Below are 59260 nucleotides of genomic sequence, written 5' to 3' on the forward strand. Positions count from 1 at the left end.
ACCAGAGGAGTAAAATATCCATTTGGCAGTGGAATGACTGCTGCTTCTGGGGCAGGGCCAGACTTCTAGATGATCTCTCCTATACTGATGATCGCTGTCTGTGGAGCAGTTATGTCTCAGTCTTCCTGGGAAACAGCCCACTGGCAGGTGAGCTATTCCTGAATCATGTGGAGTGGGAAGATGCATGCTCCCTGGCTGGCATTAATGGTGGAAAGGAATGCACAAGCTTGTCGCTGTCTTTTATCACCTTTTGCCAGCTCTACACTGCCCTTTTCTCTTGAGTTTAATCCCATCCTCACTTCAGAGATTGTGTTCAGTAGAGTCATCTGAGAGGCCCTAGTGTGACTACACATTACAGCTGATGAGATACTGTTAGTTCAGTCTCCTTTGCAGGCGTAGCATTACATAAACTAAAAATACATGGATGTGGTTGCGCTCAACAAACGTTATATTTTAAACTACACTAAAGTTTTCAGCTATATTAGGCTATCCTAGTTTGTCTACATCCACCTGCAAACATTTTGCCTTAGCCTCTTATGCTCTCATGTATACAACAATGCTAACTGCATTTCTAATCTGTGTTTGAGACAAGTGAAATATACCACATGCCTGCTTTTACCAATCAGTCATAGTATTTCTAGTTATGAGCTGGTAATGCTTAAGTAATACAAGTCTCTCATCATGGAGAAGAAAGGGTTTTGTTTTTAAACTCTAGTTCCTGTATTAATTTTCTTCATAGAATTGGCTAAATAAATAATTTATGGTCTGTACTGTACTGGTTTTGAGCCTTCTGGTTTAAATTACATGAGGTAGAAAATAAAATTTAAATAAGATGTTACTCTTCTGATTGTTTTTTATTTTACTATTCTGCGTGTTTTTATATATTAAATTATTATTTAGGAAGCTGCTCTAGAAAAACTTTCAGGAATTCACATGATAGTTGCACATTGCAGGCTATGCAATGGCCTGAAGCCAGGTACCACAAGAAGTGACTTGAGGGGTGGAATCAATAGCCAACTGAAGTGCATCTGCACCAATGCACACAAGATGGGTGAAAACCAGGAGGAGCCAGGAGCCATGGTGCTGTGGGAAAACCATGACGTAGTCACCATCACAGCAAAGTGGTGGGGTGATTGTCATGGCTGGAGTGGTGCAGTGGATGGTTATAGTCATCAAAGAAGGGATATGCAAGGAAGGAGAGGTGGTGGGGTGACCCTCTACATTAGGGAGTATTTCAACTGTGTAGAGCACAAAGATAGTGATGATAATGCTGAGTGCCTGCACGTGAGGACCAGAGACGTGGCCAACAAGGCAGTCATCCTGAGAGGTGTCTCTTGTGGACCACCCTGCCAGGGTGAAGAGGCAGATGTTAGCAGTAGGGTGGTGTTTCATGATGGCTAGTGCCTGTTCTTGTGTGAGACTAACTTGCTGGATGTCTGTGTTCCCAAAAGTGTTTTACAACATTGTTTTGTTGCTCTTTGAAGAGCTAGGTGCTTTAGAGAGTTATCTTTGTGGTCCTGAAAACTGATCTCTGCTTCTGTTGCTTAATAGGGTTTTCAGCTTTATGCAACATCTAACCATAATAAGTCTCTCTTCAGTTCTTTGGCTTTGTGATTCTTAAAACCATAGGAGGTTCCAGACTTTTTGGTTTTATGCTGTGATTTGAGGAGCATATTTTTAATTCCTCTAAACCAGTATTATCTGAGAAGTAGCGAAATATCTGAGTGACCTTTAAGAATTCTGTATTGTGAAGTAATTTTTAGCTAGAACCTTTCCTTTCCTTTTTTCCACCTTTGTTTGCCATGGCAACAAACTATAAGTGGTCTAAGGGAGACCATCCATCTTGTAAAATATTCTGGTTCTCTAGCATATTACAGTTGCTTCCACTGTCTTTATGTTTGGTTTCCTTGAGTCAAAAAAATGTTACATGTTTATTGATTGTAGCTTACGAAATTTATGTGAAATCTGTTGTAAAGAGTAGGAGAAAAGTGCCTCTGGCTAGATGGGATTGGTAGTCCCATCTGGCTAATACTGGCTAATTTTAGTTTAATAATAGTCCCATATTGCCTAATTTTGTTTGGTTGTAGGGTGTTCAGACTTTTTTAACTCTACATATATATATGTATGTATATAGTATAATATATATAGTAGTGTATATGTATATATACGTTACTGCTGAGGGGAAACTTTTGTGTTCTCCTGCCATGTGCATAAGATCAAACACCATAAAATTCTCTAAGAAGTAGGACATAATAGGAGCAGATTTGTAGAACATAATTGTTAACATTAAAGTCCTGATGTCTGCAATATTATGTATTTGAGCTAGCCATGATCTAGGCCCATGGACTGAATGGTGACTTCTGATTTAAAAGCTCATTTGATTTCATGCCTGGATCACACTTCTTCAAGTGTAAGTTCATCTGAAATAATTAAGTTTCCTTATTGTACTGTGGAGTATGAGTTACAGAGGACTGTCATGAAAAACAGGCTCCTTGTTCAAACTAAAACAGGAACACCGATGCACCCTGCATCTGTCACAATTTAACCTTGCAACCATTGATCTTTCGATGTAAATTGAAATTTATCCTGATTTTAAGTGCTGAAAGTCTGCAGTGTGTATGGCTGTGTCATCCAAGATGGTGACCACTGTATACAAACAAGGTTTACAATATAAAATTCCAACTAATGATACTCATAAGTGGATCTAGCTTCAAATGCCTCTAGCTTAAAGTGAAAAATAAGACACTTTAATTGCTTGTTTATAATAGTTAAGATTTTTTAGCCACTAACAGTGTTTGACAAATTTGCTTAGAAATAGTAGTTTTGAAGTTGTGATGGGTTGCCTTAAAGTAAAACTTTCTGGTTTAACATATAAGCTGTGAGCAATAAGGTGACACTAAATTTTTTTACTGAGCTCACTATGGAATTGTCTCTGGCAACTTTATGTAATTAATTGCAGAATTATAAATTACTAGAGCTAAAAGAGTGTCCTTGGATCTATTTTTACAGAAATCTTTGGAAATGTTTTCTGATGCTTGCAGGTGGCACTTCATATTTCATTATGAACCGGTTTGAAGACATATCAGATGGTGAAGTGGATCATGCCTTCTTTGACAGTGACTTTGAGGAAGAGAAAAAGAAAGCTGAAGAAAATGGTGAATATATAGAGAAAGGAAGTACGGAAGCAGCTCTTGTAAACACTGATTTGGTTTCTAATTCAAAGGATGAAAAGTGTTGTGAGGAGGAAAGTGAAGAAAAGCTGATAGATTTGCAAAACAATCAGTCCCTAGAAATTAGCAAAGGTCCTATTGAAGATGATTCATCTTTGACAGTTCCTCTAGTTTCAGAGAATGCAGGTACATCTGGAGCAACACCTGCAGCAAATAGAGCAACAGAAGAGCTTGTTCCTGCTGGAATTCCTAAAATAGTTAGAGAAGGTGAAGAAGATTACTATACAGATGAAGAAGATAGTAGTGATGATGGCAAAAAACAGAAGGTTAGACCAAAGTCAGCTAAGCAACCAAACAACATAAAAAAGGCTAGCAAAAAATATACTATCAGCTCCTCCTCTTCTTCCTCCTCCTCCTCGTCTTCTTCATCATCATCCTCAAGCTCAGATACAGATTGTTCTGACACAGATTCTGATAGCTGTTTGTCAGATTCATCTCATCCTTCCCCAAAAAGGAATGCTGGTAGCAATGCTCTTCTGTCTCCAAAACAAAAATTCAAGTCAGCAATGAAATTAGCAGAAGGAAAACCAAAGCTTGGTGATGACCCGGAGGAATCTGAAGACACAGTGACTGACGTAACGCCTCTGTCAACTCCAGACATCAGTCCTATCCAATCTTTTGAATTTGTAGCATCAAATGATAAGAAACTAAAAGTAAAGAGACAGGAAAATGTGAACCAAGAATTATACGGTAATTTTGAGTATTTAAGTACAGCACTAAATGTGCAAAATATGTGGGGCTGGGAAATTCAATCTTACATCTGTATTTTTTTCACTAGATTCCGAGTTTGATCGCAGATATAGTCGAAAAGTCTTGCATGATGCCATGGACCTGAATCAGCTTCTGAAAGGTGATTTTTAAATTTTCTTTTTACAATGTACACCATCTGCCAGTTGTTGAGAACAGCTGTACTCTAATGGAAGAGAGTGGGGTTTTTATATGCCATGTTTTTTTTTTAAAGTGGTTGCTGTTTAAGTGGTGTTGATCTAATTCTTTTAATTCTTCTCTATGTTAATATTACTGATTCTGCAGTAGAGAAAAGAAGCATATGTTGGTTTGTCTATACCTAGAAGTGAGATACACAGGGTGAATCCAAAAAAGATTTGATATATTAATAAATTGGGAAATAAAACTGCACATGCATTTTGAGGTGTACTGGACTATGGGACAATTTAATATGTAATAAAACATCAACCTTTCTCTTGAAAGGCTGGATTATCAACCTTGAGAACTGAAAGGCAATACAATATTTCAATGCATTATAAATGGTATTCATATACTTAAACTTCTAGTGCCTTTTTGATAATCAAACAGAAGTATTTTAATTTTTTTTCTGAACTAGGTGTCTGCCTTCTAAAATACCATGGGTTGAGTAAAGGCATTTTTAAAAGAAAAATAGCAGATAATCTTTACTAAAACTCGAGTGGTTACTTCTCCCTAATAGACTTTAAAAATCGTAATAATGAAGCCTAAGAATATTTGCAATTTCTTTCCCTGCATTCATTGCACATCTTCATTATGTGGAGTGAGAATTCCCTGGATGATCTTATGTGCATATTTTAAGGTCTACGTGGTGCTTTTGCATTTGTTGTCATGGCCCGGGCTTTTCAGTATTAAAATATGTGGAATAAAAAAGGCTTGACTCAAGAAATCTGCTGATTTCAGGTGAGAGAAGTCTCTTGCAGTTTAAATCTGGTACATTCTAAGCCAGGTTTGCTGTGTTGAAGTAAGCTGGCAAAACTAAAACTGCATGTATTTTATTTCTTCACTTTCCACCTTGCCAGACCAAGCTTGTAGTGAATAAGGGTTTAGAATGTATTGTATACATGGTTTACCATGCCTGTAAGTAAAAAATGACTATTTTACTTGTATGGAAATTCTTCTGAAGTTAAGAAAAGCAATGCTAGCCATACAGAAAGGTAGAGCTTTTTCTCATCCCTGGCAGTCCTTGTGTTTCAGCCATTCTTTCATACTAGAAACAATTTCAACCATCATAACATGATGTCAGAAGAGGTGTTGCTAGGCAATTGAAATTATTTCAATTGTCTTATGTCCTTATTTGTTCCCTGTTAGCAAGAAGCTGTTAAATAACTGGTGTTTACCAATGGATTCATCTCATCCCTAAAACAAATGAGTATTATTGTTCAGAGTAGGTAGTCTCAGAGATGCATCTCTGTTGGGGAGAGGAACTTTTTTTTCAAAATTGAAAACCATTTCTAAATAACAATAATAGAGTAATGAGGTAGAATTCATATGGTTTAGCAGCTAGTGTTCCTGATTAATGTGAATATTACTCCCAAGTGCCTCTCTAAATCAGCGAGCACAACATAGCTTAATTAGTTTGGGCATTCTGAAGTTTAAACGGAACAGAATTATTAATGATGGAAAGTAACTGGCCTGGGAAAATAGGAGCTAATCTTATTCGGAGTTATTGTTTACAGATTTTTTTTTTTGGTACACATTAGGGAGGGAAAAAAGTGCAAATAATTTTTCGCCACCTGCCAGTCTCCATTAAATGTTCATCAAAACTGCTTAGGCATAAACATTGCTTCAAGTGAGAACACTGCAAGCCCAGACCTGAGAGTATGAAAAAATATTTGAATAATCATTTGTTTTTAAAGTATAATATTCTTCCAGTACTTTATACTGATGAAGCATTTTATTTGAATTTTTTGTCAAATATGCTTGTAATATAGCTGGACCTAAGCATTTACAGCAGTTACATAAGTTTAATTTCCCAAGGTCCCCAGACACTTGCAGAATTCCCATGTGATCTGTTACTGTGTTGTTTCTACAGGGCACACAGTAATTAATTTTGTATGATTATTCACCTTACCAGTGCATACATTTGGGAAGACTGGAATATCTTGTATTATAAAAAGAACTGCAAGAATAAAAAAAAGAAAGAAATTTGTTCAAAGAATAAGTTTTGGACTAGCACAAGAGTCTGATTATTAGAGGCAGCAAGGTGGTTCGTATATCTTCAAGCAGAATTAATTTGAAGCATTTAGAAAAGTTTGCATTTAAATTTAAAAGAAATTGTAAACGTTTTTCCTTTATATGTCCTTTTCCTATTTTTGTTCATATTGAAAACTGTTCATTTGTCAGCATTTTTAAAATTTTATTAGACAAAAATTTATCGTGCCTTTACAATTCCTAAAGCTATGCTTGTTCTTGATAAAAGCAAAATTTTCCATTATACATTTCTTACTAAAGTAAAATCTCACAAATAACATAGTTCCAGTTGGAAATCTCATAGTCTCCATGCTCTATATTGCACTTTGATTGTTTTTAGATGGGTAGTGCTGATAGCAGCTATGATTATAAATTTTCAGATAGAAATACAGTTTTTCACTTGTTTAATTATGTTATATAGATCATTGTGTGTAATTGTTTTGTGATTTGATGATGTTTCCACTTCACTATAAACCTTAAAGATATTTCAGAAATTAATAACTGAAAGCAATATTCTAAACCCATACTAATAAAAAATGTCAGAGTTATTTCCTCTGCTGTACTCTTGAGTAACTTGAACAGAAAAAGATAATTAAGTATGGCAATGCAAAGAAATACATTGTAAAAGATTGTTTTTGAAGGTAACTTAATAAATCACCATGTTAGAAACTGGGAATAAAATAAATTAGAAATTTTTCTGATGCTATTTTGCTTGATCCTGTGTCTCAGTTATTATTTAGATAAAGAGATGGGTTAAGTATATGAGTGTGAGCTAAGCACTCATCCATCTCAACCCATTATGCTGCAGATTTGCTGTCTTTAGACAGATCTCGAGATTTCTGTAGTTCAGAACAAAGTTGTCTGCTAAAATTGGTCTGTATCTCTTTACCTAAATTTGTTTGGTATCAATACAATGGCATGGCACAAGGTATATACAGTGCTAAAAATTTAGTACTTTGTGTTTTCTCTGTAAAATGGGGTTGATACCTGCTTATTTTACAGAAGTGTCTGTGAGAATTAGTCAGTAAATCCATGGTATTAGCTATTATTAACTTGAGGAGGTGGTGTGGTGGGGTAAGTAGGGCAGTTGGCCACAGACTGAAGTTCTATCCTTGAAGCTCTCACTGACCTCTGTGTTGATAAATCTTTTTGCCTCCTCTATGCCTTAGCTTTTTAAAATAGAGCTTCCTCTGTGGAAAGCTCTGTAATATAAATATCATTATTGTGAAAGTAAAAGCTCTGTGTTTCTGAATAAAATATGTTGTAGGAAAGTAAATAGCAGCTTCAACTGAACATGAAGCAATCAATTTGTTTTTTCATATATTTTTTCACTCAGGAAATAGAACAAGTTTATGATAATTGAAACTTTGTTCTCTTTAGGGATGTGTTATCTGTGTACTCATTCATGCTGAACTAGTATATTTGTAGAAAAGCTGCTAAGCAGTATATAAATTTAAAGTAGACTCTACAATGTACACATACCCAAACTGTAGAGTTGAAATAAGAATGTATAGCTTTTCTGCAGAATTCAATTTAGTGTGTATGTTCAGAGTTCAAACTAATTTTCTATATGCATGTGTATTCATATGCTTGGTTTTCACAGGCCTAGAAGAGCAATTGCTAGTTTATTCTGATATTTAGAGTTTGAAAAGACATTGAAAATCTGTGAGTTTTTGGAGAGATACAGGCTTTCCCCATGAGAAACTTTGTAATCATGGGGAAAAAAGTCCAGCACCTGTAAGACATCTTTCTCATGGTATGAGGAGATAACTAGCAGCCCTATTTAAGCATGTTTAAATAGGGAAAAATTTTACCTGAAAAGGGGATTGTCATTTTATTAAGATCACCAAATCTTATTCAAAATCCCTTTTAAAAAGCTCTGTGGCATGCAATAACAGGTGTTCTAGGAAGTATTTGTTTAGAGATACCAGAGGGAAGTAGTTTCACTCTTAAACTACTACATATTGATGAAGAACTGTGATTTATTTAATTCTTTTATACTTTTCAAAATGTGATACACATGTAGTAGTGTAGCAGTATAAAATAAAATCAGTCAAGTGCAAGCTTTGGAGCAATTTATATTGAGATTGCAAAAGATATACTGAAACATGCATGATTTTGCTTTAGCCTTAATGCCGTTGAGACAGCTGTAGCATCCTGTCCTAGTGCATTTGACTTGCTAATTATAAGTTGTGTTTTATGTAAGGTTTGGCCTTTCTCATTCTGCAAGGTTATTTCAATGCTTAGAAATTGAAAGCGATAAACAGCTTGTTTATGGCTTAAAAAAAAGGCAGGTATCTCTCCATGGAAACTAGCTTTCATAGAAATCCTGTGAATACCAGGGAATTTTCTTCTCCTGCTTACCCGCAAATGAGAAGTAGACTGCACACTGTGCAAGTCATTATGCAAATGCTGCTGCTTATTTATCATCTACCCCAAATTATATTTAAGGTCTGACTGACCTTAAATGAAAGTAACTAGTGGTTTAGTTAAATTACTTGTTACCCAATGATAAAGTATGTATGTGATAGCTAAATAATATTTCATTGTTCCAAGACTTACAAACTCTTTAGAAACTTAAATCATAACCTTAAACTGTAGTGTTATTACTTGTAACTCCTGTTTTCAAGGGCCACTGCAGAAACAGTCGGGTAAGCCATTCAAATGCTTAGGTTTTGTGATTAAAGAGTAGTGTGGGTGCATTGATGAATAAGTAATTGAAATAACAATGAAACTCAAACATCTGAGTTACATAACATGAACTGTGCTACCACTATTTAATAGCATTTGGAATCTTACTTTTTTCTTTTTTGCTTATTGAAGGTGAATTGTCCCTGTTTTTGTGGACATGTGCTGACCTCTCTTAGACACCTACTGTCTTTGCCATGAAAGCAATGCTGCCAGTGAGTAGTAGCATGCATTCAGTGCATATTGGACATAGATTCCTGCTGTAGATTACCTGATTTTCTGTCATAGCATGTTTGTGGAGACTAGGAATATGATGCTATATGAATGGTGCTTTGCAGAGGCAGGCTGGACAGATTTTCAGTCAGGTGACTGGAAGCAGCGGCAACTATTAATGCTGATTTGAAATTCAGGCATCACAAGTGTCTTTCTGAGCCATGGAAAAAATGTCACCCCTGCTTCAGGAAGACCTGCAAAATTTTTTTCCCCACTATTTTCAAGATTGCTTCTGTGATTTATTTGAGCATTGTTTAAGGAGTAGTGGTTTCTTCTGCTCCTTTTGTTAGGAATATGTATGCTGTAGTATTAGCAATGCTCTTTCACTAAAATTATGCATATGCATTGTGTTGTCTCTCTTGTCTACTAAACTTTAGACTTCCCTGTGACACAGTTCCTATGGAGATCAGTGTTACATTCATCTGTCTTAAAAAAGACTTATCTATGGGTTGGGTCCAGTAAGTTATGATCTGCTTTGCTGTGGTGTTTGCAGATTAAATTCTTCCTGAACACAGATCTTAACCAAGTAAAACATAACTCCAATAAATTAACAGCTTGAAGAGCTACAAACCAAGTACTTCTACTGTCTTATCTGATTCAATGTTTTGGTGTATTGCAGCAGTGTTGCAGCAAAAAGCTAGCTGTGAAGTTTCAAATGGGTTTTTGGGTCATATAGAAGGCTAATAATAAAAAGATCATTTGAGGAACCGGAGAGTTTTAGATTGGTATTTTCATTCCATCCCCTTGAAAAAACACTTGCTGCTGCATGTGTTGTATTGAGTCTGAACTTCTAATGCAAAATTAATGAGTCTTCTGTAATTCAGCCATCTATCAATAGATTACTTACTGAGTTTTGGCAGTTGTCCACTAAGGCTTCACTGAATAACTTCACAACAGAACCTTTGTGGTGTTCTTTCACTGTATTAATATATTTCTCTTGAGTTGTGATAAATTCAATATTATGACCAGCAAGCTCTCAACTTCAAAAGTTGCCAGAAAGCTGTTGGCAGTAGTAAAGTCAGTTTCTACATTAAGAATAAATAAATAATAATGAGGCTGAGAAGGAACAGCATACTGAAGAAGCTGGGATGGAGTGTCTTTCTGCCTGACACAAGTGGGAAAGGCTATCTTTGTGGTAAGGTGATAAAAGGTGTGGATGAGGCACTGTATAAGTGATTACATAGTGATACACAAAGGAAAAAGACTAAGGAAAGGAAGAAGAAAGATGAATGAAAAAAGTCTGTGTGTTGAAGGGGGATGTGACTGAAGAACTAGAAGGTGAGAGTAAGGTTAGTAAAATTTTGTCCTTTTGTGTCTAAGAAGTAGTATCCAGTCGAGCAGTGGATGGATATGTATATAGATTGGTATTCACTCTAATTGCCTGAGAGCTTCTGATAAAAGAAAGGGTGTTTAATGCTACAGAAGTTGCATACACCCAGGAGATCCGAGTGACAAAGCAGTACAGTGCTTGTTGAGCCCTGTGTGTAGCAATCGCTTCGGGGTTGCTTGAATCATGGTTTCTAGCAGCATTTACTGGCCAGCTTTGGGGTAAAAGGGAAAGACCTTTGTTTCCTGTCATTGTTCTGGTTATATTTTTTCATCACACCTAACAGTGGTTTATCAGAAAAGTGACCAAGTCAGAAAATGGGTAGTCAGTAATTACCTTGAAGCATTTTTAATCTATTTACTGGCTGTAGTTTACAGATACCTCAAAAGTACATACCGTCTCTGCCAAAGTATAGCCTGCTGTCTTACAGTGAATTAAAAGTCATTGATCAGTGAAAGCATGAAACTTGTATTTCTAATTGGAAAAGTCTTTATCCAGAATGCCATTGCTTTAAATTGATTTTTACTAGATAGCGCCTTCCACGGAGGCAAAAAAATTGGTGGAAATTTGTGCTGACAGTAATTCAGAAATTTAAATGCCTCTTGTAATAACTTCCTTATCAATAGCATTGATGCCACAAGGCTTGAGTTTAACAACTGTTCTTTGTCACAACTGGATTTCCACTATTGCATATGATATGCAGTCCTCTTTAACCCAGGAGATGCTATGGATACAAGGCAGAAGGTAAAATTGCCTTTCATACCTCCATAACACAGTTAGCAAATATGTAATGTATCTTCTTCAGATAGTTGTTCAATTTTCTTTCTTCTGGCTGTGTTCTGCAGTGCTGGTTTTGTTTGTTCCAATAATGACATTCTAAAATATTTTCTACTGAGATGTATGCTGCAGCTTGATGTGAATTGTGCATCTCTAGTTATTTTGTCTTTGTCCCTTGTAGGTTTGTTCAGATGAGTCTCACTCCAGGTTTGTCTCCTTCAATGGTGTTGATGGCTGTACTAGTTTTACACTGAGAATAACTTACTAAACTGTAGAGATGTTTTTCAAGACATTTATACTGTACTAACCTGTTAGTTGGCACATTTGATCTGTGCTAGATGACATTGTGTCTTGGTTTTGAGGTGATTTGCATCTTCTCTCGACAAACACAAGCAGCATTTGCTAATGTGGGCAGCCTCACAGTTAGAGGTGCCTAGGGACAGTTCTTGCCTATGTTGGCTAGCATGCTGATAGTGCAAATTTACTGATTTCCAGATGAATGTTGAAATTAGTGAAGTGTTTGGATTTTGTATTTTGAATACTTTTCTTCAGTTTCTCAAAGACAGTAGCAATATTTCCTTGCATCAATTCTGAAATAAAATCAGCTACGATGCTGCAAGAAAGATTTCATTTAATTTTGAAGTGAAAAATGCTCTTCATTCTTGGGTTTTTTCCACTGTTAGGCTGCCTCAGACATCTATTGCAAACAGATTGCTAATACAGAAGTGTTTGCTGAGGAAATATTACTGGATATTTTTCTTTTTTCTCCTTCTTCTTTCTGCTTGGGATGCTTGTTTTGCCTGTGCAGGACTTTTAGGGGTAAGAGTGAGGGATGTCTTCTGAAGGCACTGTAGTATTGGAGGAGTGTGGGGAATTGCTCAAGTAAGGCTTGTCTGTGTCTCAGCTCCAAGAATCTGTCTAATCTAACCTGGTGCTGACATTGCTGTACCATAGATAATGCAATGGCTTAATGGGGTAACACCATGACAGCAAAACTCTTTACACAGCAGTTGCCAGAAGACCTGCTGCAGAGCTTTAAAAAGCAAAGGCTTAGAAAAAGGTCAACAGCACAGCTCCAGTGGAAATGTAATAAATATATCTGACTCTGGCGAAGAGTGAGCTTTTCCAGTTATCTTGCAATTGTGCACGTCAAGTTGCTGTATATTTTTAAATGTGCATTCCTTGTCTTGAAACCTTATTATCATGGTTAGATTGTTGTGTGCTTACTGTTTTAAATTTCCATGCCCCAGTAATTTTTCTTTTGTTATATGTGCTCACTCATTTCTCTCCATTCATTAAATTTACTTTTCATCATTGCCTTTGCATTTCCTCTACCAACATGATGTACAATTGCTATGGGAGTTAAGTATCAACAAAATCACTTCAGGAAGTGCCCTTGGTGTCTCTGAGTCAGGCTTCCCCAGCGTCAGCTTTCTCTCTGAAACATTGTTTCTATTCTGTCTCTCAGCTGAGATGGATACTTTAGATTAACTTGGGAGCAAACTTTAAATCTTTTTTTATGCGCACACACCTAAATACTAATTTTACATTTTAATTCTTGGTCCTAATTGATGTTTAGTACCGGGTTCCTGAAGCTGTGTTTTCTAATCTGCTTGTTTATTTCACTTTTTGCTGTTTTAAAGCTTTCTTACAGTTGGATAAAAAAGAGCATAAACTAACCATCGATCAGCCATCTAAAGGAATAAGGAAAAATTACTCTTTCACAAATGAAGAAGTAAGACAGATTGATCGGGAAAACCAGAGGTTGCTGAAAGAACTGTCCAGACAGTCTGCAAGGCCAAGGAGAAGCAGCACGTTGAAGACTGCTGTAACACCAGCTAGATTGTACCACAGTGCCCTCAACAGGCAAAAAGAGCAGCAAAGAATTGAAAGGGAAAACCTGGTAAGTTTTGAGTGTGGATGTGGATCAATAAATTGAGAAGGACTATCTCTTGTCAGATGAGCTATTGCTAAATACTTAGAAAATTGATGAGGCAGCACATGGACCTTTACTGCAGTAAGTCTTCAATAAATGTCCATTACTGTGGTATTGGCATAATTGTTCAAATGGGTGAGTTTCTTGGATTTTTGGGAGAGAGATGGGAATAATGATGGGTTTTTTTCAGATGGAAGTAGATTTTAGTTTATATATGTGTTTGCTCTACTTTGGTATCATTTAAGTTAAGAGGAACAACTGGTACTGTAAACACACTCAAAACACTGGATAGCAGTCTGACTGTTCATTCTGCTTCATGCATCATGACTATTAGTTTCTCAAAAATAGGCTTGCATAAAATAAAACAATATGATAGCATCAAAGCCATTATATTTGAAATACAGAGGATAACAAAGTCAGTGTCGGTTTTGATTTTTGACTCATTTTGACTCTGTCTTTGAATATTTGTAGCACACTGATTGCCACAGTGTAATGGCAATTACAATAGCTTATTTTACTGAAAAACAAAAATTCAGACTAATTTGTAGGGATATTGCCAGAGTTCTCAAATAACAGAAGTAAAACTGGTTTGAATAAGATACTTTTAGTAATTGAACTGTAATACATGCATTTAATGACATTTCATATCTTCTATGTACTTATCAGTGTGTTTGATAAAGACACACAATTATAGTTAAAATAATTGGAAAATGTATACTGGAAACAATTTATTACTTTTTACTTTCTGTGTAAGTATAGGTTGCAATTTCCTTTTCTATACACATGGAGATACAGATTCAATGTGGAGAAAGTCTGATTGCCTGCTTGGGAAAATCTGTTAGGTTTTATTCTTCTAGCTTTCAGACATCTGGATTGTTAAATCTTTGCAAATTAGGAAACTTTCTCCCCAGCTCCACTGGGCTGCAGTTCACATTACACTTGAAAGTCAGAAAGAATTTAGCACAAGATTTTGTTATAGATGTATGATACTTGTCATTGGCTGGGGAAGAAATCTTTTTGGTGTTTTTAGGTTGGTAGGAGGGTGCTGATGGTGTTTATTTCAGATGTTGAAAATAGGTCTTGTTCTACCACATGAACCTTGTTAATAAGAATATATTCATAGGTGATGGGGAGGAAGTGCTATGCCACAGTGCCTCAGGATGTAACAGTTATATGCTGTACTGCATAATAATTGATGATTACAGTATTACAGGATATTTTCAAGTGCACTTCTCTTTACTCAAAGCCATAAACCCTTTCTCTTATGATATATTGGAGTGTTCAAGACTGTCTTGCCTGTGCAACTTTTGGATCAAAAATGCTGCAAACCTAAACACATTGAGTCATTTCACATATTGCTGCTTTAGTACATGTTAGTGATGAATGGTGGTTGCAAGAAATAGTATTGTTCATTTCCTTACTCATTTATAGTTTAGTTGTCGTCAGCAATGTGGGTGGACATGTTTGATATGAGAATTAACTTTAGGATAACATGCTAGTTTAGACTATAAAAGCATTTGGTTTCTTCTTTTCCTCATACTCAGGATGATATATTCTGTTCTTTTTGGATCAGTCATTCATCAGTGCAGCTCTTCTAATTTTGTTTAGCTTTGCTATAATTTTTTAGCAATTTTGTTTGGTTTTGTTCTGATTGATGTACATGTAGAGCATCACAGTTTTAGCATACTGATTTTAGTAGCACTACCTTTTGAGATTACAGGTGTGACATGCTTTTCTCTGAGACTGTAAATGAAAGAGCAGCCCTCCCCTGCTCATTGATGATTTTTTTTTTCTTTATATCAGTAAACGCATGTGCTTTATGAACCTATTTTCTTCTGGTCAGCAGCTTTCTTCATCTTCATAAATTTAAAGAAGTGGAATTGGTGGAATTCTGTGGAACTTTCTTGCTCTTACTTCTTGGGAATTTTTTTTTATACAAGGGCTGAGGGTACTGCATAGAGAATATAGTGTTTGATACACCTTTGTTAAATGTTTGTTGGAGAAGGATGCAGAGTTTTTTTTAAATATTCAAGAATAGAAATCTACAACAGTAGTCTCTGCAGGGGGTTTAAGAGTTTTGATGCAGAGATTTTTTTTTTAACTGATGTTGGCACAGCTTTTATAATTTCTTGTCCTGAGGTTAACAACTTGTCTATGGAAAATGTTCATTCAAATGTTCAATGTTCCACCAGAACATTCTGGAAGTAATGCCTGTACTGACTGTTGTCAGATAGTTTGATTTCACTTGTAGGCATTTAGTATCAGAGATGATGCAGAAAAGTAAGTACAATTTTAGGAAATTAGAATGGAATCTAAGCGGTTTTGTGCTCCCTGGCTTTGTGAAAGGGTGCCAAGAGGTACAGGAAAAATATGTTGTTCCCACAGACTGTGTTAGAAAGAGCACTGCTGGAGTAAAAAGATGCATTGCTCTGGTGAACAGTAGTTTTAAAATACTGATGAACAATTTATGGAAAAAGTACAATCAGCAGAACAGGTGACTGCTTAAATTAATGCCAGCATTTTGTACTTGCTGCTTTTGACTGCTTTCATAAATGGAACATACTTTTGGTTGCTTTTCAGAGCTAGCAAATCAGAGCGTGTCTCTTGCCAATAGAGGATGCTGTTGATTCAGAAAACATTCTACTCTTGTGTTTGAAAATAATTTCAATCCCTCTTCTTCAGGGGAAAAAAACTTAAGTGTGACCAATGTGTTCCTTTGTTCCCATGTCTGCATAGATGTGTGTCTGTCTGTATTGATACAGTAATCATTTTCACCAGTGTGAATAAGAACTTCACAGAACTTCATAGACTGTATGCCATTGAATCTTTTAATGGTTTATTGTGTAATGCCTGGCATATACAGGTAAGCGTTTGGGGTCCTTGAAATACTGATTTACAGTCATCACATCATTCTTCAGTCACTTCATCAGAGCTTAGAAGAAATTAATCTCTCTTGTTTTCTGGTGGTTTTTTTCATAATTTTTATTAGTTCTGACTAGGGTTTAGGTGTTAGGTGACCTCAATGAGCTGAACTGCTATGTTCAGTCAAGTTCCTAGGGAACAGTGACCTTTTGAGTCGATATTGGAATTTCACTGGAAGATCTCAGCAGCTCTGGTAGGGGCAGTTCTCAAACCTTAGCACAGGAGGGATAAGGGTATTCCTTTTCTGTGGGTATTTGGTCTTTGCATGCATTCCTGCACATTCTTCCTATACCTCCTGCTGTTCTGGCTTACTGCATGTAAGACTCCATGTTCCTCATTCTCTCACCTCTTATTCCCACTAAATGTACCCTAAGCCCTAATAGATCCATCTCTGATCCCAGTTTGAGTACAGTGACCCTTCCAAACAAATTATTTTTTTAAAATCCCTTACTGTGTTTCTCTGCAAGGGCTTTCTCTTTTCACTTACTTGGTTTCCTGAGTCCTCTGTGCTGCAGATTCATTATTGCATCTGGCCACTGCTTGCTGCAGTCAGTGGCCTCTACCAGCACAAGGATTCTTCAGGGAGACTTTCTCTTCTCTTGCAGTCAGAGCTGGCATTGTCCTGCTGGAAATCCTGAATCTCCTTTAGAAATGTGTTTATTGTACTGCCATAAATTAATGTGTGTTCATTTGTCTCCATTTGATTTAATGGTGCAGATGTGCTGTCATAGTTGGGTGGGGAGTAAAGGGCAAGGGAGGGATAGTGCTTTTGTCCATCACCCTACCTGGCTGACACCATGTACAAAGAATATTCCTTTGATCCTGTACTGCACTGTGCCTGCCCTGCCAACTGTGTTGTGCTGCAACAAGAGGAATAACTTCTTGGCATGGAAAGAAGTGGGAGAAGGGCCGCTGGTTCATCAGGGTTGCACCTGAGCACATTCTACTTTCCTCCCTAGAAGTATTCCATACTGCATTTTCTCTGCCTTCCCTTTGTCCTGTCCCCAAGGACTAGCCCCAGAGTTAGAGAGCATCACCAGGTCTTGGATGCTGAACATTTAGGTGGTTGTGGAAAGAATACTAAGCTTGTTCAGTCTCACCGATCTCGGTGTGGAGGAGAAAGCTATGCAGAATGCAGTTTTGAAAGACAATGTAGTCTCATGTGTGGTCTTAGGAACTCAGAAATATTCATGTTGCATTGATGACTCCTCAGAAACTCAAGCACACAGAATTTTATATTTTCACTTACTGAGTTCAAAGGTGGTGTATGCCAAGCCAAAAGACAAAATGTTGGCAGTTCCTGAGACTTAAGAATACAATGCCAAAAGGTTTCCATGGCCTTGTCATAAAGGGAAGCTCTCAGGATGTGGGATTGGCACACAGATGTATATGATTAAAATATTCTAGAGTATGATACAAATATAGTATAATTCTGTGATGATAGTATTTAGGCTATAGGCTCTTTGTGATCAGATTTTTATGGTCTTCCAATTCCTGACCCAGACTTGAGATTACCATAGCACTGCTATGGTAATTATAATAATGACTGACTAATGGGCATGTTCAAGGAAAGTTTTGAACACTTTGCAAACTGCTTAATTTTGTGGGATTTTCTTTTCTGTACTCTTAGCCGACTTTCCTTGTGATGTTGCCAGCCATAAACTGAATAGCTTTTCAGCTGCTTTTCTTGTAAATTGAGGACCTTTAAGAGTTTCTGACTGTTAGAGTTTGTCAGGTTAGAGCTAGTTAATGTAACTGGTAATTAAAGAAAATTACAAATACTTGTATTGATAAGAACAGAAAGCTGTTCTTGAATGCAGTTATCTGTTTCCCCTAGACTCTGCAAAGGGACAGTGTGATCGCTAACATCAGTGACATTAGAGAACGTGTAATATAAATAAATTTGAACAGCTGTCAAGGCACACTAGTCAGCTGATTAGGATTCAGAGGAGGTGAAACTGAAGTCTTCATACTTTTAACAAGCAAAGTAAACCTAAGAAAAGTAAAAATTTTAACCTTCTCTCTGAACTCAGTTTAAGAGTGCTACATTTTCAGTGATTTTTTTGTTCCTTTTTCAACATAGCTGCAGAAGAGTCTGTACTAATTATGTTTGGTTTTTTTTTCTTTTTCTGAGAGCTTTAGAATTACTTTCAGTGCTCTCCCAATGTGGCCAAATTTGAATTAGCAGATTTTCTTTTGGCCCACTATATAACGGCAGTTTTCTGATTGTGTTGGGTTTCTTTGTTTTCAAATTGTTGGCATTTCTGACATTTCTGTCACTGACAATATGTATTGTAGTATCTTTATAGATCCTAATCTATGTCCAGGTGCCTAGATTTATAAAGGATTATCCTATTCCTATAAGGTAATCATGCAGGAACACCTTCTGTGACTTTTCTTTTTTTAATACTCTACTTCTACTGTAAACTCAGTATTAAAGTAAAAGAAGATGGGGGAAACACAAGCCAGGGAAGTATTTTACCAAGATGAGAGATCATCAATGATACAATACTGTACATGATTTGAGCCTGAATCAAGAGCTCAGAGCACCTACAATGTAATTTAGAGCAACTAATAACATTTCAGCTATTAGTGTCTGTTCTTTTTTTTTTTTTTTTGTTCCTTAAAATTTGATGGGGAATATATATTAGGTTCTAAACGCCTGAGTTATGTTCTGTAATCTGATTCTTTGATTGTTGAGATCAATGATGGAATATCTGTTCACTTCAGTGATGCAGTATTAAGGGACCAGAGATTTGGTACTTCAGAAAAATGAAGAAAATGTCAGATTCCTTCAGTGCATTTTTCAAAAGAAATTCATAAAGAATTAGTAGATTTATATGTATGACTGAAAAACAACATTTGCTCAAGGTACTTGTACTGTTGTACCAGGTAGTTCCTCAGTTACCTCCTACAGTCCAAGACTGTAGGTTTGGTAATAAAACCATAAGAATCAGATTAGTTCCAGGTTACAGATGTAGTAGGTCAGAACTGCCATTTCACTGTCAATGCATTCATTTCTGCATGCAGCAGGCTGTTTCCAAACAGCAAAATTCACAACTGAAAAGAGCATGGAAATTAACTTGCTCTTGGTACAATCCACAGCAGAAGGGAACCACAGGAGCTCTTTTCTTATTGTCTAGAGAAGCTTTCCTTCAGACACTGCTGTACCACAGAATCTCTATCTGCTTTTTCTGAAGCTCTTTTTTTTTTTTTCCACCCTCATTAATGGCAACTTGATACTTTTCAAAATACAGACATAAAAGCAGACAGTTGTATTTAAACTAGAGTTAAGTAGGCATGTATATATATATATATATATATATGTGTGTGTGTGTGTGTGTGCGTGCATAAAAAGCCTGTTTGTTCAGAATCAAGCTTGAAATTACTGCAGTGTTAAGGTATGCAAATTCTATGAGGCTGTTACAATTGAGTGCAGACTTGAAACATGCTCATCTCTCAGAGGGAAGTAATTTCTACAGTTTACCTGACCTATTTCTGATGGAACTGAATGTTTTGAGAGCTTCCATTTTTAATACTGAAGGTAAAGCAAGTGATCTCTGCAAGTCTAAACATATATAGTTGTATGAGGAGATGTGGATAAAGTTGTAAGAAAAATGTTGGCTATAACATTTAGAGACAAGTCTGCCATTTCATGTTCTGTAATTGGCTTTAGTGAAGAGCTATTTCTAGCTGAAGTCCTTCCTTTGACTTTTGCTTACTTAGGTATTCCTGCTTGACGATGAACTGGCTGGCACTCGATGCAAGCACTTGTGACAGGTTACATCTGAGCCAAAGTCACTTGTCCTTTCTCTCTTGTGCAGTCTGTGCAGGGTTCCAGTGCCCATGCATAAACTACGAAGAGTTTGTAGATTCCTGTTATAGTTAGACAATGACAACTGACATCCTGTAAATACTACACTATTTCCAAAATCACTTCTTGTAATTTTTTCTATTCTTATTTAAAAAAAAAAAGTGCATGATTAGGTGTGCAGTTTAATGGTGATGCAGTTTCTTGACTATACAAGTATATATCTATACAATGCATCTTATAGTTATCTTTAGTACTTTGGAGACTTTTTGTAAGCACAGTTTGCATTGTCTCTTGTTGAAAGGATGCATGTCAGAACCCAGATCAGCAAAGATGGTGTCATTGCCTAATGTTTGCAAGCCATCAAATTAATTGAAATTAGTTAGAAGAGGAACGAAATAGATCTATGCGAGGCAACCACTAAAGTTGCAATATATTAAAAATGTGAAGTTGTTAATTGGAAGTTGCATATAGCTGGGTATTACCCAATTTTTCATTCTATCAGGTTCTTTTTTTTGGATTGTTGAAATGTCTTAAACCAATAAATTCTGTTCAAAGTAGAAATAATTATGAGAATAGGAAATTATATCTTTGAAATACTAAATAAGTAGTTATTCCAATATATCACTTGTCATGTGATTTCCAGTGCTAATTTCAACAAGAGGAGATTGTCTGTATCAATGATTTTAAATAGAATCTCTTGATTTTATCCATAATGTAATTTCAAGTCTTGTATGTGTTTGTGCTTTCCTTTTGAAATTAGTTTCACAGAATTTGGGTCATTAATCCTCTCTGGGCTTCATAACAGGACAATAAAAAATAGTCTGTTTGCAAAGCAAAGATTTTTTAAAAATCATAAACTTCTTATTCCTCTGGAAATTTAGAAGGGAGGACTAACCAAAGGTAGGATTAGAATCATGAAACCCATTTCTTCACTATCTTTGGTGATAGTCACAAAATAGATGTATTGTTTCAAATTGCTGTGAAGCACAGAGAATTATGAGGTACTGAAGATGTACTCAGTGTAGAACTGATGATGTGCAAGGAGCAGTTACAGTTTGTCATAACACTGAGAAAAGAACTGAATAGCAGAGTAGCCTATGCTGGCCACCAGTGGAGGAATTCTCTTGTGCCCTGCTAAAAATTTTGGGGCTTTTTGGAGTTCAAATAAAAATCAATTTGTGACTGTTTGTTTTGCAGCATCTTGTTCATTCTTTTTCTTTCTTGATGACATTTTTCTTCAATATTAAGGCTTTCCTGAAAAGACTGGAAGCAGTGAAACCAACAGCTGGTATGAGGCGTTCTGAACAACTGAGGGACTATCATCGCCAGATGAGCTACCTGAGTTCTTCACCTTCTGTAAGAAGGGGTAAATCTCCTTTCAGCCAGCTTAGTCCTCCAAGTAAGTACTTTGAAGTTGCAGATTATTGAATTTCTTTGCATATGTTTATCTTTTTATAATTCAGAATTGTGAAGCACTTACTGTTAAGAATAGCAAATATATTCTTTGTCAGCTTTAGATTGATTATCAAATGGAAGTCAAAATTATTTTTCTAGTCACCAAAAGTGATTAATATATGCATTGTTTTGTTGCCATCCTAAATTTCTAAAAAATGATCTTGTCAATCATTTTTCCAAGAAACAATACCTGTAGTAAAGTGTTTCTTATTTTGCCAGTTCCCTTTATTGAAAGAAGGGGTAAAACAAACCCAGCCAAAAACCCCAAAATAACATCAATGAACGTTCAAATTCTCATTCAGAAAATTTAGAACTACTGATAGTAGTCTTTTTTTCTGAGAAACTCAGTGTGTAAGATTAGGAAGTAGACTGTGTCTCTGTAGAACCATATGTGTCCAGTTGAAGAACCAAAGACTTGAATTTTTTTCCTGATCATTTGTAAACAACTCATAATTAACCCTTTTCAGGTTGCATTCAATTTACTGTGATTTGGTTTGGTTTATTTGGTTTATTCTGAGAGCTAGTGTCACAGTACTAACACAGCATAAAGTTTTCTGTTGTGCTCAGCATAAGCATTCTTCCTTTATGTGTTTGTGTGTTAACAGGAGCAACTTCAAGGCCATCCACTGTACAAAGTACACCGAACCAGAGGAATGAAAAGCTTATTCCTGATTCTGCCAGTGGGGCATTAGAGAGACCTAAATCTACTAATGTTCATGCTGCTTGGTTATAAGTGTGTTTTTTGCCTTGCATACTGAGATGATAACTCAAACTTCTATTTTTAGTGCTTTTGTAAATTCTGTGTGCAAAAATATTTTCTGCGTTGTTCAGTGATTAAAATGCATTGCATTTAGAGTAATTGCTTATAAAATTGTATAAAGCACTTCTGTCAGTGTTTTCCATGACAGGATGAACTTATGAAAGAGAAAGAAGTATTTAAATGGACAAGTAGAAATTTAACTATTATTTTAGTCTCAGATGATAAGTGGAATTTATATCCATAACACAGAAGGACGGAATTACTGCACTACAGGTGCAAAATGTAAATAAAAATTTTAAAATCTTAATAATACTTTAAAATAATGCATTAAACTTATAAGCATATGTTTAATTCCTGAATTGTCCTTGCTTAACATCCTGGCTTTATGTAACAGCCTTCCAAATTTTGTGGGTCATGTTCTTGTGACTGGAAGAATCTAACAGCAGTGTGAAGAGGTGAAAAGCAGATTGTGTATTCCTCCATGGTGAGCTAGAATACTGAGGTGCAGAAGATGTTTTGCTACTGTTAAACGTTCAGCACCTGGAGTGTGTTTTCTATTCAAGGCTTCGTCTCTTCCAGATCAAAAGGATTTTGGAAGTTGTACTGGATTTTGGAAGACGGACTGGGATCTTTGCGTAGGAAAGAAGCATCTGATATTATCTGAACAACGATAAAGAATGAAGTAAACAGCAGTTTCAGATTTAGTGTAAACAAGAGTGAGTTCTGGTTACTTCTCAAACTAGAGAATGCTGTTAAGTAAGGGACATAGCTCATGGCCCTGCTTTGCAGCTGTGTGCTCTTCTCAGGTGGGAGATGTAAACTTGAGATTCAATAAACATCTTGAACATTGATTTTGACTATGAACCAGGATTTAGGGGAAAACAGGACAGCAGAAAACCAAGTCTTGATATAACTTTTCTTGACCTGTTTCTAAATGTCATGTTCATATCTAGTATTTGTAGTAATGTCAGATAAGCTCCAATAGCAACATCCATTTACAAGAGGAGTAAAATTTAATGGTATTGGTAATCACAATAGTAGGTGGTGTGGTTTATTTTTGTATGTAAAGGCAAACTTTCAGTGAGCTTGTTTTGTAGGACTGTAGCCTTATAAACAGCACAAACTGTGATGCCACTATCTGTGGATATTGCCAAAACTTTGCTTGCTTCCCCAGCTTCTTCCCAGGAAGGAAATTGATGTATTATGGATAAAGAAAAAAAGCTGTATTTGGTAATGCTGGGTCTTTGACATGAAAAGTGTATTATTCTTTGCTAGTGCTTGCATGAGGGCTTCGGCTTTCAGGTGTTCTGCATTGTAACACACTTTTTACTCAGTCCTTGTGATAGTTTGGCTGAGCTTCTTCACTTGGTGACCCGCAGATCAAATTTAGCTGTTTGACAATACTTGGAACTTTTAACTTTAAGCAGCATTGTGGCAAACAGATTTGTATTGCAATTATTGTTCAGGGTTAGGAACTGTTAACAATTTCTTTGTATAGTGCTACTGTATTTATTTTAATATTGTGCAAATTAAAATTATTCTCTATTGAAAGATTTTTGTCCTTGAATGTGAATATCAGAGTAACAGTTTAAGTACTTCTGAATGTTCATATTTTAATTTTTTTCTGTGAAGAAACTCACACAATGGATTACTTTTAATTGCTTCATCTTATTTAACTTTGGTATGAAAAAGTGTCAATTTTGTAAATCATAAATAAAATATTTAACATGAATTGTCAGTGTAGTGGCTTCTTGCAGATTTTTGTAATGGGTATTAAGGTGCAAAGAAGGTTGAATAGCTTGGTATATAGAAAAAAATGCATGTTTTCCATTGTTCAAGTGTTAAATGTAAGGGAATAATGGTTTTGTCACAGGCTTTAGTTTGCCTGTGACCAGCTCATGCAAAGGTACAAAAGAAGTAGTATCAGTTGACTTTGACAATGGGAGTTGAAGTAGCAATTGCAAACCCTCTGCTAACTCTTCTAAAAATGAAGAGCTGATGGCTTCCAGCAAGTGTTATGCACCAACTCAGGGCAGAGCTGCTTTCAGAGAATGGTTAATTCATTGACAGTTTTGAGCTATGACCAACACTATCTTTATGGAGAGCACTGCCTGCTCTCCCACACCATGTGCATTGGTTTTTAAGCAGAAACAAGCCCTTTACCTGTGTTTTGCATATTCTTTTTTTAATGTACTTTCTCAGCCCAGTGGGATTTTCCTGCAGCGATACTCCTTACTCTCCCTTTAAATAAGCCTTAGTCTCTTTATTTTGCCTTTTTCCCTGGAATGTAAATTCTTTCATTTGCACTTATTTGAAGTTTATTTCTGAAGAATCTGAAGCTTCCTCTTAGTCATCTCATTCAGATACACACTTCCCCAAAGGTTTTGTACCTCTGCCTATTACTGTGCCTCTTTCTAGCCAACTTGCACCAGGTGCCACTTCCAGCCTTACCTGTGAGCTAAATGAGAACTGGATAGCTGGATTGTGTTAGCAAGCTTCTCATAAGGAACCATTAGGAAAGTGCAGAGGAAGGAGAAAAGAAGAAGCAGAAACTAGCAGAGTTTTTAAGAGAAACCAATGCACTTTGAAAACCCGTAGAAATATCTTCTTCATAAACTTATGGTTTGATAGATTGCAACCCTGGTTATTTGCCATGGGAAAGAAAACAGACCAGGTATATAAAAAAGCAAGTATTTAAGAGAGCAACCATGAAAAAGGGAGATAAAATAATCGGGCCACAATTTTGTCCTGGGACAAACAAAATAAAACATATATTTGGTTAATTTAAAAAGTCTTATTTTTTGGACCAGTATTTCCCAAACACTTCTTTTTTTTCAAGTGGATAGATGTTGCTTCCAGATACTGGTTAGTGGCTGGAACCTGCCTTCATGGAGAACAGAGCTGTGGCAGAGAACCCAAGCCTCTCATGCCAAGTGACAGTGACTTACCTGTACCTGATAAAGGTTTCAAACACAGGAAAAGGATAACTGGAAGCCATAAATATGCAGTAGTAAAAGATGAAGATGAGATAGAAGTTAATTTGATTATCACTTGCTTAGTCTTACCCCTTTGCCCAGAGAAGTGGAGGCACCCCAACCATGGAAGTGTCCAAGGCCAGGAACTGAGTCTAGTATCCAGTGTCCCTGCCTATGGCATGGGCTTGGATCTAGATGGTCTCTAAGGTCTCTTCCAACACAAACAGTGCTCTGAGTCCATGGGTCTTGTCCTAGGTGAATTAATAGCAAATGCTTGTCTAGATGTAGTCAAACTGAACAACTGCAATGGCCACACCTCACTTTCCCTCCTTTGCCTCATCAGACAGCCTGTTCTTCCATGCATTCACAACCCTGCAGCATCTAAAGTTTAAAAAGTGTACTGAGCCTGTTCCAGTCTCACCAGTAGTTATTAGTGCAATGTGTGCATAATGGTTCAACATGTAATTATTTTAATAACTCTTGACTATTCAATCCCAGAATAACTTTTCAAGTAAAATAAACCATTACTGCTTCATTATTCAATGAGGATAATCTCATTTTTGTTGAAAGTGTCAAAGTTAAGCATAATATAAGCAAGTTATGCAAGCAGCTAAGACTAGGTGGAAGCTTATCTCAAAGATCTCTGGCTGCAGTACCCTTCAACTGAATGCACTTGGTTTTGCAATTGTAGAATTATCAACAGCCTCAATAACTTCACCTACCTAAAACTCTGTTGAAAAAAAACTTCCAAGAGACAGCCACTAACAGTATCCTGATTAGCACATCACCTTGTAAGACAAGCTTGTAATGTACAAACGTACTGAAAACAACAGGAAAAAGTTCATTAATATATGAATTTATTTCATTTCAGTTTTAGTTCAATTGAACAGAGCAGACAACTTTTTCCTTTGAGACAATACAGGGAATTTTTGAAACATTGTATTTCCATATTTTACAAAGTATGTCTGAAAAATCAGATTACAGTTTCAAGCATATGGCTATATAGTTTGTCAAGGAGGAGGCTGCAGTTAGAAACTCAGCCTGGTGCTTTAGTATAGTTTATTACTTCAGACATGCTTGTCACTTAATATTATATTAAAAAATAGAGCTTTAGAAGAAAACATGATTTTAATTCATGTTACATCATCACAGTGTTGGGTAGCTAGAGATATTACTTAGTGTAATAAATATTTATGACAATCTATTGAGAATTCACAATATTAGATTTTAGACTAGGTATAGACCACATATATTTTGTCTTTAGACAAAATCTATTACCTGCAATTTGAAGTATAATATATACATAGGTTCTAATACAAATGGTGGAGGAATTCTCATAGAAAAACGTAACTGTGATGTTGTGGACAATTTTTAAATTAATGCATCCTTATCTCTGCCAGATACGTTACTCAAATTTTATTCTGTTTCCCTAGGAAATATTTTGTTGTCCATTACACCACAAGTTCGTATTTTTAAAAAAGTTGATTGAGAACAATTGAACTACTGCATTATGATGTTAAGTTTTAGACATACTTCTTGATTTCATCATAAAGTACTAATACAAAAGCTCCGCCCATGCCTCTCAACACATTCGACCAGGCACCTTTGAAGAACGCTTTGGAGCCTTCATCTTTAGCTATCTTCCTCCAGCAATCAATTGTGCCCTTATACATAATATCAGCTGTGGAAACAAACGTAAAGGTTAGAAGGGTTGAAGTTATAGAGGAAGTATGTTTCAACTGTTGCATCTTTAAAACAACAAGGAATAAACAAAGTACAATTGACGATTTAAAACTTAGTAATCAATTAAGAAAAATTAATTCTCCATAGGAAATCAAGTAATTTCTCAGTCCTTTAGATCAACACTATAGAAATAACCAGCAATGTGCTCCCTGTAGGTTTTTTAAGGAGTCCAATGAGAAGGTTATTAGTTTTCCATAAGCCAAAAAAAAAAAAAAATGCAATATCTCTTATCTTATCCCAATGAAACTTTCTGCAGCCAGAACACCAGAGGAACATTTATTCTTACCTCCCTTTCGGCCAGACTGCATCATCATCCTACGTCGCACAGTATCAAAAGGATAAGAAACCAGCCCTGCCACTGCAGTGACGCTCTGGGCAATCATCCAGCTCACTACGATGTGCACATTCTTTGGATCAGGCAACATACCTGTCATCAAGAACAAATGAACGGAATCAGTACAGAGGGAAAGGGCTGTGGGAAACACGGCTGCGGAAGGAATAATCACCCACCAACCCCAGAGGCAATCCAAACCCAAGGCCTTTCAGAACAGCAAGCAGAGGGAAGCAGGAATGCGTGTCAGAAACACCTGTGCACATTCTAGCACTGCACTCAACTGGTGCCGAGCCAAGCTCTGCATGCCCTTGTACTGCAAAGTGCCCTAGAGTGCCTTTACTGAATGGATCTTTCCTTGCAGTCACTCCTCCGTGCACTTCTTACCCTTGGCCGTGTCGTATACCCCAAAATAGGCTGCTCTGTAGATGATGATGCCCTGGACAGACACACTAAATCCTTGGTACAGGCCCCTCAAGCCATCAGACTTAAAGATCTTGACAATGCAGTCGCCCAGGCCAGAGAACTCCCTCTCAGTGGCTCCTTTGCCCACATCAGCCGCCAGCCGGGTCCTGGCGAAATCCAGCGGGTAGACGAAGCAGAGGGAGGTGGCTCCTGCGGCACCCCCGGACGCAAGGTTCCCTGCGAAGTAGCGCCAGAACTGCTTGTGCCTGTCCACTCCGCCCAGGAAGATCTGCTTGTACTTGTCCTTGAAGGCGAAGTTAAGGGCCTGGGTGGGGAAGTACCGGATGACATTGGCCAAGTTGCCTCTCCAGAAGGAGGCGATGCCCTGCTCCTTGGGGATGCGGACTATGCAGTCCACGATGCCCTTGTACTGCTTATCGGCCGTGATCTGTTTGCTGGCATGCTGGACCTGCAGGGAGGAGAAGGACGGCAGGGTGAGAGACGGACACCGCAGGGGTGACCCGGCGCGCCGAAGGGCACGGACGGGGCCGGCCCCGCTCCCGCCGCCACGAGGCGCTGCTGAACGTCCCGGGCAGCTCCCCCGTAACCGGAGCCGGCCGAGCTCCTTCCCATATTTAGTCACGCCGGGCAGCGGCCGCCGCGCCGGCACCACCTGTGGCGCGGCACCACCGCCCCCCATCGCCCCCTCACCTGCAGCAGCAACTTCACTCTCTCGATGGGGGCGACAGCCGTCTTGGAGACGGCGGCGGCGATCCCGCCGGCCAGAAAGTCCTTGACGAAGCTGAGCGCTTGGTCACCCATGCCGCGAGCCGGTCCGACAGCCCCGCCCGGAGAGAGACAACGAGCGGACACTTCCCCACCCCGCCGGACAAATGAGCCGGCGTTCCGCACCGCCCCTCTTATAGCCCGCGGCCTCTCGCGATAGGAGGAGGCGCCTCCCGGGGCCGAGGCCATTGGCTGCGGCCCGCCGGGCCCGCCCCGCCATGTTCCTGCGAGCGGCGGCCGCGAGGGACGCGGGGCCCGGGACGTTTAAAGGACAAATTAAAGTTATCTGGTGTCTGCTGGGGAACGCGGTGTCAGAGCATGTGCCCGCTGTATTTATAGCTCCCGGGAGGCACCGGGAACATGGGGAGCTGGCAGGAGCTTCAGGCCGTGTTAACCGTTCCGTGCAGGCGAGAGGCAGCGGCTGGCGGCCAAAAGCTTGCCCGGAGCGGTCTGAGAGTGCTCTAAGCCTTGCCCATATGTGCGTGGATTCACGCAGAGAGGGGAGACATGGATGTCGTGGCCAAGAGCGAAGCTACCCAGGGATGTCCTGCCGGCCTGGAAGGTGGTGCTGTGTTCACAGGCATCAGTGACCAGGGGTGCACTGGACCGCTCTTGAGTCAAGGCCAGAGAGCTGCTTCATGCTGTACGCACCGTGTGGAACTTGCAGGCGTCGAGGTCTTTAAATACCCCGGCGTGCTCTGGGACTCGGCTTTCCCGAGGAGGAGACAACGTGCCTTTCTGCATTGTACCCTCATATCACCCCTGCAAGGTCAGACTGCAAGACCCACAGGCTATCCCCTCTCCAGAGAGGGGTGGAAGGGAGGAGACCGTGGGAAGCACATGCCCCAGGCATGCTGAAGTTGCCTGACTCGCATCAAGTGAGAAAAAAAGAGTAAAGGCTATAGTGAAGCTCTGCCTTCAAGCAGGGTCTGCTTCTTAGAAAAATGCTTGAGTCTCAAATAAGGATTAAATGGTTCCCCCATTTGTTTCTAATTTGTTCTTTCTGGCTGACCCCCATAGGGAAGCAGGAGCTTATGATTAATTGTTGGGTGATTTAGTTGTGTAGAGTATTTATGTAAAAGGCAATGCAACAAGGTATAGATGGATACTGAGGAGTTTGTTCTAACAAGCTATTGAGACAGGAAAATGTTATACTGAGAAACTCGTAAGGGTCTCTTTTGATTTGATAATATGGTATCAATAATGAAAATAGAATTTGTCTTAATGTACATGCTAAAAGCTTGGCTGTCCCACAAAGAGACATTCTTGACAGGGCAGTGCATCTCTTCTCACCAGTGTATTTGTTAGCATGAGTCAATGGGATGGTACATTTGATCCCCTGTATCTCTTGCCCTCTGCTGCTCTTAGGTCTGTTAAGGTCTCTTCTCGTGAGCCTCAAGTGTGAGAAGTGGATTCCTGGTATAATTTCCAGAAGCACCCTTTGTACCTTGGTCTCCTGAAAAGAAGATGGAGCCTTTCCCCAACTTCTAGGAAAGGGGAAGAGGGCCCCGTCCCCCCAAGAGATATTACCAAAAGCAGGTGCATAGGGAAAGCATAGGGAATCCCTTGAATTAGGCTGTGAGTTGAAGGGAGTTTTGTTCAACATATGTGGCTGCCTGCTACCTTCGACCTTTCCTTCTTTTTTTTTTCTCAGACTTCACTCACCAGGTCTGGTGTCTCTTCTTTCCACAGAAAAACAAACATCCCTTTAGCATCTTGAGGCTTCTGCTGCTGGTTTCACACAGACCTCCAAGGCTGGTGATGCTCACAGCTGCTGCCTGACTACCTGTACTGATAAGGTCTCCTCAGGGTGTGCACTTAGGTGTCAACATTGGTGACTGGTGTATGGTGAGTGGGAGATGGGAGAGTGGCAGTGAGATGCTGCTGGGGAGGAAAGGCAGTGGGGGGCCTGAAGTAAGACTGGAGTGGGGGTCTAGCCTGAAAGGATTGTTTGCCAGCCCCTTCCCCACCATCTTTGATTTAGATTGGTGGGGGGTGTTAATTATTTTTTTTAGGTAATTTAAATTGTTGGAGGTTTTAAAATGACATTTTAGTGAAGTCTTTATCACAAGAGTTTCAGTTAGTTTTTGAAGTTATTGTTGGGCATCACACCCACAGAGATTATTTGATCCGGTATTTCTGTAGCAGTAGTATTGTTTACCCGTAACTGCCATAGCAAGAAAACTGCATAGCAAGTGAGTTGCCATATTTTCTGCTTCTGGTCTCCCTTCTCTGAGCCCAGATTATCTATTGCATGAGAGACTTTGCTTCCAAACAGTTTTAACAAAAGCAGGGCTGGACCAAGACATGTGTTGGCTACTTTGAGAGTTATTCTTCATTTGTTTGATTTTTGCTCCAAATACCTGATTTGGATCTTCCCTGTGTATGATGATGAGGGGCAGTTTGCTACTTAGTGTGGCAGTTCAAACATATCCTGTAAGGAATTTACTGCTATTTCCACCAGTACCTTGACCACGTTGTCTAAAAAAGCTGAAGAGCCTTTAGCTTTTCATACATTTAGTTGGTGTTTGTTATTCAATATTCTGATACTTTCCTAGAGAAATTATTAAAACAGGTCTGAAAATGCAATGTCTGAATTACTGAAAGCAATCTTTCAAGTTTCATATTTCTTAGATCTTTTCAGCTTTGAATGAATCGTTTTTCTTTCTAGGCTGAGTTTGTGGGTGCTCTGCACTACTGACATAGCATACAGACACTGCATTTTGTTCTTAAAAATTCTGAGCTAAAAATAACCTAAATCTACATTTTTGAGAGAGATTACTGACTGGCTGCACTGTGATTTGATGTGTGAATAGTCAGCTTGAAACACTACAGGAGATTAATTTTTCTGAAGTAGTGCATACCCTTGTTTACATACATATCCAAGACACTGGAAACCCTAGCACTGAGGATAAGCCAGACACAAAATATAAAAGCTTTTCATAAAAAATCAGCAGTCTGAGCCGGATGGCAGACACAAGGGGGAGCACAAGGAATCAGTCAGAATATCCTAACTCCAGTCTAGACAGTGGTAAGTAGACAGTGTGTTGGGAAGATGCCAAGAAGAAATATGTTTTTTTTTTTTCGGGAACAATTTGTGGTGTTGTAGTAAGTTCTCATATTAAGATTGATGTATATTTGAAGTCAGGAAGAGGAGAGTAAGAGAGCCAGAACAGAGTTTATTGAGGATAAGAGTTGAAGAGGAATAATGAGGTTGGTGATGACAGAGATGATCAAGAAGGACAAAGCAGTGTGAGCTTTGAGTTTGTTTTGGGCAGGTATTAGTGAGGGTTATTTTAGCTGGGTGTTGGTGTTACCTGTCTTAGGAGCCTACATTGAGCTGTAGAGAGGGAAAATTGGACAGTAAGTGTAAGCAGCACACTGAGAAGGGAAGTGTTAGTGCTGGAAATATCAGTGAGAGTCAACATAAGGTGTGTTTGTTTATTAGAGCACGTCTATAATGCGAGGATGAGGGGGTGGAGGAGGGTCAACATTTTGGAAGAAAACTGAGGAAGTCAATAAAAATTAATACGAAACCATCAGGAGTTCTGTTGTAACAGGGCAAGCATGGGATGTAGAAGTAGGAGGGAAAAAAATACCCAACCTGTGACACAAGGAATAAACTTGTAGGAAGTGAGCATATTAATATTTCCTTTGGCAAGGATTTGTGCAGAAGATGTTCAGGAAGAGATTGCTTGAAAAGTGCAGGTCTTCATTTAACTTGGAAAAGTAGGAAGAAAATGTATAAGGATGGCTCAGCTGGAAGAGCAGACAATTAAATGGTTGTGGACGAAGTAAACCTGATCACAGATGAGCCAGGAATTTGAAGCTGAGGGCAGACTGGGTTATGTGTTTAACAGTTGTACTTTATATTTACAAGTCTTCATAATAGCAAGTCTACAATCAATTTGTGCTAGAAAAGAAAGATAAAGGAGGATGGAGTGGTATGAAAGTAAATAGGATATTCTCAATCTGATGAGATGAAAATAATAGAAAGAGCAAGTGAGAGGATATGAGGAAGGACATGACAGGGAAGGGAAAAGATCAGAGAGGAAGGATGGGTAACAGAGGTCAGAGGAATGGCGATTCTTGTTGCAGACCATATCAAAAGAATGGTTCTTTCAGGGAGCAAAACACTGAGTGAGAGGTGCAGGGGAAATGAGTGGGCCAAGGCAAGGAGCCATACAGGTGACTGCTAGAGTGCCACCAAGGATGGTGGTATGCCGTCAGCATGAAGTCTGGAAACTTCCTGAGGATGTGTGTGAGAAATTGTGAAGAAGGGAAGAAAGTCAGTAGAAATCACAGAAGGCTGATCAGGAGAAGCTGGCTGACTGGCTGGCAGTTCTTCAGAGGGGAAAAGAGCTGAGATATTGCTCAAAACCAGACAAAATGTCATGGGGACTGTGAGGGTAGCCTCAGTGTGGGAGTATGGGCTGGAATGGGGTGGAGAGAATGGAGGTCTCTGTAAGAGACTGAACCTGCAGAGAGTCAAGCAAGGGCATCAGAATTTGTGGACGCTGGGATTTAACAGGCCAGTGGGAAGTATTTAAAGTGTATCTCCCAGCTGTAGCAAGTGAAGAGAATTGAAAGGGGAGTGGACCAGGCAGAAGGACAGAACAAAAATACAAGAAGGGCCAACTGAGCAATGGTAGTGTTGAGAGTGGGGATAGAGAAGTATAGGTGTGGAAAATAGCACCAAGGAGGCAGAATAAGGGGTAGGGCTCATTGCCTCAGATGAATTGTTTAAGAAACAGGAAGCAGCAGCTGAAGGAATAAAAAGGGAAAGGGAAAACCAAGCTAGGTGGGGAGGGAAAACTAGAGGAATTACAGAAGTAAGTTGCAGCAAGAGAGCATGTGAGGGATGTGGAGAAATAGCCCCCAAGCAAGGTTAACCAAAGACTGAGTCTCCCCAGTCTGCAGTGATTGGTTTCCTCTTGTGCATGTGTGTGGCCAGGCATGTTATACTTCTGACATTCCCTGTTGACTGAACTAATAATGAAAGTGTATGTGTTAACTGAATATCTTCTACCACATTAAAAATTGCCCTGGTGAAGGTAACTAACCTAAGGTTAATATGTTTTTTCAATTTTCAATGCTTCATTGACTTCACTAGTGGCTACTCTGAGGTACTGGAGAAGGCAAGGATCATTGGGAAAGAGTGGGGTATGAGGAAACAAATCAAGCACCAATACTGCAGGATTTGGTTCCTCATCAGGGATTTGTTAATTTCACACAGGTTTTGCATCCTTATTTTCCTATGTTGTAGGAAAAACTGAAATTATTTCTGACAGTAGAATATATTTAATGGAATCACAGCTTTGTGCACAGTCAGATAACTGCACTGCAATAGCAAAACAAGGTAATATTTTTATAACACAAAAGCAGTTTCGTGCTTTAAATGTAGATGTAATTTTTATGCATAATTGCAATAACTATTAGCACAATAGTTTTAATAGAATTTCAAGCTTATTTTCAAGTAAGTGAGAAATGAATAAATTGTATTACTTAGTGTATGAATCATAATTTTTTTGTCACCCTACATACTGGTTGAATAGGCCACAATTACATTGTTGTTATAATTCAAATTGTATTGATTAAAATGCCAAAAATGTTTTTTTAATAAATTGAAATATTAATCTTTCTATATTTTGCAAGAAAAATTGCAAATTAAGGTCAGCTTCATGCCACACATTATTAAAATGCTTAAAAAAAAAAAAGGTGTGCAGAAAATCCAAAATCCCAGCAAGTGGGAAGCTGATATTGAAGATGACAACTGCCCTGCTAAAGAGTGAGAAAACTGGGTGAGCAAGTATTTAGATGCCAGAGTTTATGGTTTTATGGCATCAAACCTCATGTCCCTTCATGGGGTATTTCAGTGTTTCAGAACTCACTGTGAAAAAAAATACAGTTTGAGTCCCAGGTCCAAAAATTACTTTGAATTTGAATTTTCCCAGCTGACCTGATATACACAGGATATGAAAGGGAACAAATTATGGGGACAAAAGCAGAAGTCAAGAAACAACTAAATTATATTAGATTATGTTAATTAGATTATGTTGGATTACCTCAGCTTGATGAAGAAAAAATAAGAGTCTGTATTTCAGTCATTCCTGGGGAATGACTGCCAGTTTCTGATTCACTGGGAATTTGGTTAAATACTTTCTTATAAATCTTAAGAAATAAATGAATGTATTAACACACATTCTTAAATGTTGCTGTATTATTTGAAATTGACATATGTATGTACAGTTATAGGTTGGTATGAATGAATATATGCTGTCAAAGTGGCTTGCAGGTCAACACAGTAAAAGGAATTATCCTATTGCTCCATTTAATTTCTTTTCCTTTGTAGTAATACTCAGTAATGGAAGAAGATGAGGTTGATATTTTCTATTTTCCAGACAGCTATAAAAGGATAAAAGACAGGGGATGTTCTGAGTATATATAGTGAGGAAAATCGAAATGTTAGGAACAATCATGCTGACCTGAAACAGTATGGAAATAGTCATCCAAGGATAAATTATCTGGACTTCCTAAGTTACTTGCAGAAGCATAGTGATGGGGGGATCACCCAGAAGCTGTGTGAGTCTGCTGCTTGTTTGTGATTTGCCTTTCAGATGTTACAATGTTGTAGGTTGGCACCCTTTTTTTCTACATAGAACTGGACCAGCAACTCAGGTTAGAAGAAACAGTTCAAATAAAGTAGATCTTTATGCAATTCAAAATATTTCTCTGGCTTCCATATGTTTTAATCAATGCCATATTTCATTTTTTGAGGTGTTTTTGAAGCTGCAGGCTATCTTGTTCACTGGTAATAATCCACAGACAGAAAGAGCTAAACGAGTGAAAAATGGTGAGAGAGCAGTGTTGCAGAAACCCAAAGGCTTATTCTATACTTTTGCCTCCTGTTCTGGCTGTCACCTCTGCAAAATAAGATCAAAAAAACCCAAACCACCCTAAGCAGAGCACTTCTCTTCCCCTTATTCCTCCACTTCTGAAACATCCTCAGTGCAAGAAGAGAAGGGACCCCATTGATGTAGTTTGGAGAAAGCTATCCTAAAGCCGTGCACTTTCTCCTACTGGGCACAGCTCAGCCAGGGAGGTTGTTCTCAGTTTCGAGCAGCAGTGATGTGGATGGGAGGAGGTTGATTATAGCAAGGGATGAGAGGCATGCATTTACATAGTCTCCTTTTCCCTGCCACCTCTCCACTCTCCAGCAAGCGTTTATTTTAGCATTGGCCTTCTGAAGCAGGATTAATTTTCCCCTGAATAGGTCAGGCTGGAGCAGAGCCAGGAAACATGGCCTTTCATAGCTGGGGTGACTCAGGAAGGCAGAGATACCTACTAAGTAGACAGGGCCTGTAACTGCTGGCCAATGCCCAGTGCAAGAGAAGTATCCTGGAATAACCTTTCTGATAAACAGCAGGGAAAAAAGTATGCAATCTTTTCCAAAGCTGATGCTAGTCTGAACCAGGCTATAGTGCTGCCCTCTGCTGTTTGGATTCGGGGAAAAAGTAAGTCAGTGATGAAATCGCTCAAATCTGTAACAAGGTGTAACTATGAAAGCAGTAGCAGGTGAACACGTGCTTTCGGCCTCGCATTTCAGGCAGTGCTTCAACCAGTTGAAACGTGTCCTTGTATCTTCGCTAGCAGCTCTGCTCATAGCAACACAACATAGCTAGTATTTTTCTTGAGGTTTAGTATTGGTAGCTTGTGTTTCAGTGTGCAGGGGAGATGCAGAGTAAGGAATTTCCATCAGTAATTCAGATGTTAAAAACTTATTATTATTGTTGTTATTATTATTGTTGTTATTATTATGTAGAATTACTAAATTCCCTACTTACACATATTTCATACAAATTTATGTAGAAAGCTAGAGCCATCTTGTTTGAGGGCATGGCACCTGGAGGTGTCTATGACCTTTTTACCATAGCTAATTCACCAGGCAGCATGGAAGCAAAATGTAAGTAATCTGACATTTCATCAGAACTAGAGGAAATTCCCATTAAGGGGTATTTCCTGGCTCTGATGCAGTACATTCCTGATAGACTTGGAGCCTGTGTAGCCCTGAACACTCGCACATCTGCAGATATCGCAGCAGCTGTAAGAACTATGTTTAGGGTTCTGCTCTGGAACATAAGAGCTGGGCTGATTTCACAACCCTAATGAAGTAAATAAGCTTGTGGTGTATGTTCTGGAAATTCTCTACTTCACTTTGCAGAACAGATGTTAATGTTAAGTTTTGATTCCATCTTAATGTATCTTTAAATGTGATATGCCTATTTAACTTTTTGACACTGATTTTAAAACACTTGCCTTCAATTTCTTTGTCACAAACATCCTGTCCCGACTGCATGGGATTTTGTCTTAACTATCAATATGCCTGTGTCTCACTTTCAAAGGGAAAAAAACTTCTCATTTTCTGACTAATTAAAAAAATCTATAAAATCTAAATAAATGCAGAACTGATCAGAACCTTGTGACTCAGCTAATGTTGTACAGTGATAAATAAAAGCAACTGTAGTCATTAATCCTGTCAGCAACTCAACAAATTGTTGTACAATGTTCAGAGGGTTGTGGTGACTTGTTTATGGAGGCAATTAATGAATACTAAATAAAAACTTGTTTTAAAATATGTGAATTAATTAATGATTTTTAGAGGTGTGATTTCACTTTGGGAAGAGGCTGTAACAGTGGAACTGTGAGGCTGTTTATTGCCTTCCCCTGCCTTCGGGGGTGAATACTATTACTTCTGTTAGAGCAATCATTTTCTAGCCTGAAACCTCAAACTGAGCTTTAAAGATGAGAACTTTGCTGATTGTTGTCCTGGTTTGAAGGACAGGTGTTTGCCAAGGAAAGCAGAAGCTTCCCCTTGGACTGAAAGAAAATGTGATTCTTCCGATTATTATAATTTTGGAATTAAGAGAGCTCTCAGGCAAAGATATGGGGGTAGGAATAACAGTTCTTTACTAGTATATTTAACAAGACAAACAAGAACAACAACAGCTATGAAATTACCCACAAACAGAACAGTAACTCAGTCCCAGTGTTTTTTGGCTGCAGGCACCTTTTCCCTGAGCTGCAGTTCCCGGTGCTGGGGACGGGCGGGTCCCGCAGAGCCGCAGGAGGGCTGGGGGTGATGGCAGCGCTGTCCCAGGGGGAGAGAGAGATGGAGAGAGAGCCCTCCGCTCACGGTGTGGGTCCCAGTGCTCAGCAGAGTGCTGGATGGTGGCAGGTTACAGTGAGAAGGCAGCAGGGCAGGGTCCGATGGTGGTTTCCCGACTCTGGGATGGCAGGGATGGGACACAGGCAGCGATCGTCCTTCTCGTCCGAACTCCGCGGGGGAAATGGGCCGAGACCCAGCCTTCTGCTTCCTCTTCTGGCTGTTTGAATCTCGTGGGGCTTCCCTCTTCCCTCCCGTCCCCTCCCCCTTGTCACCAGGGCCCAGTCAACAGGTATCTTAGCATGACAATGGGGAAAATTCCACAGAGGGAAAAAAAAGAAAGAACTAACCCTCAACAATTGTGTCGTAAACCATAACCAGGCCATAACTCTGGGCCTGTTTGGGGGAAGACAGAGAACCAGTATAACCAGCATGCTTAACCTCCACTTGGTTTACTCTTCATTTTTGCCATGATTTGGCTTCATGTCCCAGGCTCCCAATAGCAGAAGAGTGAGAGTACACCATTGTCTGACTGGTATGCTGATTTGTGCAAGCAATACTCAGAATTCAGCCAATTTGTCAGGAGGACCTTGTTGAGTAGAAGTGATCACATTGCTTTCTACAGAACCCAGGTGTTTGGTTTGTTAGTATTGAGAGAGATTGAGGATTTGGGTTGAAAAAAGTGGAAATGGGTAAAATTTGATTATGTCTTTTCTTTCATAGATTTCACAGAGAAATGGGAGATGAGAGAATCAGTCTGGAATCTGGTGTGACTGCAAATGAAGCAAAGTTGGCAGATTTGGTTCAGTCTGATTTTATTTCACTCTTAGCCACATTCTGGTAAACATCTGTCCAGTCACATTTATTTCATTTAATTTGTGACCCCTTTGTGAGTGTAAACTGCTGAAGTTGCAGAAGTCAAAGAAATCTGTGAAATTTGAAACAGAAAAATTGCCTGTGACACAAGAGAGGGATCCACAATTTGATGCTACCATATGAACACCTTCTGAGATGTGTCAAGAAATCATGCATTAAACATGTGTGTATCCTTCATTTTATAGTTAGTAAATTGACATGTAGATAAAGGCTCTGTAAATATCTGCATTGGAACAGGTGAATTCCAGCCTACACCAATCCTTCAGTGAGAGTTTTGGTGAGAATTTGTGGGCTCCATTGCTTGGAAAGTGGCAGCATCACTAAGATAATTTCAGGGAGGGACATTTGCATAGATTTGCAAAGACTGTCATCCTTCTTTCATTAGGTGGCTTTTATATTATAGTTAATTTGTTGTTGTTGTTATTTTCAGTAGCTGTGCAGAGCCTCTTCCATCATTATGCTCTCGGTCCCTTACAGAGGCAGACAAACCACAAGCAGTGACCAATGGAGAAATCCTCAGTCTTCAGCAGCTTTGCACTCCTCTTGAAGCTGCTGGATAAATGGTTTAAGGAACCAGTTTAGGTAACCAAGTGGAAATATCCCTGCACTTGGGGTTTGACAGCATTGGCAAAAACTGTAGGTGGCTCTCAGGCAATTTTTTTAAATGCTTCTCAACTGGATTTGTGCGTTTCTCAGTGCAGTAGACTTTGTTCTGGTGGAATACTGGTCACAGAGGACCAGTTCAGAAGTAATTGTTTAGTTTTATATATGCCAGCAAAGTGTCCTAAATAACTCATTACTGTGCTCAGTTGGTTGTTTGAGATCTCTGACATGTTGTTTATATCAGGCAGTATTTTTGTAAACTCCATTAAGTCCTGTGCCATTCCTGAGCAGTGTAGGCTGAACCTCTCTGCCAGCAGGGGGAAGGGAGACAATTCTCCACTTACCATATTGGGTGGGCAACTTTCTTGAAATGGAATTGGACGCTTTCTCCAACTGGAAGATAAACTCTCTGGTTAAAGTAGTTAAATCTTTTCACTAATCTAGACTTCATTTGTTTTCAATGTATATGAAAGTATGCTTTCTTAGTATTGTTTTGTCTTTTTTATATTTTTCTCAGGAATAACTGACAAATTAAGATAAAGATGAATAATGATCAGGAATTTCAGAAAGCAATTGAATGCTGGTGAGAATGATTTTCTTTATCCAAAACAATCTCTCTGTGGAGATTAGAATTTTGACATAGAATTTTGACTTCCTAGGAGTGTTTTCATCAGCACCCTTTTTCGTAATGCCTACAGCTGAATGCATTCAGGGCGTTTGTGTTTCTGTATAAGAAATACTATGTTAAGTAACTGGATTATTTAAGAGGCAGGGAAATAATTGCTTTTTCAGTTGATTTTTCATTTTCAAGCCACAAATGGACAATCCTCTGCCACCTTGCCATCCTCAGTGTGCCTAACATGCTGATGACCTGACAACTAAAAATCTGATAATATTTTCATTACTCTTAGTTCAGTCATGTTGGAGATTCTTGTCCTTTGTTCAGGATGGTTTTGTAGCTGTAGCTTCAAATATCCTGTATGTTTAAGGAGAATATTGCATTACCATGTTTTATTTGTACTTCATTCTGAGTACAGAGAGCAGTTTCTGCCATCTGTCTCTAAGAGGGAGATCTCAACACTGCAGAAATGAGTTTGACAGCTCATGATTATGCTTTGATTGCACTCTGTCTGAATGTGTGGAGGCATCAGCTTCACAGTGGTTATTAGTCACCAGCTGATATAGCTTCAGCACAAATTTTCTTATTTTTCAGCACTTTCCTGTAAAAGTTACATTTATTTCAGATGTGTAGGGTTTTACTGCTGTCAGTGCTTTCACAGCAAATGATAGCTTTACATCAGGATCCTCTTAATCCTTTTAGTTGGAAGTCCAGCTGCACCCATCTTCTAATTTTTCTGGCCAAGGTATACCTGTGGATGGGTCACACTAAGTGCCTGAGATTCTTTAGTCATTTCACCCATTTCACTAGTGGACATTTCTGGGTCTTGTCCTGAATAGAGGGGAATCTCTCTGAGTGGAAAATAACAGATGATGACTGGAAGAGATGTACTTCCTGCTACCACAAATATAACTGAAGTCTCTTCTAGATTATGGGGGATGTGAAGCTGTCCTGTCAAACAGCTTAGAAACTGGTGTTCACAGAGAGCTTTCTTCTGTGTTCACCTCTGCAAACAGATTCCTTTTTTTGCATTACTTATTCCAGGCTGGGAACAGGAGGCTCTGCTGCACCTCCTACAGTCCACTTTCGACAAGGAAATAACAGATGTCTTGGTTGTCACCAGTAGCCATAATTCTTCATTGCTTCCTTCTACCTCACTTTTCCTTTGGGTATATTTGAAGACCTGCTTGTCTTGGAGGTGCCTTTTCAGTACATTATTGCACTATCAGTGGAGCAAAAGAGTGGCATTGGACTGCCTGTTCTGAAATGTCTGTCTGGTATCTGCTATGATAAGCTACTAGGATAGATGTGACAGGTTGGCCCTGGCCAGAATCTAAATATCCACACAGAGACTCAGTCATTCCCAGGCAGGATAGGGGAGAGAAGAGGAAGAGCAAAAGTTATAAAACACTTGGGTTCAAGTAAGGATTTTAATAAGTGAAAAAAAAAAATGCAAAGGGATGCAATGCCAATCATTGACCACCTTCCACAAGCTGTCTCTGAGCAACAGATACAATGGCTGCCTTGGGAAACAACCCCACACCCAATTTTTAATACTGAGCATGATATTATATGGCATGAAATAATCCTTTGGTCAATTTGAGTCAACTGTTCTGGCACTGTTGCCTCCCATCTTCTTGAATGGACAAGATTAGTTTTAAATTGAAAGAGGGCAAGTTTACATTAGATATTGGGAAGAAATTCTTTACTGTGAAGGTGGTGAAACACTGTCAGAGGTTGCTTAGAGAAGTTGTGGATTCCCCATCCCTGGCAATGTTCAAGGCCAAGTTGGATGGGGCTTTAAGCAATCTAGTCTCATGGCAGGTCACCCTGCCCATGCCAGGAAGGTTGGAACTGGATGATCTTTAAGCCTCTTCCAACCCAAACTATTCTATGAATCGTGTGCCTGCCCTCTCCAGCCTGTTCTGGGGTGGTCAGCATGAGAAAGAGAATGATGCTGTGCTGTGTAAGCAATAGCCAACTGTTCAGCAATAGCCAAAAGACTGTTATGTTATCAACAGCACTGTTTTAGTCACAAATCCAAAACACATATGGGCTTTCATGGAGTTAGCTTAATTCCAGCCAGACCTGGTAGAACACAGCTTCTTTGCACTAATTCATAATAGATCAGATTAGTTTCCTGGATGGCATAAGGATCCTGATGACTCAGTGGCAGCTCAACTCTTTCTCCCTTCCCATCATATGTTCCCCATCTCCTCTCGTGTCAGCACTAGCAATCGTGTCTTACAAAAGCTGAGTTTTCAGCACGTCCTCAGCAGTGAGTCAAAGCTGTTACGATGGTAGGGAGTTGGGAAAAGTGACAGAAGTGACCTTTCTGGAATAGATGTTCAGTTTGTGACATAGCTGGGTGGTTTTTATACACTGGTTGTACTTCTTCATTCTTATATATCCCTAATTAATGTCCCCCACCTCCCCTTTGCTCCTTCTAAATGCCTGCTATCACCATGTGGTCTGTAGCTCCTACTTCAGCTTAGAGCATTTAGCTAGAAAAAACTGTATGTGCAAAAAAGGATCCAATGATTTGGTCCTCTGAAGCTATGGTGCACGGATCTCTCATTAGCAGTTAACTAGAAAAAGAAACTTAATATTTAATGTATGGCATAGAACTATATATAGAAGTCACTTACATACATTATGGATGCCAGTGCAAAGTATGTGGGAGGGTTTCCCTACGAAGTTCCTCGGCTGAAGAGGCAGAGTGGTAGTTTTGGAATGTCTTGGCCGCTAGATGGCAGGGTGCCCTTTGACTAAAGGAAGCACTAGGCTGTGTGGGGTACAAATCTGCTCTCGGAGTCCAAACCCCTTACGGAGATTATCGAGAGTTTTGCTGCGCCTGCAGCTCTGGAGAGAACTCTAGTTATGTTATGGCCCTTTGACAGCACTAACAAGCATTTTAAATTTTCCTCACTAAAACAGAGACCTTAATTGAATTCTGTCAAATTTGACTCAATAAAATAATAAAGAAAAGCTGGGATTTAAGCACAATTAAATTGTAGGTTAGTGAATGTGTTGGAGAAATCTCTGCCTCCTGTGCACGTGCTGTTTTTACTGTTCCAAGTTCTGAAGTGCTCAGTCCTTGAAGTGAATTCGAAAGAGGAGACTAGCCCAAGTTCTGACCTTGGAATCTGGCTTTAAATAGTTTAGACTGACAGTTTACTGCAGGTGGAGGATCCAGTTAGCATTTAGAGAACTTAAGGGCTTTAATTTTCACTTTTTCACACCAATTTCTTCTTGAATTAGATTTTCATCTAATAAATTCAACTGAATGAAACTTGTGTAATGGTGCTAAGAAACCGTAGGGATACTTCAGTTTAGAGTGGAATTATTATAGGATACAGAATATTACGATGAGGAATTTGTGCACATTTCCTATTCCAAATATAAGTCTGTATCTGGGGAAGTTGTGTGTAACACCCCTCTATTCTGAAATGGAGCTCTAAACATTCCTGAATTGAAATGACCACACTAAGATCAGGTCCATGTCACCAAGTCTGTGAGCTAATGAGTGGTGAAGGTAGAAGTTGTACCAAACTGGGTGTTTTGTCATGTTTTTTGTAGCATTACACTTCTTTACTAACCCATCTAGAAAACTTGTAGGGAAATTCTCAAAATTTCTTTTATCTTTTTAGTGCATAAATAGCTGATTTTTTAAGTAGTTGACTTGTTTAATAAGTGTAATAACAAGTCAGCATTGACTTGATCAGGGTATATGATCCTGTTAACAAAGTTCCTCAAAACTAAGTAAACTATTTAACAAGAATGACATTTTCAAGTTTATATTTTGTGGTGTTTTTAATTGATTGATTTTTCTTTTTCTGGAATAGCTTTTCATATTTTATTTTTAAAAATAAGTGAAAAGTATTTAAAATTAGTTAAATTATAAAAGAAATGTGATTGACAACATGAAAAGTGTAAGTTCAGGGAACAAATATTTTGTGAAAAGCTGTTTCAGACAGGACACTTTAACTTGTGCAAAAGATATTTTCAAGTGGTATATGGTGTGACATATTGTGCAATTTTTAAATCACGTATACAGAAGTTACTTGTAATATTTGCCACTGACTAAGTTTTGTTACAAATTACACTTCTTAAGCCTGTTGAATCATGACTTAGATCCTTTGACTGTAATGAAATACAAGAAATTTTTTTGCACTGCATTCAGTTTGGTAATGATCCACATCTGTTTTCACAGGGAAAAAGGTATTCCTAGTCTGTTACACAAGAGTATCCCTCTTTTGAGGCTGCCTGTATTGCATATACACTATTTATACACTAGTCATACACCACTAGGCTTGCAGTTAGCCTTTTTATCTGTCTTATGTGCATGCAAGGGCAGATTCAGAGCAGGGTGACCTAACTGGTGGGCTTCCAATCTCATCTGAACTGGAGTTGAACATGTGTTTTTCCAGGGCATCAGATGTGAGGTATCTCTTGTGCTCCAGTAGGAGATGCTATATTTTTATTGTCCTTGTGGGCATGAGGGGGCAGCTGCAGTATGCAGATCCCAGCTGTGAGGAGAGCAGGCAGTGCTGGCAAAGCTGCTGGTGGACAACTGCTTCTTGCTGAGAGGTGCCTAGTGGAATTGCCCAGGCAGCCTCAGATAAAATGAATGGAATAGCAACTGCTTTATTCCATATAATGTAAGATTTCTGGCTTTGCTGTAGCAAAAACATGTCCAAGTTATCTGGGACATTTTTAAAGTCATTTTTGAGAGAAAACATCCTGTGTGGATGAAAAGCTCTTTTTCTTTGAAATATATATATATATTTGTTTGTTTGGTTTTTAATAATAAAAACCCCTCACTTTTGCCACCTGCACTGTCTGAATAGCTTCTTTTTGCTGTGTTTACATTTCACTTCAGAAATCTGCTCTAACATCTTCATCTGCCTGAACCTCAGAGCTGGGAAATAGCAACCTTTGTATCCCCAGGTACCAAACACTGCAGTTCTTGGATCAGGAGTCTGCCTCTGAAAGAAGACCGTTTCAGTGAGAAATCATCCTTTGTTTTGTCTGGTAGCTTGTTATCCAGCCTGTTTTTTTCACCTATGCTTTATAGTCCTGTATGCTGTCCCTGCTTATGATACCATCTCTCAGCTTAGTACCCAAAGAAAGATAACTCTGATAAATGCTTGATCAGATGTTCTGGTGGAATCTCCATGAGGGCTCTCGAGCTATTTTTCCACTTTTTACCTGCTATTGAAGCCATGGTAAGGGTATGCAAAGGTCTCGTACTTTCCATAACTGATAAGAAGTGCTTGCAGCAGCAGCAGATCCTTACAGTGCTGTTGTGGATATCGCTTTTACTATGGAAATGTAGTAGTAGTAGCACAATTACTTTTTTCCATTTTAATTTTCTCCCACTTCCTGTAGTTTCTACTACTGACTCAGCAGCAAGGGAGGTGCTGCTGTGGCACATTCAGTATCGATAGGTGGTGACAGCTTGCAGCCTTTTAACCACTACTTAGCTTAACTCTCGTCTGAGTTTTACAGTAACACAAAAATCCTATGCTATCATTGAAATAGCTTTGCCTGAGGGGAATACATATGGAGCTGGGATCTGGGGGATTCCTTTGGTAAGGGTAGAAAGGTGTTGTATTAAGGGGTGGTTTAAGAGGCATAGCGTGAGGGGTTCATGACCCCTGGTTTTATTTCCTGCCATTGTGTGACACTGGACAATGCATCCCTTTTCCTTTCTATGGCAGGCAGATGTCAGTAACTATAAAATCCATCAGTTTGTGAAGGGCACAGGTGTTGGGGATGACAAAATCATCTAGACATGCTGAGCAACCGGGTTAATGCATATAAGAAGAATCCAAGCTACAGGAGGGAAAGACACAGCACACTGGACACTTCAACAAAATACTATACTCGTGCCACATGCTGCATTGCTAGCTCTTAATAATAGCCAATTTGGCACGGTATGGACTTGCTTACAGTTTCTCACTGTATATATGGGGATTATAACAGGGGGAGTATTTGCTCTTTGCTTCTTGTTTTTTTTCGTTAGCAACATGAGAGCCTTTTCCTTGAGGTGCTGCTGACAGGGTGGATAAGAGAGTTGCAGTGATAGTGAGACTCTAGGGGTCTTGTTTTACCAGTAATCCAGAGCCTGAAACATCATGGTCTGTGTTAACTCCCTTTCCAATGGGAGCTCTGTCCCCTCCCATCAGCACCCTGGTGCTGTTGTGTGCTTACTGAAATGTTTGACTTCCTTAGTTTTTATAGGGAAACAAAAGGGAGACAGGCACTCCTGGTGCTACCTTTCCTTTTCACACTGCTCCCATGGAACAAATTTTTGTGGCTTTGGTTATATTTAAATAACAAGAGACTTTCAGGCCAATTTTGGAAGGCATTTAAGTAACTCACTCCAGTTAGGAGATCAGGCTCTGAATAGCATGCCACGTGATCCGATAACCCAGCAGATTGTTGCCTGCTAGCCGGGTCTGAATGGCAGGATAAAATGTGGTTGTAGGAGCACCATGTTGTCTGGAGCACTAGGTTAAGCCCTACTTTGCTGCTGAAGTGTGCATCATCCTGGCTGATGCTTTGATGGAGAACTTGTAATTAACTGGGAAAACATTTGTGTTGTACTGCCACTTGCCTAAGTGGCTGAGGGATCTGGCTTTGGAATTAAGCACGCTCTGAAACAGTGTTCCAGTATGTAAATATAAATGCCGAGAATGGAGGGGCCTGCTTAAAGTTAAATGTTGGGAATTAGCTGGAAAAATGTCCTTCAAGAAAGATATTGTTGCAGTATCATGAACTAATGATGACTTGGAATTGAATTGCAGTAGCTGAGTTATTTGAAGCGCTACAAACCAGAGGGGCAACAGCACATAAGCAAAGAATTAATAACAAGCTGGTTACTTTTCCTTTCCCTGCCTCTAAATTTTGCATGTCAGTTTTCCCAGCCAGTGTTTTACACAGAGATTACAGCGGTTCAGCTTTCCATGCCTAATTTTTATAAATTAGGTATCTCCCCTTCAAGAAAGTTGCCTGACAGTTGTACTGAGTTACATTTGGTGTTTTCCTTGAGATCTATGAAAGGATTGAAGTGCCAAATAGGCATCCAACACCACAAATAAGGACATGCCAGTACTTTCAGTGTTTGTGTCATGAGAGGTGGGAAAATGAAGGTTTTCTGGAGGGAGGTGGAACTGGTGATTTATGCCAATACAATATAATTCCAGACTTTTTGAAGTCCATTGTTAAAATCACTTTTCATGAATGTGTAAGTACTTGCCCAAATCGTTGTTGCTGATTCCTTAAAAATTACCAGGTGAGAGAGATTGCTTCTGGTTCCTTTGTGACACAGGTTTGTTAATGTTGCTTTCACAGGTAAAACACCTGGTGATCCCTTAGAAAATGCAGAAGATGTGCTGACAGAGGCTATGTTTTTGTAAGCAAATGCAGCATGGTAGTTAATTCATGCTCTGCCTGCCCGCAGAAACCATGGTTTCTATGCACATGTTTGCACATGGGGACTGTAGGGTTGTGCTCCCCACAACCTCCTGCAGTTTCTCAACAACTGCAAGTACCTCTGCCTTGCCCTTGTTCCTGGGACAGACCTGAGGTCACACTGCTGGAATAATCCCCTTAGCTTATCTTTTTGGGTATATCATGCCCTGTTTGAAAATTCCTCCCACTTACTTCTTCTTACAATCAGATCAGTATAAATGCCTCATTCTTGCTTCAAATGCCCATCAGAATTTTAGACTGCTTATCCTTCTGACATCGTCTGCAGTCTTATTTGTCTGGCCATCTCTGCTCCTGTAGCATGCTAGTCTTGACACCCATTAAGTTCTTTGCCTCGGCTTTCTGTGTTTCTTCCCAATTGCTTTCTTGCAGAGGGTGTGTTTTTGCATCTTCTCTTTTCCAATAATGACCTTTCAAAAGTATGCTGTTGCATAGGTACCCAGTAGTAGTGTCTTTATAGATGATTAAAAGACACTTGAGTAACTGACTGAAACAGTTGCTGAATTTCCCAATCTACCTTAACTTACTCTGTCTTCTGGATGTAAGATATGAGAGGTAAGAACTTCTATTTGGGGATATTGCCAATATTAAACATGGGATAAAATGGAAATAACAATTTCTTAGTTTGCATGTGCAAATGTAGGTATTGGTACAATAAACCACATGTGACTTTTTGCAGGTGTTCCCTTTGCCAGGGTTCTGGGCTTCTTGCCAAAGCATTTTCTCTCAACCTCACTGTTAACCAGTCCCTTGTGTTTTGCATCAGCTTCTGTCTAAATAGGCTTAGCCCTCCAGTTAATAGATATCTTTTTCTCAAGCCCTGCCCATTGCACCTGCTTTTGAAAATGTGCCCCGGAGAAGCCAGTGATTCATTTGTTGTGTGCTGTTGTTGTTTGATTAAATCATTGCTTAGTTTCAGGTGGCTGCATTTGTGTGCTGGAACACTTGATTCTCCTGTTTACTGCTTTTGTACATCGTGGAAGTGTTTGTAAAGCTTGAGGGGAAGTTCAGAATGAGAGGTATAATATCAGTGTTTGGGATAACAAATGGTATAGGCCATACACTCTCTTCATTCAATGCTTTTTCTGTTTCCACACCAGTGAGCACGATGGATGTAATGTAGTCACAGCATGTTTCCAGAAATCCTGAGATCAGTAATGTAAAATAGGTCTTTGGAATTTTAATAATGGAGAAAATGTCAGTATGCAAACTTGGTGCAGCCTTATTCCTCCCTTCCCCCAGCTTCACTCCCTTAGGCCAGCCTATGTATTTTCTGACCTTGCAGACACAATATATGGCAGGGAGAGGAAACCCTCAAGGACCTCACATTGATTCCTCTCCTATATCAGTAGGATTGACCACCCTAAAAAGTAAATATATACAGACGTGCTTTCAGATCACACCTTCAGGATCAGCTTCTGTCTCCTGGTTGCATTTGGGAAGCTTGGGGACCTTCAACACTGAAATTACTTCTGACATCTCGTTAGAGGGGCTGTGGCACCCAGAAATCACTGGGTTCTTTCCAGGCTGCTGTTTTCCCCAGCCACATTCAGGGATGGGTTGTGTATCAGTAGCAATGCTTCAGCTACAACTGTTGAAGTCTATGAACAGTGAAGTGTTGAAGAGAACATGATTCTGACCCACCCTCCTTATAGAAATGACATTATTTAGTTAGTTTTTTTAATGATTGTGATATTTTCATCATAAAATGTATTGTACACTGTCGAGTATATGTCTGGGGTTTCAGAGATTAGCTGTCCTGATTAGGTATTACAGATCACAGTTATGGGCTAATGCTGGGAATGGGAAGTAATTTACAGGAACGAGGTAGTTAACTTCTCCATGTGAGTATAAATACATCCATACTGGCAGTTTACAGTTCATTAACTTTCTTGAGCATTAAACACAGACGAACCTTTTACTTTGTGGTCTCCTAATCTGGCTGGATATGGAGAGCAGTTTGAGACTTTCTTCTTAAGAAAGCAATCTGATCAGAAGCCCTTGTTGTGATTGCTTCAGTGGCCTGGTTCACTCCAGGTTAGAGACCTGCCTCTCTAGTTCAGGCTACCAGCTAATAATGAATTATCATTATTATTTCCTGAAGTGAAATTAAATGAGCAGCTATTCAGAGCTGTACTGAACCTATAGAATAAGAAATATTCTCTGTAACAAATATTCTCAGTAACATATCATGGTCAGATTGGGTCCAACACCCAGAAAATTTTTACCCATTTGCTTGTTAAGGCACTTTGTTGTTTGGGTTTTTTTCCCATTTGGTTACCGGAAGTGAAGATTTTTCCCTCATTTGGCATCAAAAATCTATTTTGCTCAAAAAAACCCCAAAAAACCAAAAACAAAACCAAAAACACCTACAAATTCTGGTGTTTTTTTCATAGACTTGTATTGGAACTTATATAAGAAGACATATCTTTTGCTATGGAGAGGAAAAAATAATATAGCCAGAGCCTGGAGACAACTGGACCTAATTAATGATTGAAAGACTGGTTCTTTTCAACTAGACTTGCTAAATTATCTGTGTGTGAATTTCTGTCGTGAAAGAAGCAGGACCTCCCTTCAGTAATTATTTAGTCTTACTCTAAGAGAGGACAAATTGGATAATAATCATTAAGACAAACTTCAAATCTTATGAGCCTGTGTTCTTCTCCTTATTCCCATTTTTTAGATCACAGCAATTCTCTGTCTTTAAATCCAGAACACTGTTCAAAGAGCTTCATTTTGCTTTTTGAACCGTTTGTGGCTTTGTTGCTCCTCTTCGTTTTTGAAGACACTGATGATGAATATGAAAAGGCATTTTATTTAAATATTGCAGTAAGTGCTATTCTTTTTCTTCTGTGGATCTCATGTGTTACTTTATGTGGAACCTTTTTAGCTTTCTTTGTGACTATGGTTACACACAGAGAAGTAATATAATAACTAAACCATCTATCTGTTCTAGTTTCAAAGCTAGAAGTTGGCCAATTTACCTGACTTTTTGGTTTTCAACATGGATTCCCACTCGTTTTGCCTTACAACCTAAATTCCTTTCTGGTATGACACCCCTTGAAGCAAGTGGAGGGAATGATTAGGAGATAGCAACAATCTGGAGATTTTGTTTAACTGATCATGTAAGCAAAGAGATTTTGTCCATTCATCACATGTGCAAATAGCTAGTCTTCAAATGACCTGTGCAACAGTGTGTAACCCCAAAATAGTTACAGATTCCTGGAAAATTGTTCTCACTGACACTCCCTGACCAAGCTGGGTTTTATGTTCTTCAACAGGTAAAAAATGCTGCAGGTGTGCATTATTTCTGTGTGGGTTTATATGCATTGACTGAACTAAAGCTCCTCTAAATGCATGTGCGTAAATGATAAGTGAGTGTAGATAGGTGAAGTTGAAAGCTAGTAAAATAAGATAGTGTCAGGTGAGGCAGTTGTATCTGCCCTCCTCAGCAGACTTCCTCAGAAATAAAGCAGAGTAAAGGATTCTACAGAATGAGCTGTTCGCCGTGCGCCAAGCCTCTGAATCAGAGATCCCCAAAAGGAGTTAAGGACAAATTGCACTCTCATAGGAAGATTTCTTGAGTTATGTAAAATGGGAAAGCATGCTGACGAAACTAAAATAACAAATAAATACTTTATTACTAAATACTTTGCCCTGTCAAAAAGAAAATATATCCCTCCAAAAGTCAGCTGTGTTTATCAGCTTTGCAAAATGGTGAATGAATGCCTTGTTTTTTATTATTGCTTAAGTAATTCCTGTTTATGCCAGTATTTCAAGGATTATGTTTTGATTGTTCTGAAGAGGTGAAAACACTTCTTGCTGAAGAAACAGCAGTGAATAAACACTGCCACTTTTAAATATTTGTATGCAAAATATCTTTAAAGCCATTATGAAATGCTTTCCAAAAGCACTAAGAAGCCATTTCCCAAAAAGACAGTTTTTCTCTACATTTTCTTTCATGCTAAACAGTCCAAATGAAAAGCCTTTCAGAGTTAACTAGTTAAAGCAATACCAGTGTTTTAGTGTAATGAATAACTTTTTATAGAAGACAATTGCACACAGTTCAATATGCTAGCATTTCTATTTCTGTGCCTCACCAATGCCGGGATTCTAGGGTAGAATTTCTTTCTTTGAGAAAGCTGAAGCGATCAAAACCCTGATTAACCTCTGATATTCACGTGGTGCTCTTGATCTTGAGGGCCAAAGCAGTAACAAAGAGTTAATGGCAGCCATATGCTCAGGATATTGTGGGTACTGTTGACCCAAATGTGAACTCTGCAAGCAAGTGCTGCTAACTCCTGTTTGTTTCAGGTTTGGTGTGGAGATTACTGATGAAGAGTTTGAGCTGCTACTTGACAGAATCCCCCTTGATGAAGATGGAAATGTCAGATACCCCCAGTTCATGCTCAGGTTTGATTCCTGGTATGCAGCATGTGCGTTTTATTTCTCGTTTGTGAGTAGAATTATTTTTGGTCTAAAAGGCTCGCATAACATTTCCAGTCTGAATCTCATTTCTTAACTGTGCTCCTTTATGACATATTTCTTGCACAGAGTGTGCTGATTACATTTAAAATTGGCTGGTGTTGGGGGTGTATGTTGTTTGTAATTTAGTTGCTCTTTACATGTTATTTACATATTTTAGAAGAAAGACTTCAAAGTCACATAACAAATCTTGGTGTTTTCTGAAGGCTGGGAAATATGCCTGACTTCTAAATAAAAGCCAGTTATTTCCAGAAAACGGTAATAAATGTATTCAATATATTTGAGAACTTGAAGCATTTACAGGCCTTAAATATAGTCTGAAGTACTTCTGAGATGCTGATATTGGTTAATAGAAACTCTACACACCCTCCAAGGCCTAGTTGTGAATTAGTTTAATTAAAATAAAAAAGCACTGGACCAGATAAAGATATTCTATTATTTCCCAAAAATTAAAACTCTATCCCCAAAACTGTCATGCCAGCAGCAGGGCAGAAGCCAGAAAGCCATTCCACCCATGAAATCCAGAGAAGTAAATTCCAGCAATGTCCCACACATTTGTATGTGCACATAAGAGTTAGACTGCCCAGTTATTTATTTTGAGTTATTTAGCAGGCAAGAGTATATCCAGTCTGCATACACACAAGGGTAGGTAGAAGTCTGAGTTCACTGTACAGAAACCACATGGGGTAGTTCAGCTTCCTGAACTTCAGGTAGCAAACCAACAAAGTACTGAAGACCTGATGAGATTGCACCTTCCTTCCCATTCCATTCAATCATCTTTCACTCTTCCTTTTCCTCTGTCCTTTTCTTCCTGCTTCAGGGAGCTTTGGGTCTGAATTAATCTGTGCATTTGCACACGAGGCAGTTGAATATGACACTGAATTAATGAGATATATGTGACCTTCTAAATGATATCTGCAAGGCAATCTCCAAACGTGTTCCAAATAACCCTTGAATGTGTTTGGGTGGGCTCTTGCTCCTCACTTACTTTTATGCCAATGCCTCCACTCTGTTTCTTTACTTTATAGTCCTCTGACTAGGATGCAGTTATCATGGGTTCAGTAGTGCATTAATTTCTGTGACATGTCTTAGCTCCAGGAGTTTCTCTGATAGTCCTATGGTAAGGGAATAAAGAGGAAAGACAGAGGATAAAGGCCATCTGGAAAAGTTCATGAACCTTTAAGAAACTGAAAGAATAAAAAATAAAATATACTGAGATACACAACACTGGACCCTACCTCCTCCCTCTTGCTGTGCACTCAGCTGTGGTCTGTCTTAATTGCAGACAAAAGAGATTAATATGTTAGATAAGAAACTCAGAATAAGGGAAGAGGGAGGTTTAGGAACTGAAGTTATGGCCTGGGTTATTTGACAATAGAAAGAACAGAACCTGATCATTTGGTGGTGAAATGCTTTCTTTATAGCCCTTTTTTCCTGACTGAAGTGAACCTTCAGGATTCACTAAATCTTACCATTTCAAAAACTATTATCAAGTTTACACCTGTTGTATAGAAGTAATTAACGTTTATACAGCAATCTTTTGACCTTCAGTGGCATAATTCTGTACTTTAATATGGTCCAAAAATAATTATATAACGCTATATATATATAAAAAATATTTTTTCCCAGGTTAAGTGGGAGAGAATCCATTGGCCTCATAGCATAGCTTAGGTAACAGTCCTGTATTTTTCTTATCGTGAGAACCAGAGGCCAGATGCTTCTCTTGGATTACTTGTATATTAGTATGGAGTAATTTTGTTTACTCTAGTGCAAAACTAGAGTGTGACTGGGAAGACAATGTAGGACTGAGATATAATTTTCACTTTCATCAGCCACTCCCCCATCTTTCCTTCCATAAAACCAAATCTTGCTTGAAGGCATTGTCCCAGATTCCCAGATGTATGCAGTGGGTTGGCCCCAGCCAGCAGCCAAACTCTCATCTAACCACTCACTCAGTGGAATGTCAGGAGAAAGTAGGAGGAATATGAAAGAGAAAGCCCGTGGGTTGAACTAAACATGGGGAGATTGCTTACCAGTTTAAATTGTGGGTGAAACAAGCTTGGCTTGGGGAAATTTAGTGTAATTTATTGCATATATATATATATATATATATATATATATATATATATATTTACTAATTTAGGAAGAAAAAAGACAAACATTAAGATACATAGGGAAAAGAACTCTCTCCCCTACCATTCCCAAGATCAGCTTCACTCTTCCACTCAAGACTCCTCTCTTTGCTACCACTACCAGTTACACTCAATCCCTTCAGCAAGGAAGCCACTGGAGCAGTGTCTAGGGAAGAGGGGTCTATGCTTAGGATGTAGTGTTTTCTCTCTGCTGTTCCTTCCATCTTGCTGCTTTCTTCTGCTCTATCGTGGGCCTTCCATGGGACTGCTGTCCCCTTCAGGGAGGAGGGGGGCCTGTCCTAGAAGGCAGCAGGGTAAGAATGTGTCTGCAGTAGCTGAGTTATGTCCTGAAGCTCTGATGCGGCTGAGAGGACCTGACCAGAGATAGCCACTGTGCACTCCTGCAGAGTTATTCTTGTAAGTATGCCTGCCTACACATGAAGAGAGGGCTCTTTCTCAACTGAGTTTTGGCATCTAGTTTACCTGGAGAGAAATCAAGAAACCTCCACTGGGATAAGTTGAGGCCACATCTAAATCACAGAGTTTGAAGGAGTTTCAGCATGCCCCGGAATTACCGTTCCAGCTTTTCCATATCAAGGATCAGTCTGGAATATATTGTGGTTCCTTTCTGGTCTTTCTGCTGACAGCACAGTGCTGACATATGATGTAACCTCAGTACACAGCCAGGCCAGGAGTCTGGACCTGCACCTAGGTGTCTAAGTTTAGACATAATTTCAGTGTGTTTTTAACTTCCCAAGAACTTTCTCACCCATTTTCTCTTGGGAAAGGAAAAATCTTGCTTCTTCATTCTTTTTCCATAGTGGTTCATCTTTAAATAATGTCTGCAGAAATGGAAGTTAAAAGAAACATTTAAGAAAATCTATGATCTGTCATTGGAATGGCAATGAAGAAGTTTCATTTACTGAATTAACATTTTAATTGGGACTTCATTGAGCTATAAATTAAATGTATTCTATGTCTTCAAATATGATGTTACTTTGGTTGGAAAGGAGTATTCTTGGGGGTCTAAACCTAGCTGAATATGGCTCTGCATTGGCTTGTGGTGGTTTTCTCTTTTCCATAGTAATCTGTGTCCCTCATCCCTCATGCATTATCCAGCCAGGTAGGACCGAGACAGATCATAAACATACAGGAGACTCAGCATCATGTGTTCTTTCCCACTCTCATAAATACTAACAGAGGATAAAATAATGTCCTGGTTTCATCTGGGATGCAGTTAATTTGTTTCCTGGTGCAGTGCTGTGTTTTGGATTCAGTATGAGAATGGTGTTGATAACACACTGATGTTTGGTTGTTGCCAAACAGTGCTTACCCCGAGTCAAGGACTTTTCAGTTTCCTCGATGCCTTTTCGGGCTTACCTAAAAACAGAGGCCAGACAAAATCAAGAGAATAAAAAGCGGAAAAGCGGGTGTATTTATTGAGGGGTCTTTAGGTGCATTTTTGTGCAGAAGAAGCCCCTCCAGGGACTACACCCAAACTGGACAATGAGTCAAAAGTTTTCACACTTTTATAAGTTGGTCCCATTTGCATATTGGGGGTTAATCTTCGAATTATAGCTTTAGCTAGTGAAGTCATTTTACTCCAAGTTTTCTCCCTCCCATCCCCAACTCACTTTTGTTTATACTTCTCGGGGCCTGAGACAGCAAGGTGTCCTTGATTCCCAGACCTAGAGAGGAATTGTTTTGTCTGACCAAAATGTGATGACAGTAGCTAGCACTGTATATGGAGTTTAGAACTATACACTAAAGAATTACAGGATTGCAAATATATGAAAAATATACAAGCTAAAATGCTAAGGCATTACCCAGGCTCTGTCAGTGAGGAAGTGCACAAAAAATTGTGAGGGAGAATGGCCAGGACAGCTGAACTGAACTGGCCAAAGGGATATTCATACCATGGAATGTCATGCTCAGGACATAAACCTGGGGTGAAGTCGGCCAGGAGCTTCTGATGGCTGGTCAGGGGCAGACTGGGCATTGGTCAGCAAGCAAGTGGGGTTTATTCCTCTCCCTCTCTTTTTGTTGTCTCCCTTTTTACTGCAATTATGTTTTATTGTTATTAGATTATTTTTATTTAATTTCAGTTATTAAACTGTTCTTATCACAGCTCACAGGTTTTACTTTTTTTCTCTCCTCCCCCTCCTAATGTGGTGTGGGCAGATGTGGTACTTGCTTGTTTAAACTGGGGTACTTAAAAATTGCATTGACTAGAAGCAGAAGGTGTGTGAGCCTGAGGGAATATAATCAGTAAGGATAACATGGGAACTTTTGTCCACCATCAAAGATAAACTATACAGAGGTTTAGTGTAGCAGGAATGGTAAAATCTAATTTGTTATTCTATAATGGCATTTCATATTAGCAAGGGTGGTAAGCGGATTAATAAAGAAAAAAAATTGTTAAGAATCTGCCACAGAGATATTAACCATAAGTGAGACAAGATTACTAGGAAAAGGTAGTATTCTATACATTATTTTTGAAACAATTAAACAGATGTATGTGCTCAAAGCTGGTCTGTTATCTCCAGTTTTAATCAGCTCACCTAATGAAATATGTCCACAGACGGTATCATGGTTACCTTCATGCTGTAATATGTGTGTATCTGATATTAATCATTAATACTTTAGACTTTAATTAGTCATGTTAGAGTGGCATTTATTGCTCATAGACTCCAAAAGGAGGAAACTACCCAGAAAGGGTAGCACACCAGTTCATCACTTCCTCAGTAACTTGGCTCCTACTGTGCAGTCTACAAATTTCTGACAATTGTGGTAGCAGGCTGTTTGCATACACTAAATAGAAAGGAGATGTTAGGGCAGAATTAAGGCACTGGTTACAATGTTTCTGCCTGCAACCTTTCCCTCCTCCTAGTATATTCGTAGAACCAAAAGTTTAGACCAGTTCAATTTTCTTGATTTATTTTTAATTATGGTACTTTTCATCCCTTGCCTCTTACAATGGAACTTTGTTGTCAGTCTTGCCTTGTGAGTGGCACAACTGGAACTAACTCTTTCAGTATTTGAAGTAATATTATGCTGTGCTTGTTCCTTGTACAGTACCTGTAGAAATAAATTATATATGCCAATTGTGTAGGACAGGGTTTGAGAAGTGTTCAATATATACCCCAATGTCAGTGAAATCTGTAGTTAAGCCCTCTCCCAAACTTCATCTTTTCAGATTGAGCACTACATAAGAAATGTTTTTGAAAATACTGAGTAACTTGCCTCTGCAAATTTATTTGTTGCTGTTCTGTAAGGAGAGGAAATTAGAGTGCTAAAATACTCTGTGAGCTATTGTCCCAGCTGACAGCTTCATTAGGGATCACTGACACCAAATCACTTGGGTGAAAAGTGACAGCCATAAGACTCAGCAGAACAGTTATTTTGCCTTGCACACAACTTTTTTTACAAGCTGTATGTTTTTGATAACGCTGATTGGGAGGTATAGTGTCACCTACAGAAAAGTGAGCTGGGCATGTTTCAAACCTACAAAAGTGTAATAGTCTGTACTGCAGAGCAAATACATGTTAGCTATGCCCATTTAGTTTGCTGTATCATTTACAGAGCTATACTGATAACTACAACCTGGGCTTGATTTCAGAGACAGTTAATGACAATGGACACGAGTGACTAAGATGAATGATGATTGTCACCTTTCAGTGCTGCATCTGATAAAAAGCTAGGACAAGAGGTCAGCTACAAGTTAAAACATCTTTCCAAACCCCTATGTGCCCTTCAATCTCCCAGTCTTTAAAAATAACTTTTCTTTTCCCTGTTGTCTCCTCAAATCCAAACTGTATGTATGAGATGAATGTTCTGATCTGATTGCCAGTCATTTTCTCACACACAGATTTTTCATTCCTGGCCAGCTGTCAGACATAGCAGCTTAACACAGTACCCAGTGGGTTGCTGTGCCCTCCTGCACGCCTTGCTGGATCTGTAGGTCAGCCACCCTCAATACAGCCTCATTTTGTTTCTTAATTTTTTTAGCTTTAGGGCCCTTTATTCACAGTAATTGGCTGCCAACAGTCTTGGAAAATAAATACTCTAGTCACAATGTTAAATTGGAAACAAAAGTTGGAGAAGGAAAAGGAATATTTAAAGAGGTACTTTTTCAGATGTTATTTGAATCTTGTGAAGCTTCAATAGAGCAGAAGATGTCTGGCAGAAAGCCAGATAGCAAGGAGGCTCTTCTACTCACTGGAGAGATTAGCTAGAAGGAATAGGAGAGAAAAATGACAGGTGATGTGAAAAATAGAGAGGTAGGTAGAAAGACTAGGTCAGAGTAATGCTGTGCTACTGTCCAAGAAGGGTTTTTATTAGAACCTTAAAGCTGAGGCATTTGGGGATGAATCTGATACACCTGCAAGTCTTTATTGCCATCAGTTTGAACAGCAGCTCACTCACCAGTTAGTAGTTCAGGCATGCCTCATCCATGTCCATCCCTAAATGGCACATAGCTTTTCTTTAGTGTGAAAAGTACAGTCAACCAGCTTCTGCTTGCCTGAGCTATATTTGTCAGGAGATCGAGATATGTCCCTTAGGGATGGCTCTAAATATACCACGTGGAGTCTGATGCCATACACATGGCAGAAAGCTGTGAACATCCTGGTGGGATATCAGATCTTGCAGACTTGCTGCTCTCCAGTTAAGTAACTGTAGTACTGAACTGTAGAGGGAAGAACAGTGATCTGAGATGTTCTGTCAGTGAAGGATTGCAGGACAGGAGACCACAAATAATAAGAATCACCAATGTATGCCAGTGACTTCTATTTTTCTTTTTGTGCTTTTTTCTGTCTCTGACTCATCATGTCCATCTGAAGTTTATCTTTCCTGTGTTAGCTTTTCTGCTGCTTACTTCTACCTACTTTTATTTTATATTTTCTATCACTATGGTCTTTCTTATCTGTGAATGTTCTTTTCCTCTGTTTTCTTATTTGCCTGTATGCAAGCTCTCTTCTAGTAAATGGAACACAATCCACCTGTTTCCACTCTGCTCTTCTTACTCCATCATCAGATTTTAATTTGTATCATGATGTCCGTCACACCCTTTCTTTCAGGGATCTTGTGCCTCTTGATATCTCTCCTGAGGACTGTCTCTGCTTCCTCTCTGGAATCCATGCCACCTTTCCAGTCTTTTTCCTGTTTCTGCTTCTCTTCCCTCATGCATTTTTTCTCTGCCTTAAATGCATCTCCCTCCACCATTGATACAGGCAGGTGTTCTGTCCTACAGTGGATTCTGGTGTTGTTCCATCTCCATTTGCAAACAGTACTATTAAAGGTAAGGTGGATATCAGATTCTCTCCTCTTTCCTGCTGACTCTTCTCTGAAGACCACGGATGTAGAGAAAGGCAGATCTGGGTGTCTTTGGTTGTGTATTTCCCTGTATGCCTCAGCTTCCCCAAACAGACTCAGTTGTGAGTGTTTTTTCAGTAGAAGATGTAACTTGGCAGAGGAGGTGAGTGAAGCACAGACCGATCACCAACAGTA

General features: G+C 39.0%; 2 protein-coding genes across 2 annotated transcripts; one reads left to right on the forward strand and one right to left on the reverse strand.

Annotated features, from left to right (window-relative positions):
* Positions 1-3031: 3031 nt before the first annotated feature.
* Positions 3032-23771, forward strand: CFAP97 (cilia and flagella associated protein 97). Its single transcript, XM_062492824.1, has 5 exons — positions 3032-3920; positions 4009-4080; positions 12894-13153; positions 21171-21321; positions 21983-23771. Exons 1-5 carry the CDS (start codon positions 3032-3034, stop codon positions 22108-22110), a joined length of 1500 nt encoding a protein of 499 aa, XP_062348808.1. The 3' UTR covers positions 22111-23771.
* A 2434-nt stretch (positions 23772-26205) lies between these two features.
* On the reverse strand, positions 26206-28413 carry SLC25A4 (solute carrier family 25 member 4). The gene is made up of 4 exons (XM_062492825.1): positions 28303-28413; positions 27574-28060; positions 27142-27282; positions 26206-26793 (listed from the first exon to the last, which is right to left on the reverse strand). The coding sequence occupies exons 1-4, from the start codon at positions 28411-28413 to the stop codon at positions 26636-26638; spliced, it is 897 nt and encodes a 298-aa protein (XP_062348809.1). The 3' UTR covers positions 26206-26635.
* Between the last annotated feature and the right edge of the window lie 30847 nt (positions 28414-59260).

The sequence above is a fragment of the Cinclus cinclus genome, chromosome 5, assembly GCF_963662255.1.
Source record: "Cinclus cinclus chromosome 5, bCinCin1.1, whole genome shotgun sequence".
Classification (NCBI taxonomy): Eukaryota; Metazoa; Chordata; class Aves; order Passeriformes; family Cinclidae; genus Cinclus; species Cinclus cinclus.

Excerpts from the sequence above, each read along its gene's own strand:
- CFAP97 (XM_062492824.1), top strand. The coding sequence starts at position 3,032 with ATGCTTGCAGGTGGCACTTCATATTTCATTATGAACCGGTTTGAAGAC. Across the intron at positions 4,081-12,893 it reads CCTGAATCAGCTTCTGAAAG|CTTTCTTACAGTTGGATAAA; the intron begins GTGATTTTTAAA and ends GCTGTTTTAAAG. Across the intron at positions 21,322-21,982 it reads CAGCCAGCTTAGTCCTCCAA|GAGCAACTTCAAGGCCATCC; the intron begins GTAAGTACTTTG and ends GTGTGTTAACAG.
- SLC25A4 (XM_062492825.1), bottom strand. The coding sequence starts at position 28,413 with ATGGGTGACCAAGCGCTCAGCTTCGTCAAGGACTTTCTGGCCGGCGGG. Across the intron at positions 27,283-27,573 it reads GGTATACGACACGGCCAAGG|GTATGTTGCCTGATCCAAAG; the intron begins GTAAGAAGTGCA and ends TCTTGATGACAG. Across the intron at positions 26,794-27,141 it reads GCAGTCTGGCCGAAAGGGAG|CTGATATTATGTATAAGGGC; the intron begins GTAAGAATAAAT and ends TTGTTTCCACAG.